This window comes from Acipenser ruthenus, chromosome 4 (assembly GCF_902713425.1).
Source record: "Acipenser ruthenus chromosome 4, fAciRut3.2 maternal haplotype, whole genome shotgun sequence".
Classification (NCBI taxonomy): Eukaryota; Metazoa; Chordata; class Actinopteri; order Acipenseriformes; family Acipenseridae; genus Acipenser; species Acipenser ruthenus.
The window spans coordinates 40,288,581-40,360,669 of NC_081192.1; the positions used below are offsets into that span (position 1 = coordinate 40,288,581).

Below are 72,089 nucleotides of genomic sequence, written 5' to 3' on the forward strand. Positions count from 1 at the left end.
TAAATGTTTAAATATACTGTACTAGCTGAAGTACCCGGCATTGCCTGGTATTCAGTATTTCAAAGTTTCATGTATGACAAATTGGGGAAAGGTAGCCTTATGGTTTCCTATAAGTTACCGATCTTGGGTGTCGCACAGTACGCTCGGACTCCTTTTCTTTTTTTTTAACTGTTTTTCAGTTTTTGCCATTTTTAATTTTTTTAAGATGTTTGTTCTTTTTATTTATTTTTTTTGTTTTGTGGGTTTCTTTAATTTGAGATACTGTACATGGCTACTGTAGTGATCAAGCAATGTGGTTATTATATAAAGTACCCCAGGGTTCAAAATTTTGGATGAAATGTAATTAGGGGCAGCAGTGTGGAGTTGTGGTTAGGGCTCTGGACTCTTGACTGGAGAGTTGTGGGTTCAATCCCAGGTAGGGAACATTGCTGCTGTACCCTTGAGCAAGGTACTTTACCTAGATTGCTCCAGTAAAAACCCAACTGTATAAATGGGTAATTGTATGTTAAAAAAAAAATAATGTGTAAAAATAATGTGATATCTTGTAACAATTGTAAGTCGCCCTGGATAAGGGCGTCTGCTAACAAATGAATAATAATAATGAAAGAGGAGGCCATGCAAAGTTTGGTTGCACTGGCTCCTGCGGGGTCCAAATGCATAAAGGAACAGACAGACAGACAAACTTTCTTCTTTATATATTAAGATAGGCCACAGAATTTTGTAAACCCTAATTTTTTCCATACCATAAATAATACAAAAAGAGCAGTGACAGCAATATGCCACCGTTTTTCACATAACACATGTAAACAAAAAGCTATGTATTCAACTTTAAGTTTCTAATCTGCAATTATTAAAAAAGCCATTTACTGTCTGAGAGGAAAAAAATAAATATTACAATGGCTTTGTGAATTTCCCCAAAGGGCCTTCATTTGAAGGCAACATTTCTAAGAGTAAAACTGTTGTAACAGTTTAAAACTTGCAAGAAATCAGAAGAGAGAGCAGTCATTATTCTTAAAGAATGTGTAGATTTAAAAAAATCATTTAAATTTAATTTGATATTTCCTTTACTATCTTATGGTATTGTAAGTAAGTGGTTATGGGTTTTGTTTCTGTAATTTGTTCTTATCATTTTTCACTACATCTGCATTTACCTGACTTTGAGCTTGTTTTGACCTCTATTAATACAGATGCATAGCTTGGGCTGGCAGAGTTGAAACGTCACATTGAGGAAGGCTGTTCAGTCCTGGCATTTAGGATTCTTTAGACAAGCTCAAGGGCAGATTTAGAGAAGAATGAAAACGCTTGCTTTTGTGCAAGTTTTACAGTTGGTAGTCCATTGTGAGATAACATTTGGAAAAGATCACTCAGCTGAAAAAATAAAAACTCAAGTGCTTGAGAGCATCTGTTTTTTCAGTTCATCTGAATAAAAGACTGATCCTCATCTGTTCCACCGCCATGGAAAGATGTTTCAGGGTCATTGTTATTAGCTTTTGGTTTCTTGTCTGAATTAGATGATTCATGTTCTCGTCTTAGTCTCTGTATCTCTGTGTTTAAGTCCAGTAATGTTTTAGCAAGCTGTCTGTCCTGGGATCGCATCTCCAGCTGTCAATTCACAAACAAACACATTAATTTATATTATAATATAGATGGCACAAAACAAATCAGACCAGACATTTACTGAGGATTGAGTATTTATCCTTTGTGCACTTGTGAAAAGTGCTATATATTTTCAATACTTCTACATTCTGGCCAGCTAATACAACTTTGTTTTCAGTGTCCTTACTGGGTCCAATGGAAGGGAAAATGACTTTAGTGGCTATAAGATGTTTAACAAGTTTATACCCCACAGGAGAGTCATATAAGGAAGTTCAAAAATATTATTAAACTCTATATCAATGTATTTGTATCTATGAAAAATATGAAATGTAATGCAGTATATTGATTTTTAAAATGTTTGCAGTGTAATGTAAACTAGTTTTCATAATAAATACCTCACTGGTGTCTATGTTATTTTTACACTAATTACTAATGACACAGGGACATTACATTAAATCAAATATATTGAATAAATAGATAATTAACTACAATCTCTTAGATTTACATGTATATGTATCACTTGAAATAAATAAATACCACAATACAGTTACAGTAATAAACACATAAGCAGTATGCCAATGTGTATATAGCACAAGACCTTTTTAAACTTATGCAGAGAAAGTGCAGAGGTAGTGCTTACCAATTCTGTCCGTAGCCAGGTTATTGCTCCATCTATTTTAGCTCTCCTGAGCTCCTCATTTGCTTGGATGTCCTTTGTAACTAAACTATAAGAATTGTTACTACTACAAGAAGCAGCTGCATGCTGTCCAGATTCTCTGAAAGCGTTGATCAGTTTATTTTTGATGTTCTCTAACACCAGTGTAGAAACAGAGTCTTCATACTGAGTCTCAGAATTCATTGTTCACACTAACAAAACAGCGAGAAAAGTCAGAGAGAAAGTTCAGATCCTGAAGTGTATTACTGGGTAACTTGCCTGTACGGCAATCCAGGATGTGCCACTGTTGATGTGATGAATCTTTTAAAATCTATGGTCCCTTTGATTCTGCTTCTGCAAGCTTTTCTCAAACTCTTATCGCATGCAAACTTGCTGAACAAAGATTTTTACCTTGGGAGAGACTTGTTTTTACAGCCCTGCTCTTGTCTTCATGGCACTGGCTCCTTTTTGTAATCGTTACTATGGAAAACCCCCTCCAAACCCTATTGAGTGGTGGTGGGAAAATCTGGGACAAAGCCTATTGTTACTCCCAGGAGTGAAAGTATGCCTCTCTTTACAACAAAACTGGTTTGAGCATAAGAAAAGGGTGAGATTGTCTCTGTTGTGCAGATGTGGGCAGGAGGGGGTGGGGGGTTGCGGGGGGGTGGGTAGCGCTTCGACAGTGTCGATTTATGTTCAATTCCTCAGTGGAACTGGCACCACCAATAAAAGGTCACTTGTGTCACTGACAGACAGGTCGCCATGGTTAAGTACACAGCCATTTGTAGCAGAGTTTAAAGATGTAAAACACATGCTTCTTGCAACCATTATAGACACATTTTGAACATTTCGTTCAAATAAATCAGTACAACTTACTAGTAATAAGAAAATTATTTTCAATCACATTTATTAAACAAAATAACAAAAAACACAGGAACAAACATGACATGAGAGCCAAAATAAAAGGTTCAAACAAAAAAGAATAAACAGTTGTAGGCTGGGCATTCCCTATCAAGTTGCAGCACAGCACAGACAGACAGACAGACAGACAGACAGACAGACAGACAGGACAGGACAGGACAGACAGACAGACAGACACACATGACACAGGGCCCTATTTCCAAAACTTCGCTTAAAAAAAATCATTCCTTAAAAAAGTCCTTCAAGCTTTGAACTTGAGGCACAGTTTTAAGGAATGTTTTCTTGGCAACTGTTTTTCAACTGCTTTACGGAGGTTTAGAAGTTTTGTGAACTGCTAACTTGATTTAATTATTCAAAATGGGCATTTAAAAAATAGTCCTCAACAAAACTTTCCTTATAACAGTTTTGTGTAGAGGGATTTTATTTTTGGTTTTAATCCTTGGTAAAAAAAAATTTTAAAAAATTATCTCATAATTAATAAGGTAATTAATAAAGTACTTTATATTGATGAGGTTAAGGTTAGTGTTGGGGCTCGGGTCAGGATAATACAATAAAATAGTTGAAAATGAATTGACAATATCTTACAAAAAAACGAGATTACTGTTACTGTAATAATACCTTTTGTGATGACTTGCTGTACCCATTTTAATATTTTCTTTTTATAGGCTTTTATAGGTACATAAATATAGGAAAATCCTGATTTGGAAGTGTTTTTTTTAAACTACCTAAGTGGTTTTCAGTTGCTGGGGCTGACTACAAGAAGTGTCAAAATGATAGCTGACTACAGCAAAGCTCCATTTGAGCAGTGATCATTCAAGTGAGAACATGCGTATGAGCTGAAGAAGGGCCAGCAACTGAAAAATGACAGCACTAAGTTAGTGATGATGTATTTCCTCATGACAAAACACAGTGAAATTTGCCTTAGAAGATACTCACTGGTGACTTTGGCATGAAACAGTGGTTTTCTGAATCCTGAGAAGTTTAACTTGGATTTTAAAGAGCACATATGTCATACTTAGAACAGTTTTGTAACACAAGGATGATTCAAACACTGCTGGGATCCCTTAGGCATTATGTACTCGGGAAGGCATGCAAGCATGCACAAGAATAATGGAAACCGAAAAAAACAAGCAGACAAAGCCCCCATACTGTGAGATACCAGGGTGCCAGTTTATAGTCTGGGAACAATATCACTGCTTTATATGTCCACACAAAGACACTCGTTTATTTATTTTACTCTTTGTGCACACAGTCTTGGCTTTGACATTAAACTCTGTAAGAGATGGTACACTGTTAAGCGTTTTTATTCTTCTCAAGCCAATTCAGTTTTGAACAATGAACTAGGGCTGCAATATTGTTATTTACTGATAGAGAAAATTAATTGTTTTATTTATTGATAGTTTTACTGTTGCTTTAGCAAATGTTATGCATGACAACCTTTGCAGATACAATATCTCAATTTAACAAAGGTCAATTTGTGAAGGCTTTGAATATTAATTTAGGATTCAGAATTACGATGCTGACCTATGTATGGGTTTACAGAGTGTATTGCAACTCTACACCGTATATGTCCGGCCCATAGAGTAAGCAATGATCCCACTTAGGAAAACAGCCTTACCACTGTGAAATGTATGTTGTAACTGCAGTTTCTTATAAGTTAAACACTTTTGATTGAGTGTTTTGAAGTTGCATCAGAAACCCACTTATTTCACATCAAGTAGAAAAACAGCAATGAATCACTGTTCTGTTAGTTCTCTTACACAGATGGAACCGAAGCCATAGAAACAAATGTTTTTCAACATTTCTGGTAATAGGCCTGGCCTTTCTGTAAAATCTCCCTGTTGCTATGGCCTATTTTCCATTCTAATGTAAAATAAAGCATTTACAAAGTTAGGGCTTTCGTCATAAAATCCTCATTATTTGTAAGTAGCGTCCAAATGTCAGTGGGTGGTTGGGTAAGTTTTATCACATGACAACATGACATTGGAGTGGGGTCAATCTGAATTATAAATTACATTTTTGTGGTCCTATTTACAAAATATTATTTTAATTAATTGAATCAGGTCTAGTTTATTTTATTTTTTTAAAGGCACTGTTTAACCTAATAGAATGTTTATAAACACTTAAAAAAAAAAAACAGTCCTTCTAAAAGGTATTCCTTAAAACAGTCCTAAAAAGGGTTGACCAATTGAGACCTATTTGCAAACTTTAAAAAAAAGATATATACTTACAATATACAAAAACAACTGAAAATACAAGAACATTAACATCAGATGAATGTATTTAGCTTAGTATTCATTAAGTACTGGTACTTTCTATGATTGAGTGTTTGGTGTTATGATACAATGTAACTTTTCACTTTTACTCAATACCTTTTTTTGGAAGAACAGTGTAGGACTGGGAGGCTGCATCCACTTGGGAGCCACTGAAACCTGATCTTCCAGTCAGCCATTCACAACCAAAATCCAACAATTAGAAGAAAGCAACATAACAACAGTTTGATTCAATGGACTATTTTATGACCTATATTGTTTTTAAAGGCAATTGCATTATTTGGTCACTTAAAAATCATTCTTTAGGCATAAAATATATTAAAGGGAAAATATTTAATAGATTATACATCAAATTGTGGAGAAAAAGAAATAGGCCATATGAATTGAAGTGTGCTTGATTGAGGAAAATAATCAACCCATAAGTTTTCTGCAGTTGAAGTAGCTTTTGAGGGAGCAGGCATTGTTCTTTTACTGTGAACCCCCTCAGCTATTTGACGTTCTTAAATAGTAGTACTGTAGGTGGTAGACATTCACGTTCAAATTTACCAATGGGACTTCAGAACAACATATTTTGAGACATTACTCAAACCAGCTTTGGTCACTAGTTTGTCTGAAATAATTTCCTAATACATGAAGAGCAGCCACGCTTTGAAGAGCATCTATTGTATAGATCCCCCTAGGGTTACAGAATAGCATTTCTGCAATCTGAAAGTGACTTTAAGGTTTGGAAGGTTTGAATGTATAATTGTGATTTGAGGTTGGCTATGGACATAGAAGTAATCAACAACATTATTATTATTATTATTATTTATTTCTTAGCAGACGCCCTTATCCAGGGCGACTTACAATCGTAAGCAAAAACATTTCAAGCATTACAATACAAGTAATACAATAAGAGCAAGAAATACAATAACTTTTGTTCAAGTAAAGTACAAGTTTGACAAACCACAATTCAATAATACAGCAGGTAATAGTGATAGTTACATCAGGATATGATTAAATAGTGATAGTTACATCAGGATGTGATTAAATACAAAGTACTGCAGGTTAAAAACTTGGCAGATTACAGTATTCTGAACATGCGGTTTTCCACTTCAAAACTCACCAAGAATTTAAAAAGCATGCTACTTATCCTTCTCCAATAGCTAGCTCTAGGAGTTGAAATGTTCTTACTCTGGCAGTTTAACAAGATTGGTAATGTTGGATTCCATCTTGATTTTCAGCTACAAAAACAATTGTTCCTAGTTTTGTCAAACAAACATGGGAAGGATTCCAATAACTATGATGAAATATGTAAAATAACATTTTACAAAGACTAAGCTGCATGGTCTGCAGTCCAAGCCAAGTGACCTTCTGATTAACATGTTCTGAAAAATGAACACTGCTCAGTCTAAGAATATTGAAATATAACGGTTGCTTAAGTCATCAAAATGGATCCCTCTCTGGTGTTTTTTTTATTTCTTTTACAGGTAATAATATCCTAAAGAGATTCACATGCACTGGTAGATGTTTCGTTTTCATAACCTTGGTACAGAATGGTCACTATTAGCATGAACACAGGAAGTAATAGAGTACTTCCCTCAAACCTGTAGGATTGTGGCAGGATAGATGTTTTTTTTTTTTTCAATACACATTACAAAACAATACTCATACATTGATTTATGAATCATAACCACTTATTTTTTGTTGGGGTTTTACCCTTAAAAATGAGGCAAGAGAGGAAAGTAGTGAAGTAATGTGCTGCTGCTACCTAGTGGAGAAAGTCATGTTTTTGTTTTTTCTTTCTAAAAGGTATGCAAGGCCAAATCTTTTTCATGGAAGTTATCAGTATGTATCAAAAATCAACAAGGCGATGACTACATTTAATTCAATTTTGAAGGACAAGCAAAATTTCTAAAGAGTAGTTCCTTAGAAGCAGTTACACAAAAGAGTAAAAATTCTGTCAACTGTACAACGTTCCTTTCAAAGCCAGTACACCTGGACTTACAAAAGCTCAAGTTTTTATTGAGTTCCTTAGTCTTTAAGTTATTTCAAAACTATAAAGCCCTCTAGCTTTGTGCAGGCTTGAACTGTCAAGCTTTAAACAATCCCATTTCAAATGCAAAGGTTTAACTAAACAAGAATATAATAATAACATTATAATTACCAAAGCCTTCTTAATATATATCACAGGAAACCTTTTGAATCCTAAATAATTGCTGTGTCCATCAAACACACAGCTGCTGTACTATTTAATGCATAAAATAGCAAAGGCATAGGTTCAGATAATACAGTAGGCCTACCCTGAGCAAAGCCAAGTAGGACTATGCATACTATAATAAAGGCTGTATTTTTATCACGGTTATCAGAGGTTTCACGATTTCTGTGAAATGTACCCATTAATATGTAGCTCCCCGTGAAAATTCCCATTTCTGTTAGAATAGTGTAAATATACATCTTTTTTATCACTTAAAAATAAATAGGGCATACGTTTGCAATACCTGTAGAACCTGGCAGCCAGTTTAGTTTGTTTCTGGTAAATTATTCAACACAGTGCATAGAGCTGCACAATTAAAAAAAAAAAGACACCAACTGCATCAAAGATCGGAAACATTTCTGCTAAAGAGCTTGCAATACAAGAAAGGGACATTTCATGTATCTGTTGTTATTTTTTCATTTATTTATGTTTTTATTTTGTTTGATAGAATGTCTTAAAAGGTAGACATAAAAAATGAAATATTCTACAATTTACATTTACTGTTTTTTTACGTAAGCTTTTCAATATTTAGGAACATTTGTTGTATAATAAACTAGAGAAAATGATACATTTTGAATGTTACACTATTCTGTTTAATTGTGAAATATCTTGAAATGTCCATTTTAAGACCATGAAATAAGCAATTATTTACTGTTACAGCCCTAACTGTAAGCTCCTAAAATAGTTATAATCATAGAAATAAGAATACCTTGATTAGACTGTTATGTGAATGAATAGATTGCTTTTTGTAATTCTTTCATTTATCATTATATTTCTGTCAAATGTGCATGTTTGATTTTCTGAAAAATTATACTGTGGCAATTCAAGGATATTCTAATAGGTGGCGATATAGAATGCATTGCTTTTAAGAATGCTGGAGCGTTAGCTATCCAACAAGTATTTAATGAAGCGATAGTGCCCGTCGATGAAGGCTCTACCATGAGTTATGTGTCCCCACTGAAGTCGAGAGTGCTAACGAAAGTCAAGGTCAACTACTACAACAATGAGCCTTCTTTGACAGGGCACTATTGCTATTAGAAAACAATGTTTCTAATTATTTAGAATTATGGCCAAATGTTACCTCAAAGTAACATACCAGTTTTTGCTCCCTTACACACACACAAAAAACAACATCAACCATAATGCAATTCTCTCTCTTTAAGGGAGGAAGCTAAATAAACAAATAGTAGACTTGCATTTGGTCACATGACTAGTATTTCCTTCCTTCAACACCTTTTAAAATCAGGATATAGCCCATGTACGACAGCCGTTAGAGTGCTCTTAAAAAATTGCTCTAAAATAACAATTTTTACAGCTTTTTCTTCAATAAAAAATGGTTCACAATCTTGTGTAAGTTAAGAATTATTTTTCATCATTTTACCTCATTTTCACAAAATATATATTATGATAAATTAATGAAATAGGTATGTCGCCGCAAACAAACATTGAACCAGAATGGAATTTCAGTTACAACTTGTTTTTGTTTACACGTGGTCATATTCTAAAGTAACCAGCCTATTATTACCATCATTATTATGATTATCATCATTATTACTGTAATATCATGGATAAAATATTGTTCTACCATATATTGTAATATTATACTGTAATACTGAATATTATATCAAAGCTTTTCAGCATTAGATTATCATATTATCCATGTTGTGTCATATAGTTCAGTATTACAATGCTGTTTTATATTTTCTATGTTTTATGGCAAAGGAAAAAAGGAAAAGGCAGAGTTGGCTTTCCCCCTTAATGATAGTGAGGATGAGCTAGGGTTTAGCAATGAGGATCAGGAAATGGAAAGAAAATGCTGGGGCTACAGTGTTTGTCCTGTCCGACAGCAATGGGATTGTGTACAATTTTGACATCTACACGGGATCAATTTCTCCAGTTGATGGTGCAAGTGGGAATGTAGTTTTGCGACTTGCAAGCATCATCCCAGACCTCTCCTACAAAAATTTATTTGACAACTGGTTCTGTAGCGTTGACCTGCAAGTGGCTCTGTAAAAAAAAAAAAAAGATCCACAGTGTGGGGACAGCTAGACAAAATCGTCTGGCTGGATGCACCTTCATGAATGACAAGGAAATGAAGAAGAAAGGAAGGGGAACTTTTGAAGAGAAAGAGGCAAAACACAATGGTGTGTACCTCAGGGCAGTCAAATGGTTTGACAACCGTCCAGTGACTCTCCTGAGCACCTATGCAGCGGCCAACCCAACTTCCACAGTGGAGAGATGGGACAAGAAGAGAAAGGAAGCTGTTCAAGTGACACGCCCCAGTATTGTCAAACTGTACAACCAGAGCATGGGTGGGGTGGACCTCCTGGATTCACTCATTGCACTGTACCGAACCAAGGTAAGATCCATGAAGTGGTACCATCACATTGTCTTCCACATGATGGATTTCAAACTTGTGCAGGCTTAGCTCCTGTACCAGAGAGATTGCAGAGATTGTGGCATCGAAAAGAAAGAGCAGCTCAGTTTATTTGAGTTTAAAACTGAGGTAGCAAGCTGTCTCTGCAGGCAGAACAAAATCAACCTGAAGTGGAAGGGAAGACCATCCCATGGTGTTAAGGCAAGTGTGGCTGAAAAAAGGAAGCAAGGGCGTGTGGGTTCGGTGCCACCGACACCTGTCTACCAGGACAACACAGACCCCTGGCCTGTTTGGGCTGAAACCAGAGGTTGATGTAAATACCCATGCTGCAAAGGGATTATCAAGGTGCAATGTGTGAAGTGTGTTTTTTTTCCTGTTTCACTGAGAAGAACTGTTTGTGCACTTTCACAAGCAGTGAGTTGGACAGAACATATTTGAGCAGGATCACTGAACGAATGTAGTTTTTGTTTGTTTTTAATTTATTTTTAACTCATAATGTTGCATTATGATTAATTGTTTTTAAATCTGAGTCAAAATGATTATTTTGTTCCAAGAAGAAAATGTAATGTCATGCATGAAATTAAAATAAAAAGTTTAATTTTCAAAAAACTGTGTTACTTTCATTTGTTCTATCGTGGAGGTAACAAACCCCAAAGTACCCCCCCAAATTTTTTGGGGGGAATTTAAGTTTTGGTAAGGCTAAGATTAACCATTTTAAGTGCTAAAACAAATTAAACATTTTTTTTCAACAATCTTTTCACAATGTGGGCAATATAGGGTTAAAACAACACTTTAAAACCTAGATTTATCTTGAACTTGTAAGAATGTAAGAACATAAGAAGGTTTACAAATGAGAGGAGGCCATTCGGCCCGTCTTGCTCATTTGGTTGTTAATAGCTTATTGTTCCCAGTATCTCATCAAGCAGCTTCTTGAAGGATCCTAGGGTGTCAGCTTCAACAACATTACTGGGGAGTTGGTTCCAGACCCTCACAATTCTGTGTAAAAAAGTGCCTCCTATTTTCTGTTCTGAATGCTCCTTTATCTAATCTCCATTTGTGACACCTGGTCCTTGTTTCTTTTTTCAGGTCGAAAAAGTCCCTTGGGTCGACATTGTCAATACCTTTTAGAATTTTGAATGCTTGAATCAGATCGCCGCGTAGTATCTTTGTTCAGACTGAATAGATTCAATTATTTTAGCAGCGAGGTGACCAGAACTGACTACTGATTCATTGCGTACCCTTCCACTGAGAAAAGTTTTAGGAAAATAGTTTCAAACATTTTCATAAAGGATTACATAACTAATGAGAACAAAAAACAAACTTTATTAAGTAAAATAACTTTTTTACTTGTCAGAGTTGCTTACAGTTTATCTGGACAGATGGAGCAATATTACGGAATGGTCCGTGTCTGAAAGATGCTGAGCTCCAGTCGAGCTGACAGGCTGCAATTGACTGATTCTGCAGTTGGGTACAGGACTGGTTGCTTTCGTCCGTGCAAAGTATTGATTGGCTGGTCTTGATCGATCATAAAAATAATCTGGACCAATTGTGTCTTTCTTTAATATTTTCTGTCCAATAGATGTGAACCGAGCTTTCATTACTGCAAGTCAAAATGTAAAAGCCAGCACTTGTGTGTATTGATTTTAAGTTTGATTCACAGATAATGCTGTAGCTTTCCAGCTATTGTCTATTGTCTGATAGAAGCCTGCTATAAGGCTTATGGTTCTGAATCATTTCCAAATTAGTCTTTCTCTTTTTAATGAAAGCTGTACATTACATGTTCCCTATTGAGTTTTTTTTTTCCTGAAGAAAATAGGAATTATGAATAATTGAGGTGCAGGTTATTAATGGAGGTTGGAGAATTGTTTAATTAAAATTAATGAATTAATGAATTGTTTAATTAAAATTAATTAAAATTAATGAAAGACACCTGTATGTAGTAGTGTGCCTTCATTATTGACCCACTAGTTTTATGCTTGGCTACAGGAGTCTCTGTACAATTTATTAAGTACAGTACTTAATAAATTGCTGTAAAGTGGTTTTACTTTTGCCATAAAGCAGTGTCTGTGTCTTCTTGATGAGAATACACTAGAATATGTTTAGAAATTAGCTTCTTAAAGACGAATGACAAATATACCAAGTTTATGCATTTAGTGCTAAGTCCTGGCTGTACGCAGGGACGAGGGTCAAATTGTATCCCGTCAGGGATGAAACCCCCTGTGAATAGTGGAAGTGATAGCGGAAATGGTTGTACATACGTATGTCACACATATCTGGAGATCTTATCCAATTGTCATGAAACTTGGTATTAACATTATTTAGCAGACGTTATTGAGAATATCAGTTCCTGTGTCTATATGGGGGAGTGTGTCTGTCCATACATCTGTCCGTTGTAGGCCACACTTACATTTTTGCATTCATCTGGAGGATCGCTTATCAAATGTGATTCAAAATGTAATTACTAATGCTTATGCTATAATAGTGTGTAATAATGTTGGTATATGTCATGGTTATTTACTTTTTCTTCATACTGATAGCTCTCATTTTGAATTTACAGCCGTGGTGGGACATGTATTAATACTTATTAAGTTTGAAAAAAAGGAGCTGTTTTTAAACCTGGCGTGAAACTGGAGCTTACAAAAAACATTTCCCTGCCAGCACTCTCATTGATGGCCTGCAGAGGTTTAACATTATAATATAAAACAGTCATCATTTTAAATGTATACATATTTGTTTTATTTCTGATGCAATAAAGTTATTTTCAATGTTGGAAAACTGAAACTGGAAATCAAGGACAATTGTGTCATGCATATTTCAGGAATGGCAAACATACTTAAGGACTGCATTTGATCTGCTGATGTGCAGCTGTAACTGATGGAGGAAGACAATGATGGCTGAGGATTGTGATATCGAACCACAGCATTCAGGAAGTTATGCAGGATGGACAACTCTGTCTCAAGTGGCATTGATTCAGTGATGTGTGTAAAATACATGACACGTAAGGTCTTAAGCCTTAACAGGGCACTGTTAACTGTTAAGTGAGAAACCTTAAGCCTGCTTTGTGATAAAAAAAAGTGTAATGCTATTACTATTTATATTTGTATGATTATTGTTAATTTATTAAAGTATATTGTATATTTAAAAAGTTATTATATACTAGTACTGTATATTGATTAAGTATGTATTCTACTTTTTAAACAACTTTCCATGGAACTTGTCTACAATAGGATGTGGCAGGTTGACAGTTTTTTAAATCATGTCAGATCTATATGTTGCCAGTGGGCATATTTTTAACTCTGCAGTAGGCCCGCTGTTTCTTATAATTGCTAATCAGTATGTATATCTTTGTAAATAAATAATGTAGCAGATACTGTGTTATTGCTAAATTACAATATACTGAGATATGTAAGTATGCCGAACAACACACAGTATAAACCAAGTCAAATTTGTTCAAAGAAAATTGAGTCTAAAGTTAAGATTAACATTAGTACATTTTTTCAGTTAGATGTAACTAAAGCCTTGCTCAGTTTTTTTTACCGCTTCTCAAATTTGACAAATGTATGTCATCAATCTACTTGCTTGTTCTCATTTTCTCACGTTTTCTGTTGTTTTATTTTAATCTACTGCAGCAAATCACTGTTACGAAGGAGTATAAACTGTTGGGCAGGCAAGCATACATGCCAACAGTCCCTATATACTTGACCGTCCGGATTTCCTAGCAATGTCCCGCGTCACGCTACATAGGAAGAAAGTCCCTATTTACCCATAGAAAAAATATATATTCTGCACAGTACGTAGAGTTAGTGAAAACCACACGCGGTGCTCTTTGTCCGGCTGATACATCTGCTTTATACAAAACGTAAGAACGCTTCATTATGTCTATTTTTTACTGTCATGATGGTCGTGTCGTGTTGAGTTGGGGGGACACGTCTATTATATAATAATTAGTGTTTTTTGCGTTCGACTCCTCCCATGTGTATGCGTATGACAACCCACCCCACCGCCCCCCAGGAGACGAGAGTCCCTCTGAACAGTTTCCAAATGTTGGCAAGTATGTGCAAGTTCAAAAGTAGAGCAGCTTTACATATAACTCAATGGATGTATTTTCACAGACCGCGATTGAACTACTTATGCAAGAGTGTTATTCAGCCAGGGTCTGAATGCTTAGGTCTAACTACCACAGCAATAGAATAATGGATATTATTTGGTATTTTGAATGCATCAGTACACAATAAATTGTGCCTTATTTAATGCATGACATACTTCATTTGGCCATTTCAGGAAAACCACGATATTTCCTTTTAATCCCTTGAGTAAAATAAAAAATGCCAACAAGGATGCAGCTGTTTTATCGCAGCATGTTAGCCTAATTCTCTCAACCTTGTATAAAAAAATGTTGTAGAGTAAAAATCCCAACTCAGTTTAAAGAAAGAAAATAGCATAAACAGCATGGAAATATAAACTAAAGTTTCAATAGATATGTTTTCATTCTGCCCTGTTTGAATCTAAATGACTACTACGTTATTCAGGCGTCTAGTCTTGATTTTTGAGGGGGGTGGGTCACGGTAAGCCTCTTACTTCTTGTCAATCAGTTGACCAGACCCGCCTCATGAAGTTGGAGTTTGACTGTAAACATCCTGTGGATTTAAAAGGAGAATTTGGGCGGGAGGAAGAGGAAAAAGGGTCGGCGCCATCTTGTTTGTTTAGTGAATCAGGGAGAAGCTGGGGGTAGTAAAGTAGGTTTTAACATCACAGCCGCCAAAAAGGAATACAGCAATTGGAGATTATCAGGTATGTTACTCTGTAAAACATTTTCTAAAATCTATTGCAGAATATGTCTATTTTCAATTTTGCATCGTGTGAAAGTTTGGGAAAATATTATTTTATATCTTGGGATCTGAAAACTGCCGTAAAACCTACGGGTTTGCAAATTTCGGGGGGAGTTTTACAACCAGCACGGGTTTGTACATTAATGGGTAATGCAAGTATTAAAATGCAAAAGTTATTACCCTGGTAATGCGTACGCTGAAATATTTATTTTAAATGTATTCGTGTTTAGTGATTTCTGAATTGTTAGATTTAAAAAAAAAAAAATTTTTAAAAACACAGCCGCTTGAGATTGAATGTAGTTAGGCCCTAATCAGATCCAATATTTACAGTTTAATTTTTATATTTGGCTTCGGTTAACATTTCCATGGCTAAAGGAAGAAAACGTGCATTATTAATTGAACTTGACTGAACTTTTGATTGACTGAACATTTCAAACCAGTCAACGCTAAAGGTGTGTGAGAAACTATGGCGTGCTCCCCGAGCTCTGTTGACATCTGCTGTGGGCGACTTTAATTCCTTGCCCAGCTGGATTCGATAGGAAATTACGCGGGTATGTAGGCCTCTTCTACGCGATAGCTCCACTGTCAAAAACACTTGTTACATTTTGAGGTGTTAGTCTGTGGATTTTATTTAAAACGACAATGACGCATTTAAAGACTGAATCGTGAATATCTTGTTGCGAGAGATGTCTTCATAGTATGATGAGAAAAAAAAAAACAAATTAATGTTGGTATGTTTCAAATGTAGAGTTAAGCGAGTTTGCTGTAAATTGTATTCATATTTTAAATTGTTTAAACGGGGCGTAAACAAATTTGCGATATGAAATTACATTCAGTAGTAGGAACGTGTTTTGGCAAATCGAGTAAAAATGGGTTAATCGAGAAATGAAAACATCTCTATTCTGAGAATCTGTAATTAAATAAGCATACTGTACCGAGCTTCTAGTCGAAGTAATGTATAAACAACGACAGTCTCTCCAAACGTGTACTGTACTTGGTCTTATTGTACAGACTAGTAGTATACCGTACAAACGTGACCACTTATCCAAATTACACTTTTTTTTTTAGCTTTGATTTGTTGTAAATCTAAAAGTTAAATGCCCTATTAGTTACAGTACTTGGCGTCATATCAAATGTATAGAACAAAATATGGAGCATGTTGGAAGGGTTGATAAAACTAAAAGGCAATTGTCAGCTATAGCTTGTTATAAAACAGATTGTTATAATGATGCATGCTGATTGGCCGATCAGAGGTTCTAAACCGTGATATAATCCCCGGTATAGTAACTGTTGGTTAAATCACTAGATCTGTGGCACTATTGTATCACTGTACCTATGAAATAACGGTAATAAAAAAAAAATAATTTAAGGAAATGTTTCTTTCAGTGCAGTTTGGAACACATTTGCTAGTACATTTAAGTAACATACTAAGAGTACAACTATAATAAGCAATACTTGGGAGGTATTCAAATATAAATATAGCTTCTGCCTGTTTTTTCCACTCTTCTTCTATAAGCTGAATTCAACTTCTGATATACAGGTGTTTGTTGTATCAGAGACACAAATTCATTGCCAACTATTACTGCTGCTTTGTGGAATTCTGATTTTCTTGATGTTCTTTCAGTTTTGTAACTGCTGAACCCCAGATTTATGAAGAATGTGTGTTTTTCTACCAAATGCACACAGTATTTACAATAGGCTCCATCAAATACTGCAGACATAAAATGTTTTTTTCTTTTGTTTATTTCTGATCTATTTTAATTTTTATAGTACTATACTTATAATTATAAAATGGATTGTTAGAATGCTGCATGCTGATTGAATCATCAGTGTTCCCAGCCGTTACAATATCCAGCACAATGTCACTCTCGCCTTTCCTCACTCTCTTCTTACTACGGCACACTCACTCTTTACAGGTACAAAAAAAAACCTCAGTGAAATTAATATCGCACAAGTTGGGCTGTTACATGCTTAAATGACTGGCTTTTTTAAACTCTTTTGCTATTCAAGCCAATGGGAGTGAATTACCTATCAACAATGTTATGTAAAATATGCAGGAAGGCAGCCCCTCACAGAAACATCTAAGCAAGGTTTATTGTTAGTCAGAAAAATGAATTGAAACACCTATAGCTAGGTTTTTATAGTTGACGTCATTATTAAAAATATTTCTTTTTACTTGACAACAGTGCACCAAGAAGTGACAATATCCAGCACAACCCATGCATGCCCTCTCCTTCCTTATTGCTTAAGCATTTCATTTCTGTTATAAACATATTTGTCAATCTTAATGTTTTAAGTTTCACAAAATGATTGAATGTGTGTGTCCAATAAATAACTAATATAGTAATATATATTTAACATAGCGCATATATATATATATATATATATATATATATATATATATATATATATATATATATAAAAAAAAATTGTAAATAGTAAACTGGGATAGCAACACTAAAATAGAAATAAAAAAGATCATCAAATTGTCAGGGAAAGTTTGTAACTTTACTAGGTTGCTGCATTTAAATGTCAGGTTCATGTATTAAGAAAGCAGTATCACTTATTTGCTCATTTACAAAAAATGTAAGTAATACCTTAAGTTTAAAGGATTAGCGTGTGTCTTGACTCTCAGACAGCCATTTCTGAGTTTCTTTGTAACCAACAGAAGATCAGCTTCTTCCACAGCTAACCAATCAGAAGTAATAGGGGTGGGACGTAAACACTTTTTAAAATGTTTGTGTATGTGCTAGAAAGGCAGGCTAGAAAGGCAGGCACCACACACATATACATCAATCATTGCATCCGCAGTGCCTTAATACAGAAACTGTCCAACGCTGGATTGCAAGCGAGATAAATGATGTCCGTCAGCTACAGATCGGAGAGCCCCCTGCAGAGTTATTGGGAACTGTCGTTAGAAAATCGAAAGCGCTGGAGCAACATCTTGACGGAGGAAAACTCCACAGCATCGCCAAACAAAAAAATAAGATTAGATGAAAGCAAACCCCCTTCCTGCACTTCAGTGCCCCCCTTTTGCAACAATTGACAGTCACTTCAAGAATTGTACAGTTAACGGCAACATTCAAATTAATGTCTATAAACACAAAATTGCAACTCGGATAGAGAAAAATCTTACCCGAGTATCAGTAGTTCATAGGAACTATTTTCTGTTGTGGAAGGTTATCCTTCAAATTTCTTAGTAAATCTGTTTATTTTGTATTTATTTATATTTACGTTAGTAAATCCATTTTATAAAAGCATTAAGGTACTTGAGGGCGTGGGTTACAACAACTCAAAGTAAACTATACGTGAGCAGCTATATGAAGTGTTGTAGTAGCTAATCCATCACATTTACCCAGTGGTTCTTAACAGGAGGGGCACAAGGTGCGTACGTGTTTTGTTTTTTTTTAAATAAAGAAAAGCAGAATGACATCACACGAATATCAAGATAATTTGCACCTCTCAGAATGAGTTGGTTATTCCAACATAATCCTAGTTTTAAATGACAAATACTGCTATGTAAGGTGCCATTTAGTAGAATATGTTGATGCTTCTATATTACTGGTCATACTATGGTGTTTTTTAAAGTAACTATTTGTAGTGAATAGAACTGGGAATACAGTAGGCTTTAGGGGGAAAAGTTGACACCAGCATCTATTCTTGGCTTTACATTTACAGTTCTCCCCAAAAGCTTGCTTTTCACACATTATTTGATATCCTTATGCTATGCATTACTTAACTACATCTGTACTGTTACTGTGCTCTTTCCTATATGTGATATACGATAATTTAATTGAACTTGGGAAGCTGAATGGAAACAAACTCAACACTTATGACCTGCTGATGATGCAGCATGTACTCTTTATATAGTTTTGCTTAACCTGTACAATCTCATTCAATTGCAGTGATACTTGCCAAGACAACTTTTGCATTAGCATGCACTCTATCTAATAACTATGACAGTTAACACTGCTGCACGTGGATACTTAGTCGTAATATACTGGGCAAAGCTACCATAAGACTTTAGCTTTATGTTTAGTCTGTTTCTAGATGAACAGTTTTCATTTTGGAGGCGCTTCAGTTGATGTAAACTTTGATGCATCTAAATATGGGCATAATTAAACCTCCCAGAAAATGTTTTTTTTGTTTCTTGTAATTGAATGCATTTTATGATTATAAGTAATAGATATTCCGCTTCTTTTTTGTAGGTTTTTCCTCTTGCTGTGAAAAGGAGCTGGGACAATGTTTTATGCCCACTTTGTCCTAAGCAAGAGAGGGCCGTTAGCCAAAATTTGGTTAGCGGCCCATTGGGATAAGAAACTCACCAAAGCTCATGTGTTTGAGTGTAATCTGGAGAGCAGTGTGGAAAGCATCATCTCCCCCAAGGTAAGACCAGGGGTGTGCAAGGGACAAAATGCTAGAAAAATCTACTTGTCCCCTCCCTGTCGCACACAAAAGTAGAATACAACTTGCAGGATTTGGGTTTTATTTAAGTGAATACAATCAATCAATTGGTGATTTAACAGGGGCGGATCTAGCCTTGTAGCTTGACGGGTTCACTAAATTCTTCAAGGTACACAAAAGGTTCCATGTGACCCCACCTCTCCTCAACAAATTGAACATACAGGTGCACTCCACTTATAACAGACTCCAAGGGGCAATGGAAACCAGTGCTTTATAAACAAAGTACATAGTAAACACAATTCAAAATGCTATATGTAACTGCGAACATAAGTACCTTCAAAATAAACAATACAAGAAAGCTTAACTGCCAAAGAACAGGAGTTTATTAACAACACGCCCCTGTGGGCCGACAATGCAATAAGTAGCACCATTTTACAAATTTGGTCTTTTTAAAAGCATTTGTATTTTTTATCTTCGTAAATGTCTATTGAGATGTAGCCTACCTGTGCTGGCCTGTGGGCACAAAGTGAATAACTAAACCTTCACCCCCTTTTTTTTAAAAAAAATAATATTCAAAGAGCAAAACAAAAAAAACAGCTTTTACATGTGTTACAGAATCTATCAAATGCACAGATTCCAATACATTGTTATATTAATACTGCTATTTAGGGATTGGTGCCACAAACAGGAAATGCAATATTATTTTTTAATGTTAAACAAATGATTTGCGTAAAAGTGTACTGGTAAATTAAAGCCTGTACGTAATTTATTTACATTTATGTGTTCTCTGAATTTAATATTGGAAAAAAAAACCTTCCTCTTAAAATCATGTTATACGTATTCACAGTCGCCATCTATAACGTTCTGTTTATTATGGATGTTTGCTTTTTACTGCATTTAGTAACTCCATCCACAGCAATTTCTGAATTTTTTCATTTCAAATGATGAAGCACTGAACTTGTGTTTTTGTGGTCCGGATATTTTGTTTGGAATCATTATTTACATACCACGGTTTTCTCGTCCGGTTCCTCAAAATAATTCCAAATGTGTCTTTGCCTCTTTCCTTTGTTTAGAGTTGCAATTTTATAAAAAAATATAACAAATTGCAGAAAAAACGCTTTTCTTACCCTGTCTGGACTGAACCATACCACGTTCAGTACAGCATGAACACACACACACACACACACACACAGCGTACCAATGAAGTGCCAGGTCGACCGAGAATAAAACCCACCCCAGTGTCAATTTTTCTGTTGCACCAATTAGAAAAACTACTTTAAGGCAATTGCCAAACCCCTTCCTTTTTATAATATCCGCCTTACTCTGGCACCACCGCAGTCGGATACGTGACAGACTGATGTATAGGATGATAAACTACTGAAATTATTACATAAAAAAATATGCGTTTGGTGAAATTTGTCACTTGACTGGTTATAAGTCTGGCATATTATTCAACGTTTAACCATTTCTTTAGAGTTTAAACGTTTAAAATTCCCATCTCTAGTACCTTATTAGCGCAAAATATCTGCCTGTGGAACAGGAAAACTGGACGTATTAAATGGTACTGTATGTATTAAACTACGTATTAAACACAAAAGATCTGCCTGTGGAGCATGACAACTACATATTAAACAATATGTACGTTATAAATGAGTGTGTTTTAACCAGAGTAATTCCCCATTAAAACCCATGTTTGGCAGGGACATGCCTCCTCAATACGTTGTAGTAGTATTATTATTATTAGTATTTATTATTATTATTATTATTATTTATTTCTTAGACGCCCTTATCCAGGGCGACTTACAATTGTTACAAGAAATCACATTATACATTATTTCACATTATACAGATATCACATTATTTTTTACACACAATTACCCATTTATACAGTTGGGTTTTTACTGTAGCAATCTAGGTAAAGTACCTTGCTCAAGGGTACAGCAGCAGTGTCCCCCAGCTGGGATTGAACCCACAACCCTCCGGTCAAGAGTCCAGAGCCCTAACCACTACTCCACACTGCTGCCCTTGTAAAGAGAACTCTGTTCTAACAGGATCCTTTTAAGTTGAGTGCACCTGTACTTTAATGACATGTTCCTTTCAGTGCAGTTTGGAACACATTTGCTAGTACATTTAAGTAACATACTAAGAGTACAACTACAATAAGCAATACTAGGGAGTTATTCAAACATAAAAATAGCTTCTGTCTGTTTTTTCCACTCTTTCTCTATAAGCTGAATCCAAGTTTGTTGTTTTAGTTTGTTGCATCATAGATGCAAAGTCATTGCCAACTATTACTGTTGCTTTGTGGAATTCAGATTTTTCTTGACGTTCTTTCAGTTTTGTAACTGCTGAACCCCAGATTTTTAAAGGACTTTTAAAGGTCTATAACCTGTCAAGTTTATCTGCATTTTTTTTTTACTGTTTTTCTACCAAAATGCACGCAATATTACAGTAGGCTCATCACATTCTGCAAAGACAAAATAGTTTTTTTCTTTTTTTTTAACAGTACATTTTACAGCTGTTTTTCCTCATCTAACATTTTGTCCCATGATGGTTAACTAGAGCAGCAGTATGATCCTGGTTGCATACCCTGATGGAATTTTTGTTTGGGAGGGCAACATTCTTTCCCTGCACTACTCTCATTGGAAAAATAAATACATAAATGAATTAATACATAAACACATTTCCATAAGGCAGAGGCTCTTGGCAGCCATTTCTGGGTTTCTTTGTAACCAATAGAAGATCTGCTATTTCCCACAGCTAGCCAATCAGAAGTGATAGGGGTGGGACGTAAACAATTTTTAAAATGTTTGTATGTGCTGGCTTCTGCAATTCAGTTTTCAGAAACTTGCGTGGCTCTCTAGAAATATACCCAGAGTGTTTTTCTAGTAACAGAACGAACATAGGAAAAATAAATAAATAAAAACTACTTGTCCAACTGGCAAAGTATAACGGCAAAACTTGTTGTCCCTCACGCAAGTCTTGTTGTCTCGGGCATCAGGTGATATGAATTGCACACTTAGTAATTTTGGAGCCTGTTGTATGATGGTCTGTGAATTAGTTTTGCATTCAGTGCTTGAAAAGGAAAAATCTGTGTTTGGAACTAAAATGCATGTGATGAAGTAAATCTCTATGTGTAAATACCTGCAACTGTTTAAAGGTTGCAAGTTGTATTGTGAAAATAAAATACTGCCGTTGCTGCCTGCATTTTGTTCAATAATGTTTACACTTGGTCAAGGTATAAAAAAATCGTGGGTTAGAATTTATTTTTGAAATGCATTGGATTTTACCTAAATTTAATCCAAGAGGTCTATTGGCGCTTGAGTCTGTAAAAGTTTGGAGAGGATTTTTGAAAGCTAGACGCAGCTATTGTGTTCACCATTTAGTGTAACATGCCGACAAACGATTAGTGCATAATGATCTGTATTCTGACCAATAATTGTTGTTGATCCAAGTTTGATCCGTTCATAGTAACATGTTGACATTTAACTTCAAAAGATGTTTCATAGTATATTTAACGTTTCAGGTGAAAATGGCCTTGAGGACCTCGGGTCATCTACTCTTGGGGGTTGTAAGAATCTACCACAGGAAAGCCAAATACCTTCTTGCAGATTGTAACGAAGCATTCATCAAGATCAAAATGGCTTTTCGTCCAGGTAACTGTTAAACACACGACAGTAGTTAAAGCTTGTATTACTGATTTTTATTTTGCAGGTCATTAAATCTTGTGCAAGTTCCATTTAATATAGCACTTCTCCACGATAAATGTCTGATTACCCAGTTAGTACAGCTACCAGTTGGACCAGTCTGTCCTCCGGTCTAACCCTCAACTTTTTATTTTCAGGTGTAGTGGATTTGCCTGAAGAGAACAGAGAGGCAGCTTACAATGCAATCACACTGCCTGAAGAATTCCATGATTTCGACCAGCCCTTGCCTGATCTAGAGTGAGTGATATAGAATGTTTGGAGAAGAATATAGCGGACTGACACATTTTAAATAACTAACCACTCGACATTGAAAAACACTTCTAGTCCAAATGTTTGTCATTGAATTTTAAGTTTGTTTTGGTATTTCAAGTGGGAGATGCATGAGATTTTATGCATGGTTTACAGAGATTACATTTGTTGCATTTAATTTATTTTAGTGATATTGACGTTGCACAGCAGTTTACACTGAACCAGAGCAGAGTGGAAGAAATCACCATGAGAGAGGAAGTGGGAACTGTGAATCTCTTGCAAGAAAATGACTTTGGTAAGAAATCCAAGCCTTTTGTCTATTTAAAACAAAACAACAAAAACACACTGTTTTCATTTAAATTTGTCTGCTTACGAGTCCTTACCCATAAGTTTGGGCTCATACTGTGTTAAACTTTTAGGACACGTTTACACAAAGGTTAATGGTTGGACTGTTCTGCATTGCATACAAGCCCAAAATAAGATCTACCAGCTTTTAATTTTAATTTATATATTGTCCAGTTCTTAAACAATAACTAATAAAGATTTCACTTTGCAGCTGATTTTGGTATGGATGATCGGGAAATGATGCGAGAAGAAAGTGCATTTGAAGTTGATATAATAGGCACTTCATCCAATCTTCTGCTTGAGCCTGACCCCAACACAAGTCAGCTGAACGATAAGACAAACCACCTGGAATATGATGATCAGTATAAAGACGACACCTTTGGAGACAATCCCATGGATACCAATGATGGCGGGATCTTGGGTAGGTTTCAGGCCTTTGTATCTATTTTGTAAGATTAATTCTCCACTTCTGCTGAATGCATGCAAATTTGAGTGGAATTTGTTGTCAGTTCTAGGTAAGTTTGCTGAACATTGGTTGATTCAATTAATTTGTAAATTGGCAGACTACACTGATTAAAACCAGGGGTGGGGGTAGTATTTAACATTATTTATGTGTTAACTATCATTTGTTTTACAGTTGACAAACTTCTGAATGAAGACGGAGGTATTTTTGACGACCCTCCTGCTATGACAGAAAGTGTGATGATGCCCCAAGAACATGCACATGATGATGACGATTTTGATATGTCACGTAAGTCTTTCTGTATGTAATTGGAGGCAGACAAATGGGTTACTTTGAGCTCTGACTCGATGTCTGTCATGGGGTTCCATGAATTTATGGAACTAGGTAAAAGGCGTGTCTACATGTATTGCACTTACATTTTTTTATTATCGTCCAATTGTGGTAAAATCTAGTTACAAGTTCTTGGAATACAGTAGATGGGTCTACTTTATTCATAACAGCGATGGCTCTAATTTTGTTTTAGTACTGCTGTGGCATGTATATTACTGACATTTCTTTTTCTTTTGGTTTTTTGTTTTAACAAGCTGGGGGACCTGATAGTCCAGACTCTGTAGATCCAGTTGAGCCCCTGCCAACTATGACTGACCAGACAACTCTAGTACCCAACGAAGAGGAAGCTTTTGCTCTGGAACCCATTGATATCACTGGTGAGTGCTTTAAGCATTTATGCTTCAAGAATGGGATCCTGTTTAATATATGGGTGGTACATTACTGATTTATTGGAGGTGTTCAGGCAGATTTGATTTAAAGTTGAATTGTATTTTACAGTTAAAGAGACCAAAGCTAAGAGGAAGAGGAAACTGATTGTGGACAGTGTAAAGGAACTGGACAGCAAATCCATCCGTGCACAGCTCAGCGATTACTCCGACATTGTCACAACACTTGACCTTGCTCCTCCAACCAAGAAGCTTATGATGTGGAAGGAGACTGGTGGTGTTGAGAAGCTGTTCTCGCTGCCTGCACAGCCACTGTGGAATAGCAGGCTACTTAAGGTACTGACCAATATCAATCTTGCTTTGTAATACTAGTGCCTTAATCATAGTCTTTCATTGCTTTTGATATGCTTTTAAGGCCTATTTTTACAGTTACGTGAAGGATGTGGATGTTGGTACATCCCAGTCGTGTTCTGTTGCTGTTACCCTTTGCCTTGTGCTTTCTCTAGATGTTTACACGCTGCCTTACTCCACTGGTACCAGATGAATTGAGAAAGAGGAGAAAGGGTGGGGAAGCAGACAGTCTGGATGAATTCCTTAAGGAGTTTGAGAATACAGAGGTGCCAAGAGAAGAGCAACTTCAGCAACGAGACATCATTGGTGAGAGCACAGCTGCATTTTAAGATCGCAAAATGCTACAATTGCAAGTTGAAGTGGCTAGGTATTAATATTCTGGTTACTGGCGTAAAAGTAGTTGTTCCCTGTTGGTTTAGACAACACATTAATTCTGTACAAGATCATTTTTCAAAAACAAGTGAGTGCAACCTTGTCTGTACTTTTATTTAACCGTTTCAGGACCAAGCATTTTTCAGTGTGATGCTCCCCCAGGACCAGGTGTTTTTTGGCTGTATTTGACTCCTATAAAAATTCACTATAAAAATCAGTTTTTTACAGTAGCCTTTTGGAAATGCTGTCCTTTTTTAAGAACACTCTGGGGAACATTATAAAGTACTTCAGAAACCATGTGAAGTTTTTTTTCCTTTTCAAATGTGAAGTGTTTATGTTTTCTACTTAGAGATACATGTATAAAATGTGTCATTCTATGGCCCGTGGGACCTTAAAATACTTCCTGAAAGTTTTGTTGTTTGGGCACACTGTTTTACCTGAGTGATTGCAATGGCATAATACATGTTTATTCTCAGGGTCTTTATAAGCAATAATGGGCACTACTCCTTTATTTTCTCAAAATAAATATTTCTCAGTAAAATAAGTTGGTCATTTCATCAGTAATAAGGAAAAAAAAAACCTGATATATATAATCACAGCATTTTCAGGAAGTTGGGTACTGTTTAAGTGAGGCATTTTAGAATAACGTGCTTGGAATGAGATTCTGGCTCGCTCTAAAGCAGCAGTGTATTTTTGTCCCAGGTGGCTTTCCATAGAGATCGCTATGCGTGCGTGCATAATCTGGTTTCTTTACTTTTTGCTGTCAAACTTTTAAATGGAGCCTCAAGAGCTGTGTTGATTCAGTTTGTTTTTTTTAATGTATTATCTCGCATCACACAGCTCTCTTTCGATTTTTTTTTTTTTTTTAAACTGTAGCGCAAATTCTGGTGAGATGGTAAATAAGTGCAAAGTATTTGTCATTTCTAGTGAATACGAACATCGGATTTTTGTATCCAAATACATGTCAAAAATATTAGTTCAGATGTTTGTCCCAGCACTAATTTAAAACACATGCGATGGAATAAATGTTCTAATGTAACTGTCAAGTACATAGTATTTACAGTGTTTCACTGAAGCAGGCTGTGATGTCTTTTCTAGCTGCTCTGCCAAAACTTTCTCCACACTAAATGCCTCTCTATGACATCACATGATGAAGAAAAATATATATCAGAAAGTGAACCTCGGGCCCCTCCCCTATCCAGTGATGTGTGTTTCAGGCATGTACTGTGATCCTGTAAGTCATCAAAATGAAGTGCGGTTTTTTAATTGTGTTTACATGATCGCAGTCCTAGAAGCCCACTTCAGTATGATCGTATTAACTCAATCCCGGACCTTAAGCTGGTACATGACCTCTCTACAAAGTAGTTTTGAGATCCAGTGGATGGGAGATTTTGTTTATTATACAAGTCCTAATGGGAATATTACTGATACTTTTGTGTGTCATGTAAGATGGTGCCGGTTATGACTTGTACATTTTGGGAAACTTGGTTTGGACATTCCTTGGCACGTTATTGAGAAGCTGAGGGTATATGGACACGTTTGTCGTCAAACAGGCTTTCGATGTATTCCACTGACATAGTATTACAGAATATGTGCTTTAACATGAAACAGAAATTATATTATATGAGTATTTTTTAAAAATTTCAGACCAGACTATTTTGGAAGAACCAAGCCGTCTGCAGGACTCTGTGATGGAGGGCAGCAGGACCACCCTTGATGAGTCTGTTATGCCACCACCCCCACAACAAAGAGGACAGAAGTGCAAACCCCAAGAGTCTGAGCCAGCCCTGCCTGTAAGCATAACTAAAGAGCAGTGTATGCTTTTTGATAAAAATAAAATACAAAAATGTATAGCTCAATATTCACATGCCTTCCTGCAAATGTGCTGTAGTCACCAGAGATGTCATTTTGTCACAATTGATATTTAACTTTTTTGTTTGAGAAAGATTCTCATGTTGGTCCACGTTACATTTCCAGCACAGTCAATGGAGTCAACAAGATCTGGTTGGTTTCCTCAGTGTAATTGTTTAAAACTCGATGGGCCAAAGAAAAGTTCCTTTCTGATGACATGTGTTTAGCAATATTGGTGTATATCATGGGTAAGGATACGATTTTGGCACATTTGATTTTTTTTTAAAAAAAAAGTACATTTCACGGGCGGGAAAAAAAAAACAAGAATTCGCGGAAAGGTCGCAAAAAGGCCACAAAATATAGGTTTAGCTACATCAAGAATAGCTTTTAAATAGTACACCAAAACCAATAATATAAAGACTATTGCTTTTGACTGCTAGTAAGTTTTAAATGTTATTTTAGAGTACAAAACTTTTAAAGGTCGTTTCCTACGAATGGTGTGTGAGTCTAGTTTCGCCAAGGGCTTCTGGGTGAAATCTCGAAGTTAGCACTTTTTTTCGGCACTTGCCCCGCGTCCAATCGGGCAACTCTAGATTGGCTAGATGGGCGAAACCTTTTTTTTTTTTTGTTCTCCTCCTCCCCCCCAACAGCCCAGGCGAGTCTAGTTTTGTCCAACACTTCAAAATCGATGCTGGCCGAATCTGGTTCGCCCGTGCCGTTAATTTGGGTGAGTCTAGTTTCATCCAAAGCTTCACCATCGATGCTGGGCCAATCTAGTTTTGCCTATGCCAATTATTTGGGTGAGTCGTCTAGTTTTGCATTTCTGTGCTGTCCCCTGCCAGCTTCCAAGTGCGTGCCGGGTTACCTGCCTCACCTCCACTTCTGACAACAATGTAGCGACAAAAATAGAGCTCTTTGGCCACGCACACCAGCGGTGGGTTTGGCGTCGAAAGAAGGATGCGTGTGCAGAAAAGAACCTCATACCTACTGTAAAATATGGTGGTGGATCTTTGTTGTAGGGCTGTTTTGCTTCCACTGGTCCTGGGGCCCTTGTTAAGGTCAACGGCATCATGAACTCTACCCAGTACCAGGACATTTTAGCCAAAAACCTGGTTGCCTCTGCCAGGAGGCTGAAACTTGTCCGCAAGTGGTTCCAGCAAGACAACGACCCCAAGCGCACGTCAAAATCCACAAGGAAATTGTTAATTGACCTCAATCAACATTTTGCAATGGCCATCTCAGTCTCCGGACTTGAAGCGCAGAAGGATCTGGAAAGATTCTGTATGGAGGAATGGTCTAAGATCCCTCCCAATGTGTTCTCCAATCTCATTAAACATTATAGAAAAATACTCAGTGCCGTTATCCTTGCAAGGGGAGGGTGCACAAAGTACTGAAAACAAGGGTGCCAGTAATTTGAGATGTGTAATTTTTTAATCATTAATAGTCAAATTTTCCACATGTTGGAAAATTACAATATAGCTCAGTACTGGTATTTATTTTACAGTCTTTTTTGCTCATCTTTATCAAGGGTGCCAATAATTTTGGATGTGTGTGTGTGTGTGTCTATATATATATATATATATATATATATATATATATATATATATATATATATATATATAATATATATAATAAATACATTTTACAGGCTAACTTGACTAAAACAAACCCCCATGAGACCTGGAGAAATGTTTGTTTTAACAGGGTGTTCATTATAAGAGAGTTTGGCAATTTGCTGCATCAGAATAATGAAGAAATGTCCAATTTGACTACATCATTATATAGTACTTTTTATAAAGATTACTTCACATTGAGCAATATTTAAACAGTATATTTAAAAGAAAGCAGTAAAGACATTAATAAGGAAAGAATGCTTACTTGCACGCTGAATACAGTAATTGCATGTCCTTACTCTTGAGAAAAATATCCAGTATATATTGCTTCATTTTGTGCTTTTCTCAATGCACTTGCAGTTGCCTCCTCACACTGGTTGCAGTTTGTGTGACAATGGCAGGCAGGCAGGCAACGATTCCATATGTCATGCATGATTCGCACTAAAATAGGTTATCTTTGAATTAACCTTATCTTTGAATCGGGCAACCATGGTCTTTGTTTTCAGTGAGAGAATAACACATTCACACTGGAGAAAGTTCAGTGTCAGTCAGTACTGACATTGCTGTATCCAGGTCGATCCTGGTAAGTGATTGTTCCAATAGGGCTAATTTCCATGGGGGGGGGGGCGGGGGATATATATAATGTATGGATATATATGTATAGATATATAGATATATATCTCATACACTTCAATAATAAGAACGAGACGTTTAAATTGGTTGTTTGAGTAGCCTACAGAGCACTGGCCCTTTTTAAGAAATAAAAACAAACAAAAAAAAAAGATTTGAAAAGTCAAATCACACAGACAGGCACAGTGTCCAAGAAGCAGGGCATCACAAAGATCAGAAAAAAGGCTACAAAACAGATAAACACCTAGTTTTATCTAAAGTTTGCAGGAAAGTTCAATGGCAGTTTGAAGTGTTTTATTTATTTATTTTTTTGCAATGTTTAGTTTTAGAGAAAGTGACTGACTACTTGGGTACACAACATTGTATGAAAAAAGTTTCAAGAAATAAGTATTAATATTTTTTGAAGATACAAGCCCACTTTTTTTTAAACAAAGCCCTGTATGTATGTGAAGTTCACAACCGAGAGTTTACAGTAACATATGATCTGTGTTCGTTTACATGCTCTCATTTGCTGATCTACATGTAAATGCTGTGTACATACACAACCAAACAAATTATATACTCGCAATTGTATTTTCACTGCATGACACTGCATTTTTAAAGGAAGTGCCTAACCAAATGTGTGTGTGTGTGTACATCCATTTCCAAGATTTCACAGCCATGATTTTCACGATTTCCATGGCCATGATAAAATCATATCCTTAATCAAGGGCGATCATTTAAATTGCAAATGATACAGAAAGACTGCACCACACGATTTTTAAATGAATGTTCAATAGTACAATATTTTTTTTGTTACTGTATTCCCCCAGTATGCAAATAGGGACACTATTCATTAAAATATTTGCAGTATTGGGGTATGCAGATTCACAGAACGTCTTTGGGTCCTGACCAAATCCTGGTGGTATGTCTTGCTAACAATTCTGCATATTAAAAAAAAATTATAATAAAAAAATACATATTTTAAATAGACCTTGATACAAAGTAAGTCTGTTGCTCTGGCTGCTATGTAAACCATGTGTTTATGCCGTGCTATAGCTTGGTGCTCTCGAACAACAGCCTGAACTGCAGCAACCACCACAGCTAGAGATCCCACCTGTGGTGCTCCCCCCAGAGGAGTCACAGAACATCAATGACCTGATCCCCGAGCTGGACATCCTGATGGAAAAGGGGAAAGAGAAAGGGAAGGATGATGAGGAAGAGGAGGTGAGGTCTTCAGCAAAACACATTTATACAAATTTATGGATTCAAATTCAAGTTTGTTGCTGATTAAGAACTGTTCTCCCAAGAGGCCTAATACAGTTTGTGCTCTACTATAGAAGTAAATCCAAATATCTTGTATTAAAATAATGCCCAATTCTCCTTGTCATTTAAAATGTCTGTTTGGCATTATTCAATTATAGGATTTGGTACTTGTTTAATGCTTACACACAACTATGAATACCTCGTTTGGAGCATTTGCTGCCATCTTGTGACCAAGTGAGGTAACATACACCGTTTCAGTGTACAGCTTGTGCCAGCCAGAAAGTAGTCTGAAATGACAATTAAAATTTAAATCTCTAGTCCTTGATACTTATGTAATTTATGGACTGTATGTAATAAAAATAGTGTTTATTTTAAGGGGATTTATTTAAGACCATTGATGCATGCTACTATGCAGGTCCATAATCTTCAATATTGTATGTCTCTCTATTTTAGGAGGAAGAGGTTCAAGGAGGTGACCAGGACCAAGAGGAAAGAAGATGGAACAAGAGAACTCAGCAGATGCTTCATGGCTTACAGGTATACTTGAACTCTTACAACTGGTTTCACAGATCTTGATTTAGCATTAGTCTTTGATTACTTTACCTAATGTGATGGGGGGGGGGGGGGGGGTTCCCCGAGGTCGCTCGCTTGGTTGAAGCGCAGCGGTGTGGTGCGTAGGGGCAGCATCTCATTGGCTCTGGCGCTCCTGTGTTTTAGCGAAGCAAAACCGCCAGACTGTTTCTCCTCATCACGTTACAGTGAACCCTGCTGGCCAGGTGCCCAGTGAGCGCCAAGGCAGACACCTGCAGGGCTGTCCTTTTGTTCTCCAGAGGTCGGTAGCTCACAAACATCCTCGGGCATTATTAACATATGTATATTACGTTGGGTAGATTATGCTGAAGAATCAAAGTACAGTTAACATATTTGACTGGTGAAATACAATTCAGAGTTGCTGCAGTATGTCCACAGTTTTGTCTTTTCAAATATTTTCACAAAACAAACAAATTAAACTTTAAGTCTACAGTGTGCAATGCAAAAGCACATGAAAGTCTAGTCTACATTTAAAAAAAATATAAACGTGAAATTTTCGGTCCATTAAAATAAATGGCTAAGTAGCACTATAGCATTTAAAGTGTTCAATAAAAAAAAAGTCAGCCAGTTTTTTACAAGCTCTTGCAGTGTCAAAAATCTAAGAAAGAAAGAAAAATCTAAAATATGGATTGTAGTAATTGTAATCAATCAGACTGCGGAGTCTGTATCATCTGATCTGAAACGGCCAAACTCCACGTCGTCATCATCTGAACCCTCGTTGATGATGCAAGCAATTGTCTGAATCGTTAATGCACAGAGCAACTATTCACGTGAGCCGTGACCCTCCGGCATTATTTGTGCACGGTTATGCAGAATCCGGTATATAGCCTTAACATGAACATTTACAAAGGCTACAGTGAAATAGTTTAAATATACTGTTGCCTACACGTGCAAGTACAGTGCTTAATAATTTATTCATGTGTAAAACAGAAGAATTATAATGAATCGCTAATTCTAAAAGCTTCTTTTTTTTTTCTGACGTTCATACTTCACATTGCAGACACAATTTAACTGCAGAATTGGTGAAACAACACCATCTGCAATTTTCACATTTTATAACAATGCAATATTGAACAATATAAATGTATACCTACTGTGAACGACGATGACTTGTGCTGGCTCGTGGACACCCCATGATGACGTGATTGTTCTTCCAAACATAATCCACTGTAGTCCATCAACAAAGATCCAAATAAATTACACAGCTCAGCTTGTTCATACAGCACCAGTGTAAATCACACAAAGTTTCCAGTTCCAAATGTATTGTAAATGTGGCATATTGACTGAGTCGTTGAGACTGAGTTCTCCTGTAGCACATATGATCAAATGTTTAACGTTAAATCACAGTACTATCTTGTAGTTCGGGATTTGTAATTCACAACCAAAGTCATTTTATCACATTGAAGATCAAGGCAGTGCAACCATATTTCTACTCCAATCCCACATGGCCATGCCATGCAGTAAATTTAAGAGTTCAAAGGCTACAGTAACCCTGGTAATAGTCAAGTGCAATAGCAATAGCCTCTTGGTCCTTCTTTACTCCTGTCAAACATTGAACACCTACAAATTCACTGCAAGTACTGTACTATTCCAATTATTAACATTTGTATTTACAACACGACTGCATTTTCACATAATCGCTGGTTAAATAAATTGGCACATTGCACCAGTTCCAGTTGTGCTGCAAATTCACTGCGGTGGGAACATGCGGATCGCACTATAAAATGGAGAACATTTTGCTAAATACAATGGTTTTCTTTCTAGTTAAATGGGTAATAACCCCAATAGAAAATAGAAATTTGGTGTTGCCTGTGCATAATAGTTTCGCTGACCAAATAGGAGGTGGAATATCTAATCAAGAAGGTAGACCAACATCTTGGGGTGCATTTGGCAGTAAAATTTGTCATCTGTTGTGTGGGTTTTTTTTTGTGTTGGTTTGTTTTGCAAATAGTCCTTTTATCTTTTTCACAGAGAGCTTTGGCCAAAACAGGAGCCGACTCGATCAGTCTTTTGGAGCTGTGTCGAAACAACAACAAAAAACAAGCAGCAGCAAAATTCTACAGCTTCTTGGTACTTAAAAAACAGCAGGCCATTGAGCTCACACAAGAAGAACCTTACAGTGATATCGTCGCCACACCAGGACCAAGATTCCATATTATATAAAAGTAGAATTCTTTTATGGCTAGTGCATTTCGTACTGGAAGGTTAAGCATTTGCCCTGAATGAAGGGTTCCTCAAGGTCATTGCAGATTTTAATAAGGTTATTTTATTGTTTGGTTGTATAAAGTTTTGTGGTTTTTTTTATTTTTTATTTTTTTTTATTTGATCTACTGTTAAACATGTCTGGGTATTAGATTGTTAGCTTTTGTTTATGAAGATTTTGTGAGCAAAACTCTTATTTTGCAGCTCAGATGGAGTGTGTAATATTGGGATTTTAACTAAATTTTAAAGGCGATTGTCAGTAAGGCCTGGATCATGGCTGGCTTGAAAAATAACATTTCTGGCAATCTTTTATTATTTTTTTGTTCCTAATATTGCATTCTCCTTGTAAACTTGTCTGCTGTGTTTGATTTTTTTTTAATGTGCATTTGAAAAGTACTTTATTTTAAAGCAAGCAGTGAAATGTTTTTATTAATAGGAAAATCATACATAGTAAAGTGCCAGTAACATTTCCACAATTAGCAAGTTAAATACTTCAGTGAAGGTTCTTTCTTGGCATTTGCACTTACCTTTTTTTTTTTTTTTTTTTTTGGATAATCAAAACTATCATTTTATTGGTTGCAGTTTTAAATTAGACACCATAAATGTATGGAAATTTATTTTCCATGTAATATTTTTAAAGTACTTTTTTTGTAATAATAGACATCATGCAGCTTTTGAATTTTAAACAGCCCCCCCCCCTGTTGTAAAACCAGTGAAAATAACATGTAGTTACTGACAGTTATGGAAAGGGTAATCATTTCTGAGTGTGACAGAACTGATTTGGTAGATGGAGTTGTTTTAATGCTTCTTTAGTTCTCCACTTACTGTTTCTGAAATAGCGGCTGTGTTATGTAAAACTTTTCTAATAAAAATCTTAAATCCACTATTTTTTTTAAGTCAGTTTCACAATATACTTATTTTGATTTCATGGCTCCAAAGTGTATCCTACTATGTATGCATATATCTATACATATGTCTAGAAAGCTGTTTATCCGACTGTTAAAGGACATGGTTGGTATCGGGAGATGTCTGACCATCCCTATGTATTTTCGTAATACATTTTTATATGTAAATATTTGAGGGAGGGAGGAAGATCTCTGACTAGATACTGTACTTTGTCACATAACAGCTCCTTACAGTAAACCAAATGGTTCTTGAATAAAAGTGTTTTATAAGTGGTATGAAACCTACTCTCTCATTCAATTGTTGTCTTAACAAAATTGTCCATTAAATTATCATTTTATCTTACTATGCATCAAGTAGCTCACCATCACCATGTATCATGATTAGGGATGTGATTTTGTCACGGAATCCGTGAATTTTTTGACATGTTACCACTCGGCGGAAAATAGGAAAGGAGCAGTTCATGTCTTTTGAATTGGTTTCAGTGTAAAGTTAAATCAGTTAGCAAACGTCAAATAAAGGCGAGTACTGACAGAGAACTATAAAAGAGGCAAAATTAATTTCTACACAACTAGCAGAGCAATATCCCAAACAATTTCATGAGCGGAGGGAGCAGCTTCAACAAACTTCAAATTAACCGAAGCCTTTTGTGCAGAAAATATACTTCTGCATACACTTGATAATGCAAAGTCTAAAGAGAGGATGGTTTACAGTTGTGGAAAAGCATGAACCCTGATTTGCAGCACTTGCGGTCGCTCCCCTGCGGTGTGAACCGTGTAAATGCAGAACGAACCTTCTAATCTTTTTAATGAACATCCTGTAATACCAAAACCACAGATGTGTTTAAATAGACATGAACAAAAAGGATATTGTAAAATTAAATTTACAACCAGAACATTTATTTAAAAAAAGAAAAAAAAAAAAAAAATTTCAATGTTCATTTTTTTTTTGTTTACATAGGACAATGTATACGTGTTAAAAGGTAAGCATATTTGTGTTGTGTTTTTTTTTTTTTTTAAGGTAATGTTAAGGATCTGTTTACTTTTGACTAGATGCGACTAGACATAATTTTATAATTTACTATTGCACAAACATTAAAATATTCCAGTATATTACATGAATAAATATATTTAAGTTCAAATCTTTGTAGCCGTGACCATTCTGTGAAATTGTTTACATATTACATATTTTTACAGTGACAATCACATCCCTAGGCATGATGCATATTGTATCATGGCCAGTATATCACAATACATACCATATCATGACAATGTATCATTGCACCCCGAATGCCATAGTACTGAATGCATGAGATGTTTTAGTGTAATTAAATGTACCCAAGTGTCATGTTCTGGTAATTAGTTACACATTTGGTGGAATATCCTGGGAACCTACCAGCATTACAATTTATTTCCTTCTGCTTTGTGAGAGAAGTAAAATTTGAAGTGGCAATTTAATGTGTTTGTTTAATATCAACTTGGATCTCTGATTACTTTTATAATTACTGAAATGTGACATTACATTTGTGATATACTCTGTGTTAAGGTACTTTGATCTGAATTCAGACGCAGTTCTTGTTGTCTTCGGCAGCTAGCGAACAGGTACTGCGTTTTGAAGGTGCTAAAAAATGAAAACGTAATTGGATGATGCTGGATCTTTAACCTAAATGCACTGATTTTGCCTGTTTTGCATATGACTGGTGAAAGTATTAAAAAAATATTCAAAGCATTTTATTAATTGCAATTGGAACAACTCAAACATAAGAGTTGAGGCCAGTAAAAAAAAAAAAAGTAATTTGAAACTACTTCTTCGAGACCGTCTTGGAAATGTGCAACATATTTTTTCCCTGCACTGGAAGTGTCAAATGATCTCTCTCTCTCTCTCTCTCTCTCACACACACATAAGAACCATGCAGGATAAACGGTATTACCACACAAAAATCAATGTAACCGATTCTTGACAAAATATCCTACAGTGAAAAATCTAGGTTGAAATCTAACAGTAGATCTAACATTGGAGCATTTGGTGTTATATTGCAAATATGCACCAGCAGGTCATAAAACAATTGATAGTTATGCTGCAGATATGCTTGGTTCATACTGGAATAATATTAATGCAATGAAACTACTGCACCTGGAAGCGTTCCAACAGAATCTCTGGTGATAGTCAGGGCAGCAACATAGTTGGGCAGCTGAGTGTTCACACAAGTTTCCTTAAACAAATTCAAGATCTAAAGCATTTTTCTAGGGGGAATTGCTGTATACATTTTCCTAGACAGCTTTATTGGCTCCATATAAACTATCCTGATGAATAAACGAAAATTGGTCCAGTTTTGGCAATGGCCTTATAAAATTATGAACAAATATCCCATCAAGTTGCTCTTCACTGGTATTTAAAAAAACAAAACAAACAAAAACATTTAGGTCACCACTGCAAGTCTGGGATTGAGACAAGCGGGAGTAGGGGGTCAAAACAAATCCACAGCTGCTGTGAACTGCTTTCTTGGTGATCACTACATTTTTCAGTTGTCTTGCTTGGACAACACTAAAGTATAATAGGACTAATATCGGAATGAGTAGTGAAATTGATACTGCAGCTTTGTGCCTTGAACACATGTACATTGTAATCTTGCCTATGCTTTGAAATTATGTCTACAGTCTAAATGGAAGTTCCTTCAGGGATATATGGGTCTAGGGATTTACTTGGAAGTCAAAGTAATAACCTGGCCAAGCAAAAACAACTGACTGTCAGAAGATAAAAAAAAAAGACAAAGCATGACTATATATTTACAGCAGACTTTTGTTGTGCTGTTTTCAGCAGTTTTTATGAGTACTACAGCCCCTTATGACAAACAGCAAACAGTATGTCACAAAATCAATCCGATATAAGGAGCTGACAGTTTTCCAAGACAAATATAAAAATGTTTGTCAAAATACTGTAGGGTGCAGGGTTAAATATAGTCAGCTCAGACATCACTGATTGAGATGTGACGTTGGGGGTGGAACTCTGCAGTCTGTGCTCCAGAATAACCCATAGTGTCAAGACTTTTAAGACTGTTCTTCCCTAAACAGCATTCATGCAGAAGCACCTGCCAACAGAGCCCTCTATAAAGTCTGTCTTGTGCATTTTGACTAAAACCATTACAAAATATACTGTATGTCACAGATTCAATTAGATTTTCTAATTATTTGATTGTGTTTGTGCTACCAGTATTTCAAATTTTCTTCCCATTACTGTAAAATCAATCTGAATAAAAAGTATGATAATTATCGCTGGCTTTAAATAAAGGGGTGAAGTTTGGCCTCCTGGCAGATGGAGGTGCTAGCAAGGCTGCTTTCTCAAGCCTCACCAGGAAGGAACCAGTGGTAAGCCATGTGTCGGGTCGGGGTGGCCATCTTGGTGAGGACACATACATAGTTGCTTCAGGTTCCAAAATATCAAGGCTCCAATTAAACAATGCCAATTATTAAGTGGTTTGATATTGTGAGATTGATATGGAGGGGCCTGGAGTATATAGGGAACTGTGTAGGTGAGAAAACTTTGGCTGGGGAGATGAGAGATCGTGAGGGGAACTGCTACAACAAACAACATACTATTGTGTAAATCACTCTGCTATTGTCTCTTGTGACGAGGACTGGTAAAAAGAGCAGTCCTTTTTACCAAGGACTCTGAAGTAAGGACTTGCTGTACGACAGGATCCAGACAGAAGTCTGTGTTATCTTCAACGCAATGCTGTTTATGCACGTTAACCCCTTGTGTGCTTTATCTCTCTCCCATTGGAACCATGTATTGTTCACTGTAAACATTGTAAATATCACAACAACCTATATAAAGTACCAAACGTTTGTTTCTCCAAGAACCTGGACTTTGTGTGTTTTATTACCCAATCTGTCACTTACCGTTCACAGTATCCCTTTTTATTGCAGTTCATTGCACATGTTAATTGCTCAACTATTTGAGCTAAAATGGGTATTAATATATAATGGTACTCCACCAAGTTTTATCTTAATTGCTAGTTTCAATATAAAGTATATATTATAGAAAATAAAATAATAAAGCTGAATAATGAATAGCTATAGTAAGTGGAATATCACATTTTAATACCTATATTGCTGTGGGAAGTATAATATATTTGTTACCATTGATGCAGCTAGTTATGTAGCAGCAATATACAAAACATATGCTATGGAAGAACTGTACCTTTCTTAGTTCATTATTATTGACACATTCAGAACCTAATAATACTGGTATAATGTAATACCCAGCTACTTCATCAATGAAACATATTGCTACAATTATCAACCTGTGACATCCTAACCTTTGCACGAGTTGCTTGCAGAAATAAATCAAACAGCTCAGGAAACACAAAAAAAGAAGCTGCTACTCAAGTAGAAAACACATTTCAGGTCCTTTTTTGCAAGTCTGTATTTCACATTTTTATGCAACCATCAAGAAGACAATCTCATTATATATATAGAAAACCAGAAGCCCTGATGTAAGGTGTGTGTAACTCGACACGGAGGAGAGGGAGAAGGCCTCTCGGAACAAATTAGAGGTAGTCCATTTTTATTTATTTATTTTTTAAAGAAAAAACAAACCTTCCAAGTGAATGTACAATAAAAAAAAAATGAGAAACATTTTACATTACTGAGAAACACTGTACAATACTGCCTCCCCTGTTCTGCTCTGCACAAGTGCAGTTAGCAAAAAGACACTATCAAACGAGGAGGCACTATTGGTTATGACATCGTCTCAATTCTGCCCCCTGGTGTATTTTTTCAATGGCAATGTGCACAATAGCAAAAATAAAGATGTGCTTCTTGGGGGTAGGAAGCACTCAACTTCGTCTCATGCCTCACAACGCCCCGAGGCGTCCGTATATTGGACATATACGGATGCCCTGTCGGGCTTTATTGCATATATATATATATATATATATATATATATATATATATATATATATATATATATATATGTTTTTGTTTGTTTTGTTTTTTGTTGCTCTGAAATGATCAGATTTAAAAAGCTGGTTTTGTACCAGTAATAAGTCTTGTCTGTGTGTCTGAATAACTGTTGGACAAGGTCTAGGGAACCATGGAGGGAAACAGCTTCACAAATTCAGTGAAGATTTAGTATAAGTCGGATTCCTATCACTTGACAAATCTGGTGAATGAATTAACTTTTTATAACTTTATTAGTCACACCTTGAATGAACCACATGTTGATATTACCAAATACAAAAACTGATATAATTTTACTACCCCTAAATTAGCACATCAGTGGTGTACAACGTTTTACTCTTTAGCAAGATTTACAGAATGTTGTCAACTTTGTGCTGCTATTGAAGAAAAGCTACTCATGGCACAAATTAAAGGTGGCATGTGGAGGCCCAACAGAATTCAAAAACCACAAAGGGTTAGAATAGGTCTGGTATCTGAGGACTCCCAAGTATCACTGCAACAACTGCTTATAGGGGCACTATTTGTCTATGGGTTGTAATGTTGTTTTAGAGCAGCATTGTACTTACATTACTTCACGATTAAGACCTTTGGCTTATCAACTGTTTATACATAACTTTAAACATTCATAATAGTAAATTATAAGAAACTTTGTCAGACAATTGTTTCGCACAATGCTTTCACCAGTTTTTGTCTTCTTGAATACATTTCTTACAGTTTTATCTATCAGTTCTTTAGATCTGTGTGACAACAAAGATCCTGCACTAAAGGCATTTGGTTTGGTTTACCTACAGTGGTCTCATGAAATCAGAAATGTGGTTAAATTGCAGCTTGTCACAGTCCTGATAATGTATTCCTGTTGGGAGTTTTCAATTTAATAATGTGGAAACAAACCATCCCGTCTCTGTATTAATCTTTTTCAGTTTGAGCAATACTTTCCACCTCCAAACCTCCCCTTCCTGCACGCTTCCTGTGGTGGTTCCTTTTCTTCTTCTCTCCAGCAGGCTTCTGTTGCTGCTGCCCCTGGATCTTCTTTTTCTTCAGACAGCTCAGGGGGTTTGGCCCACCTTTCCTTTTGCGTTTCCTACCCCAGCTCTCTGTTGAATTCACTAGCCCCTGCTCCTCCTTCAGGGTCGGAATGCTTTGTTGCTGCTGAACGGTCACCAGTTGTCCAGTTTGCACAGCCTGGACATGGGCAGCAGAACCAGGGGAAGGTTTGTCTAAAACCATTGTGTTTTGTATGATAAATATCAGAGGGATCCTTGGTATCCTTTTTACTGATGCTGTCAGGTCTTGGTCTAGCTGAAAGGAAGTATAAAAAATGACATTTAAAGTGAGCCATGCAACTCAAAAAAAGGTACGTCTGTCTGTCACCTCGATGACACATTTAATGTCGGAAATGCAGACCAGCAAATCCATAAAAGTCTGTTTCACAAATGAGTGCAATACAATAAAGATGTCATTACCAGTGTGGCTACAAAGTAGTGGTGAGGGTTATTGCCATCAATCATTGACTGCAGACATTGTGATGCACCAACTGGACTCTTAAAATGTGCATTGTTCTGAACCTGAAACACCTGTAAAATTTGTTTTGCTACATATAACCCCTTCTCAAGTGATTTCAGTTCCTTTAAAACACAGCTGCAAAACGAAAATATTGTCGCGTGCATGAGGGAAGGCAGCAGCAGGGCTGGTAGGTGACGTAATCACATTCTAAGACATAAGTCTGATATACGCTCCTTGCAACGGAGCCAACTCTTTTGTACAGCGGTATCGGCGCTATGCTTTAGTGCAAGAGGTCCCGGGTTCGCGCCCGCCCTCCACCTGTGTGTGGATTGCCTCGACCTGTGTGATGCGCCTGCCTGCAGGAACCGAGATCGCTACATTGGTGTCAGAAGTGGACGCAGGTACCCCGGCACGCACTCGTCAGACTGTAGCCTGGTTAGCAAATCCGGGGTGGACTTGAGGCTAGCAGGGGAGAGTGTAGCATGCACGGGGGAAGGCAGCAGCATGGCTGGTAGGTGACGTAATCACACTGTATAAGCCTGATATACGCTTCTTGCAAGGGAGCCGGCTCTTTTGTACAGTGGTATTGACACTATGCTTCAGTGCGAGAGGTCCCGGGTTCGGGTTCACGCCCGCCCTCCGCCTGTGTGTGAATTGCCTCGCCCTGTGTGATGCGCCTGCCTGCGGGAACTGAGGTTCGCCACAATATTGTTTAAACATACCTTCTACTACTATTTGGCCTTCATTGAGGGTGAGACATTGTACAGTTTGGTAAGATCAGAACTGACACATCCAGGAAGCAGCATAAACAAAGACAAATTATCTTTTTACCATCAGATTTTACAGTACCTACACAACATATAAACGGCCCTCAATTTAATAAGGGTTTGAGTTCAGGGGTTGTAACCTTACTGTAATTTGTTTAATGTCATCTTCACTAAACTGGTAAGACATAAATATGATAATTTGGTCAGATTTTTTTGTGGGTTGTAGTAGTATATAGAGGGAGTCTGAGAGAAAAAATTACACCAAAGTTTGGTGCTTCTTTCATTTGTTTGGTGTGCAAGGTAATCAAACATGCAATCTTCAGGTGTGAAAAAGTTATTGCACCCCCCCCCCCCCCCCCCTAGTTAACTCAACCCAATTAAAGGAATAATTAGGGTCAGCTGTTTGAGTACTTTGGTTAACAACCAGGCCTGGTTTGGCCAGCCCTGCCCAATATAAATCTGACTAACTTTGGCCCTTACCATCAGAGTGAAGTTGCCAGCACACAGGTTCTAGAGCAGGGGTGGGCAATTCCGGTCCTGGAGGGCCGGTGTCCCTCCTGGCTTTTGTTCCAACTGTGTTCTAAATTACTTAATTAGACCAATAATTGGTAATAATTGGTCCAATTAAGTAATTTAGGGCAAAGCTGGAACAAAAGCCAGGAGGGACACCGGCCTTCCAGGACCAGAATTGCCCACCCCTGTTCTAGAGGCACATCATGCCACGAACAAATGAAATTCCTGAAGACCTCTGGAAAAAAGTTGTTGATGCCACAGTCAGAGCCATATTGTCCAAATGGAAAAAGTTTGGGACAGTAGTGAATCTTCCTAGGAGTGGCCGTCCTGCCAAAATCTCTCCAAGAGCAAGGCGTAAAATCGTCCAGGAAGTCACAAAGAACCCTAGAACAACATCCAGAGATCTGCAGGCCTCTCTCGCCTCGGCTAAGGTCAGTGTTCATGACTCCACCATCAGAAAGACACTGGGCAAAAATGAGATTCATGGCAGAGTAGCAAGGCGGAAACCATTGCTCATTAAGAAAAAAATGAATGCTCGTCTCAAGTTTGGCAAAAAGCACCTGGATGATCCTCAAGAGTTTTGGAACAATGTTCTGGACAAATGAGTCAAAAGTGGAACTTTTTGGCAGACATGGGCAAGTTATGTCTGGCGAAAACCAAACACTGCATTCCATAGTAAGAACCTCATACCAACGGTCAAGCATGGTGGTGGTAGTGTCAAGGTTTGGGGATGCTTTGCTGCATCAGGACCTGGACACCTTGCCATCATTGAAGGAACCATGAATTCTGCTCTGTATCAGAGAATTCTACAGGAGAATGTCAGGCCATCCGTCCATGAGCTGAAGCTGAAGCGCAGTTGGGTCATGCAGCAAGACAATGATCCGAAACACACAAGCAAGTCTACATCAGAATGGTTGAAGAACAAGAAATTTAAAGTTTTGGAATGGCCTAGTCAAAGTCCAGACCTAAACCCCATTGAGATGTTGTGGCAGGACCTGAAACGAGCAGTTCATGCTCGAAAACACACAAATGTCACTGAGTTGAAGCAGTTCTGCATGGATGAGTGGGCCAAAATTCCTCCACGGCGCTGTGAGAGACTAATCAATAACTACAGGAACCGTTTGGTTGCAGTTATTGCTGCTAAAGGTGGCGTAACCAGTTATTGAGTCTAAGGGGGCGATTACTTTTTCACACGGGGGCATTGGATGTTGCATAACTTTCTTTAATAAATAAATATGTATCAAATGTGTGTTATTTGTTCACTCAGGGTCCCTTTTATCTAATATTAGGTTTTGGTTGAAGATCTGATAACATTCAGGGGGAAAATACTTTTTCACGGCACTGTACATTTCCTTAATTACCAGTTCTTATACTAAAAAAAAGTATAACCCTATATGACTACTATGTAAAACAAGTAGGGTTATTATCGGCAATATTAATATACAAAATAATAATTCAGATAGGTCAGAAAGTGTAATGCGGTATTATATAAAAACAGTACGCTGCACTAGCATACAATGTAGGGTGAATACCTTCTAAAACGAACTAATCATATTAGGTGAAAGACAATGAAAGTGTAGTTCAGAAATGTCACTGGACCGTCATAACTGCCTGTGTGAACGGCTATACTGCCACTGAAGCGCTATACCTATAGTGGGTGTGGTTTCAGTCAACATGACACGTCACTGTAGCGTACTGCTTAATTTGTGCCTGAGCTTGAGTCATAGTGCCGGTACCTATAGTTAAAAATCTCATAAAATGCTTTATTTTTAAAATCTCAACACAGTTGCATTAAGTCTGCATGTTCTTGAGTGCGCGTAAAGAGAGACAGTCCGCTGCCACGTTTGTACCTACTTTAAATTACTTTACGATTTCAGCTTGCGTGCCTTTAAATAAGATGACACTGGCTGCAACTCTGTTCTGTTTTTTTTTTAATACACAAATGAACTTACTTGATTTGAAAAACGTCATGAACGACACAAGCAACTTCTTACACTACTTGGTTTGATTAAATGAGTAGTATACAACAAAATATGAAAGCTCAACATTAATTTCAACAAAGAACAACGGCAACTTTGTAATGAAAAAAAATATATTGTACTGTAGCCTACTTCAATATGAACATTAGCCTGCTATATTATATTAAACCAAAACAATAAAAATAATAACAATCTGGTTCTCTTTCCTTTTTCAATGAATATAATTTAATTAATAAAGAATAAAACATAGTAAGTTAACAACTACCTACCCTAAGTTTAATTAATCGTTTTTGTAATCTAACAGCAAGTTCTGTTGCTTACACATCGCTGATAATAAACCGTGGCTCAAACCAATGTTCGTGTTGGGGTGCGTTTTTTCGTCAATATCGTCCTTCTGGTCTTTTTTTTTATTTTTAATGTAGAATACGTGATTGTAAACATCTAACACAAGTACGTACGACTGTCTTTCAAATAAACGTGTTATGTTTTTGAATATGCTCTTCTTAGGGTCGGTATTATTGTCATTGCTTGCGTCCCGGCACCTCTTTCTTTACAAATTAAGCACTGCGTGCATGTGTTAGGTCCTGTCAGTGAACAATCTGTTGATTGTTATGACGGTATTACACCTGCATAGACTGCGCAATTTCATGCTGTGTGAAAGGGTATTTTCCACACTCGTTAAAACGTTTCAGAGACGGCAGAGTAACTGCATTTCTGTGTGAAAATTGTATAATTGTAATGAGACTGAGATTGTAATTGTAATTTCCCATCAGCAGGAAACACACACACACCTCCAGCATGTGACACACGTGCTTCTGCTGTGCTCATACAAATCGCTTCCCTCGGATACCTACTCCAAGATATCTGGCTGAGCGATGTGAATATTTTAACACTAAACTTTAAAGTAAGTACCTAAATATTATATTTTGAATTCTGGGGTTCGGATATTTTTTTTCTACAACCCATTACTAAACTAAAAGGACACACTTGATAATTCTGCAGAGGTTCAAAATATATTGATCAAATAATATTTAACACATTTGTAATAGTGATAGAATATGTGTACATTTTATTTTAATGTGTTTCCTGTGTCCTATCTGTATTCAATATAATATACTAGTGCTGCTTATTTCGGTGGGACATTATATAGATAATATAGTACAATTAGTTTAAATGAAGGAACAAAATAAGTTATGAAGATAGGTGCAACATTTGTTTCAGTCTGGTCTATATCTACAGGTACACTTTCCGGTGATCCATTTCCCCTTTTCTAACTTCTGAACCAGGAAAGATGGCAGATCGCAAAGATTCGGCATCGGCAATTGCTGCACCCGAAGATGCAGTATCAACCCCATCCTCATCCTCATCCCCATCCCCAACACCAACCCCGATTCTTACTCCGACTCCAACCCCAGCCCCAACTCCAACTCCAACCTCAGCCCCAGCCCCAGCCAACACCCTCGACTCCCCCGTCAAGCAGATCCAGATCGAAGGGCTGGTGAGTAGCGACAAAGACGCACATGTGGACAGGCTATTGATTTCATTGTTTGTGATTAGATATTTCCAGTCTTCTCTGTTTGTTTTGAACATTTAATTATACGGTCTTTGTTATTGTGGTAGACCACCTGCCATTTATAAAGTAAGTATTGGCGAACCTCCCCGGTTTTCGTTACGCATTTATGGAAGAAAATAGCAATAAGTAAACGTTTACAACAGTATTATGGATAGTTATACTGCTGTTTAAGGTATACTATTACATTCGTTATTGTACTGTAGATTATGTAAAACTTTTGAGGACAGGGTCATATTGTTGAGAAAGTTATTTTAAAAATAAAATCGGCTTCTCTTTTCCTTTAGGCCAAATAAAAAAAAAATGTCTGGTTCTGGTTACACTGAAAAAAAAAATAGGGTAGGTGGGTGAAACTTTTTATTTGATTTCCCACCATCTCCCCTTTCTCCACCTCACAGCTGGCACAGTCTCATTTTGAGGGCACATCTTCATAAATAAACTTTCTGCCTGCTTTGTTTTATGGTGTAGGATACAAACAAGTCACAGTCTGTTCAAGTTTGGTCTGCGATTTTCAATAATATCAGAGTTAGGGGTATTATTGATACAGACACACGCGCATACATATGCATAATGATAACCACATTTTATGTATTTGTATTTACTGTAAAGGTAGTGTACTTAAATCACATTGCCAGCACACACTCACATAAGCCTCTTGGCACTGGGCACTGCAGTGTTAGCAGCAGTGCCGGTGTTACAGGCTAATTCTCACCCCACTACTCTTCTGGGAGGGTGAACATTAGCCCGGGCCAATTCTCACCCCAGTACTGTGTACAGAGCATAATCGTTTTCATTGTACGATAACTAATCTAAGCTAATCAGCAGTAAGACATATATTTGTGAAATGTACTGTAAAATATACTGGAAAAAAGACTGTGATGTAGACAAAATAAGAAACTTTTAGTGAACAGTAATAGTGAGAACAATAATAGAATAAAAATGTTTTGTACATTACCAATAATCCTTGTTTAGAGCAAGCCTGGACAACTTGTGTGTGTGTGTGTGTGTGTGTGTGTGTGTATATAGATAGATAGATAGATAGATAGATAGATAGATATATATATATATATATATATATATATATATATATATATATATATATATATATATATATATAGATAGATAGATATCAGGTGTCTCTGCCACGACAAGGTTTTTGATATATTATAAACATCAATGTTTTAAATAATAAAGATAAGAACTTTTTATTCGAAATGAAATATGGAGTGGATCACTTTCATTATAAGATGAACATATAAAAATAAGTTTCTGATGAGTGTGCACCTCAATTTAAAGAATGTGTATACAATTAGCTGTACATGAATGACATAGGAAATATATATACATACATACATACAGACACACACTGCTGTGCAAAAGTCTTAGACATTTTTTTTGGGGGGTGGTTATACTTCTATAGAATCAACCTGTGCCTTCTTTAGAATGTCATGTATACATTTTAAATAAAAAATAAATAAATAAAAAACAAAAAACCTTTGATAACCACTGGGTAAATGTGATGGATTAGCTACTACAACACTTCATATTAGCTGCTCATGTGTAGTTTACTTTGAGTTGTTGGGATCACAAGTTTTTGAAGATTCTGATCAATGTGAATTAAAGATTGCTAAATGACAAGCTTGGTTTCTTCTCACCCAAACTAAGCTGTATTAATAAGAGTCAAAGTTGTTATAATAGTGGAAAACACTAGTGGAGGCTTTGAGTAAATTGTTGATGCTCCTAACATCGATATGGATTTGGTACCATATAAAACTTGAAGGTTCAATTGAGACTGACCTCTTAAGTAAACCTACTGACATGCACCAGTATTTACACATGTCCTCTGCACATCCGATACACACTAAAAGAGCAATCCCAAAGGGTCTAGGAATAAGAATACCGAAGAATATGCTCAAAAGAAAGTGACTATGTAAAACAAAGAAATGTATTAAAAACAAATCTTAAAAAAAGAGGATACAAAGAAAGAATTAGAGACAGAGTTAAGAAAAGTGAATAAACTAAAAAGACATGATCTACTAGATTATAAAAAGAGATAACAAGGTCAAAAGAGTCCCATTAGTAATGACTTATTCTAAACTTTTGCCCAATATTTCTAAGATAGTTTGGAAACACTTGCGGATTCTACATAATTCAGAAAAATTGAAAAAAGTATTTAGGGCCCCAGTTGTAGCATTCAAAAGAGAAGCTAATTTAGGTGATATTTTAGTTCACAGTAAACATAAAATAATAATTGACAGAATAAGTTCTACATATACTTGCACTTGTACATGTAAAGTGTGTACATACATGGACATAAATAAAAATATTATTAAACAAGAACACCACATATCCACTAAAAACTAATACCTACTGTAAAAATAGCAATGTTTATGGAATAGCCTGTGAAAAATGATTGAGAACCACCTTTCATTAATTAAAAAAAAAAAAAAAAGAAAAATGCATGAACCAATAGAATAGCACTTCACCAGTCAGTGACAAGACATAAATGATGTAAAGTTTTTAGTATTAGAACAGCTAAAATTAGACAATGCGACATATAGAAGAATAAAAGAAAGTAAATGGATAAATAGACTGAACACGATTATGCCAGCGGGACTCAACAGAAAAGAATGAACTAATTAACTCCAATAAATATATAACATATAAATAAATAAACAAAATTCATTCAAAAGTTGTGCATGCTGATGCGTTGGGGAGGCCAAATCAAGGCTGATCCTCAGAGCCAGCATTGCATGATAATATAAATACAAGTTTATATAAAGTAATGTGAATTAGAATTAATACAGATTTAAAGATAGAAGTAAAAATGTCACACTATGTAGAACACCACTATAACTCTGTTCATGCAGCCCCTCAAATAGGATTTAATAGCTTTTACAAGTAATACCAGCTTCCAAACTATCACAATTAAAATATGTGCAGTTCTTGAATTCATATAAAAAAATCCTGCCATCTGGTGGCTACTTCAAGGTTCCAAAACTGTTACAGTACAACAATGAATTTCCATAAGTAGCAGATATGGTAGTCCCACAGTGTCTCAATAAAGTCATCTGTAACATATGAAGTAGACCTTATTTCAGATAAAGTAATTTAATCAAAAAAACACCATGTTAACAACTATTTTGAAAAGCTTACAATAGGTATCCAAACCAGTGTTTGTTTTTTTTAAATGATGCTCATTGTCTGAAAGTTATTTCCACTGACGACACATCTAAAGTTCTACTGGAAAAAAAAGATTAAGAAACATGTAGTCCTTCAAGTTTAGACAGCAAAACCGAGAACATGATATTTTTTCTCCTACCTTTGATCGGAGTGTCTTTTATCCATAGTGTTAGATTTCAAGTAGATGCAGTCCACTTTTAGAACAATTGTGTTTTGAAGGATTTAAAAAACATATCTGTCACATTACATGCTGTAGTCATGATGGTCTACTTGTATGATGTGTAATAAGATCAAATGATGATTTAATAATGAGTATTTTGTTAACTCTGATTTGAGTTAGGGAGAGTATGTATTCATACAAACTATAACAATTAGGCTTGTAACAGTAATAATCGAATTATTTATCGATTGGGACCCCACGATAACAAGTCGATAATATTTTAATGAAATTGAATATTCCATGAAATTAAAAACGTGTCTTGTACATATTAACTTACTGTCAAGAACGTAATCTGTGTTGTTGCTTCTAAAAGTTACTGAGAATATGCGTCTGTGAACAAATACAGGATGATGATGCAGAGATCAAGAGTACCCTGCTTTGTTAATGTATTTTATACATATTTTGTTTTAAGTCAGTCCCAGCCGCAGTAGTCTGTCTTGAGCATAACTAATAATATTTAACATTATTACGTTGTCACGTGCCGCTGTTTCAGAATTTTTATAGTTGTATTCACTGAAGATAATACAGATCTAAGTGGCTATGCAAAGTCATGTAAAGTTTTGATTAAAATATGACAGTAAAAAGTGTAATGCATCTCTGTAGGCGTGGCACACTGGAAGGGACTGCTGCTTTCGCAAGCAGAAGCTGGGCCACGTAATTCATAAATTGTAACCACCAGCAAATTAAAAATAAATTCTATCTAATTTATTTCCATGTGAATAGGCCATAATGTTAATGTAGTTTTCAAACCTTGTTTTTTTTCTCCTTTGGACAGTGGGGTTTATTTATTTATTTTTTTCTTAATTTACCGTTATGTTTACACTGGAAATTTGTCAGATTTTACACAAAACAAGGCATAGGCTAGTGATGGCAGGAATATGAAAATTGGAGAGTGCTATAAGCATTTTAACTCCTAATTGTTTAGAATTTGCACGATAATCGATGTCCACATCAGGGTTCGATTTACAACACTTATAAAAATAAAACACTTGTATTTAGTGCTGGGACAAACACATGATTTTCACGTTTAAATATTCGTTCAGATATTTGTTCTTTTTCAAAAAGTAATAAAAGCCATTATATTGCTCTGAACGCAGTAAGAGACAGCATAAGGGCATGGGCCGTGGCCGTGGCCTCTGTTTGTGTGCTTATATTTTACAGCAAGACCTTACAATATGTAACACGTTAAAATAGAAAAATATCCCAGGAGTAAAGAATAAGTTGTGTAGGGCTTACTTTACCCCAGTGAATTAACTACAAAACAAAAGGATGCCAAATAGCAGTTCAAGTTAAACGTTGTTTTGTTTATTCCCAAAATAAATAGTACATAATGTTGACAACGTATTTTATTATTTTTTCATTCCTTGCCATTGCCGTTTCTTCACAGTAAACAGTGGCCAGCGACACGTTTTCATAAAGTAATACCATGAGGTTTACTTGTGCCTTTTTGTAGCTGAACAAGCAAATGAAAACTGAAATTTAACTTTAAACTTTGAAATTATCCCTTTCGGGTTCTCTGTTGGTTGAGAGAACGGAGCAACAACGTCGCTTTTGATTATTTTTTTTTAATCCTCTTGTATACATGTTCAAACTCAGCACAGCTACTTAAATGTACATTTATCCAATTACGCGAATGCAGTTTGTATTTAAAGTATTGTATTTATATGAGTTTGTGCAGTCAAAAGGGATGCGAAATGATGCGTCCCGTACAGCAAATAGTGAAGCTGCACAGCTCGCTGTCTGCGCCTGACGAATCACATTCATCTGCAACAGAAGTACTGCATGAACCAGGCTTATAGTTTTCCACGATTCTGAAATAAACAGCATGTTGTTAAGAAAGCCTCTGTAAGTTGGTAAACTTCTGTTGTCTGATGCATTTGCTCTTCTGTCTTTACAGAAAACAGGTCACTCGAATTTTTTTTTTTTTTTTTTGCATTTTAGCTGTCATCGATTTACATGCCTGCCCACTCAGCTATCTCATTCGCTGACCTATAGCTACACATAAATGCTATATGAAACAACCAAACAATTTACAGATACTCGCAGATTTATATTTTCAGTGGGCAGCAGTGTGGAGTAGTGGTTAGGGCTCTGGACTCTGGACCGGAGGGTTGTGGGTTCAATCCCAGGTGGGGGACACTGCTGCTGTACCCTTGAGCAAGGTACTATACCTAGATTGCTCCAGTAAAAACCCAACTGTATAAATGGGTAATTGTGTGTAAAAATAATAATGTGATATCTTGTAACAATTGTAAGTCCCCCTGGATAAGGGTGTCTGCTAAGAAAAATAATAATAATAATAATAATAATAATGATAATGCATGTTTTAAAGGAAATAAAGAAACCGCTTAATCAAAACTGTTTTATATCCATTTTCAAGATTTCACTGACTTTTTTCCAAATTTACAATTTCCGTGACCTCGGTGACAAAATCGTAGCCTTACCTATGAACACTTTATTATTAAGCACTAAGGGGAACATTGTTACCATCTGTATGCACATTTCACAGTAAGAGACATGCAACAAATTCAACATGTGCAACTTTTTCATACTACTTTTGGATACAACAATGAAAATGAAACACTTAACAATTAAATCATGAATCTTTAAATGCTTGAATACAACAAAAGAAATTAGTTATACAATAAACATTGCTGTTTTGTCAAGTCAACTGTAAAATGCCTTAACTCTTAATATCCAGGAATATAACTAGCAAACCTCTGTTTATTAACAAAGCACTGCACTTGCCACACATTCTTACAGCTTGTTTTCTGTGTACATAACTTAAGTTAATAACAGTACCTGTTTATTCTGAGAGATCGCGTAACAGGGATCTGGAAGATGGAAACCTGAACTGAAGGCAAATTTAAATATAATGCGATTTGATTTGCTGCTGGCTGCTCCGAAAAAGCAAGCTATAAATGTAATGTTGAATTTCATTAGCTAGCTGTGATGTTATGCTTTGTCGTTGACCATGGGAAGAGTGCTTTTTTCAAATGATTGTATGTTTGAAAACAATGGAAAGAGACAAAGAGAACAGGTTGAAGGGAATGAAAAAAAAAATGTATTAACCAATAAACAAAATCTTGAATATCGTTTTCATTCCAGAACGTAATAAATCATTTTGTTTAGTTTGTGGCATTGCTTCTAAATCAATAACTTTAATTTGGTGAGTATGAACTCTTTACCCACATTTAATCTACCACTTGCATGAGTTCCACAAGTGGGCAGACCAACTATTTCACTGATGTAGATGAATAGAGAAGGAAACTGTCTAGCTTAAGGTGGGTGTATTGTACAATGCTATGCAATCTCAATTTGCACAGTTGTCTGTTTTTAATTAAAACTGTAATGTCACCACCTACATACACCTACATACAGATTCCAAATAAAATAAGTCTTACAAAGTAAAAAAGCAAAGGATATAGTAAATAATATTACATATTTCAAGGCTGAAACTTTGTCATAGTGTAAGTGGGTGTTGTGGAGGCTTCCCCATTAAGTACCTCAATCTAGTGCTTCATGTATTTCACATAACACATAATCTATTATATAAACACTGTTTATCTGTATTTGACTTGTGTACCTTGGATTATTGTTTAAACCTCATTAACCTCCTCAATCCTTTTCTCTTCAGTGAAGCTCCTAGGTAGTTCCTGTGATACATGTGCACACTGAAGTCAAGTGAGAACTCAGTTAAGTTTAGAGTCATTCCACACCAAATTGACTACATTTTGGGGTCTTCCCCACCCCACCATCTCAAATTTGATTGTCATATGGCAGTAACTGGAAGTGTGTTTTTTAAGCTCTCGGCCTGTAATGGGGGGTGCTCATGATGAAAAGGGGCCATGTTTGAGAGCAGCAAAGTTATCAAAATATTTTATTTGTACTCGCTGCACACACAGAACTGCTCATATAGTTTATTAATGTGTCAATGTATTATCTATTTGTGACCATAGATGTTAATGCTATGGAGCCAAATGTAGACAAAAGTTAAATGATTCCAATATCTGTAGTTCCAGTTTATGTAATAGTAAAGACGATATGTGTGATATATATATATATATATATATACAGTACTGTGCAAAAGTTTTAGGCAGGTGTGAAAAAATGCTGTTTTGAAGGCAAAGGGTGGTCACACCAAATATTGATTTGATGTAGATTTTTCTTCTGTTCACTCACTTTGCATTTTGTTAATTGATAAATATAAACTATTAACATGTCTATTTTTGAAAGCATTCTTACTTTATAGCATTTTTTCACACCTGCCTAAAAGTTTTGCACAGTACTGTGTGTGTGTGTGTGTGTGTGTGTGTGTATATATATATATATATATATATATATATGATGTAAGTTGTTACTGAATAATGAGCCCCCAAAGTGGACGTCAGGAATGACATCCCTTCAGCACCCCAGAACTCAAAAGGGAAAGCAGATACACACTTGTGCTTTTAATATGTCATAAAGCTATGTGTTTTCTACACTAGTAATGGTATTTTGCTAAGTTATAGATTTAGCAAGGTTTACACTACATGCATCCAACCAGCAAATAACTGATGGAACAGCCAATTGGTTTCTATGTAAAATACAGTGCACTCTGTTTATAAGAATCACTAATATAAGAATCAACCTCATAGTGACAAAAACCACTGAGACAAAATCATTCCTATACTAACCATGGTAAATCAAGCAATCTGCTTATAAGAATCATTTAGGGGCAAACTGACTACATGCAATACGGTACTGTATCAAGTGCAATGACGTGTACAGCCAGTAAAGCTGTTTTTGAATTATAATTTGATTACATCTCGAGTTATTAGGCACGTACATAGCGTGGATCGTGCAAAGATGCAAGGAACACTACAGTAGGCATCAGATGTTAAACACTAGTGAGTTAACAAAGTGTGCCACCTAGCCCTGTGAAAAACTGAAATAGTTCAGCTTTGCAGCACTGCCTGTACCCATGGTCATTGTATTGAAATAGCCAGAAAATATGCACAGTGACTGCTTGAATAGTTAGTGTTCCCAGATTTGCATTGTGCAGGCTGTGTGCATATCTAATCCATGCCTCATGCATTTATTCAAGCACTACACTCTTGACAGTGTGACACATGGAATGCAAATTAAGCTAAGTGATGTAGTCACAAAGTGTTCCTCTGAGATATCCATCCTGTGTATGACTGACTACTAATATCATTAAAATGCATTCCATTTACCTTCAGAACTGTATGGCATTTGCTCCCGTTCAGTATTGCAGCTTTTTTAGAAAAAACCTTTTACCATACACATAACTAATTAGTTAGGTGGTTGATTAAATTTAAGTAGTTGGTTTAAGTTGTTACTTCCCGTGGTCTGTTGCACTAAGGTATTGTATATTTTAAGATCCATCTGCTATTTCAACTGCTAATATACCGTAAACCATTTGAAATGCCAACTTATCCAACAAATAGAATTGTTTTTTTTCTTTTTTTTAATCTTGGGTTCAAAAATTCTTTGGGAAAAGGCAGGTGTCATTATATATAGGCTAAGCCTTTCGATTCTGAAGAAGACAAGGCTACGAAAGAGATCAAAGCTAAATAAAAAAGGTTTCATTTGCTACATAGTTCAAAAACATTTTCCCATAGATTTATTAAATAAGTCTAACAGCTGAATGCTTCTATAAAATGCAGAATCATGCTGTTTCTAACTGAACATTTCTGACAGTGTTGGAGTGACATTGTGAAAGCACAGTAGGTTACCTATGGCAACTTTCACATAGTTTTAGTCTTCTAATCCATTTTTCTGTAGAGTGGAAAGCTGAACAACTGTTTTTAGATTCAAGATTTCTGAAACCAGTGTCCATCCATTAAGAAAGGTGATCATTATCTGTCTGTACACAAGGCTTATCTACCTCAGTTCTAGAGTCTCTTATGCTTGTTTGTGGCTAAGAAAGACTGATTACCCTTTACCTGAAATTAACAATCCTGTTCTAAGACAAATTACACATTAGCAAGTAGTTTAGTATTGCAAAATCCTCATCTTCAAAAGGTTGTTCTCAAAACTGTTGTATTTAAAATAAGCAGGTAGGTGAGCACACTGTAGCAGTGAAATGGCATTACTGAAACTTAAAACATAGCCGTTTCAGACATTACATACGCCACAGAACAATGTCCCACATGCTGTATAATGCTAAATAAAATCATTTTGGTGTATTCCCCCCAATGTGGCTGCATTAAAGGACAATGTATTTTTGCACAAAGCACAAGCATGTATACCAGAAACTAATCTGTGCCATTTATACATGACCTTTTATTTATGTATTCAAAAGAATTGTTCTGCATGATGATGCTGTAGAGATGAAGATGTTTTGTTGCATCCTCTGGGACAAACTGGCAGAAAACAGATGGGTTTAAATCAGACCGCTAAAACAAAACAGCCAAAAAAGTTGCATGGTACTTTAAAACCTTGGATCTATCTGTCCTGGGATTTTAAAGGAAACAGAATAAAACGAACATCCCTCATAGGATCTTATAGTGGTTCGTGAGTCATTGGACGAATAGGTCTGATAGTTTAACAAAAATAGTTTACCGTCCTTGTATTTTCCCTTTGTTTTCATAAAGCTGTTTCGGATGCATGGAAATACTGGTATCAAGATTTTTTTACTATTGTACATATGTTTCTGCAGTTGCTATTATACAGTATTAATATTTTTATATACAGTATTAGTATGTTGCAGTGAGACTAGATATGTCCAACAGAAAGGGCAATTTGAACTGCTAGCAGTAACTGATGTGGATTTTTGACAAACATCACGTTAGCCTTTCTCTTTTACAGTCTTGCCTAATCCTGTTTGTCTGTCTGTCTGTCTCTGCCTGTCACACATTACGTGGTGACGGGTAGCGATTGAAAAAATAAAATGGAAAAATGGTAATAGTACCGTAGTTGTAGGTCTACCTCCAAATACTGTACATTTAACATTCTTAGGATGTTGCAAGTGGTAGTTTGTGAAGTTACATACCAAATTACTCAATCTTAAATTAATGCATAAATAAAGCCAATTGTTTATCATTATGGCATCCTCTACATGTGAACTAATGTTTTACCTTCTAAAAAAGCTTTCTGGAGTTTTATCACAGCCATTTATTATTGCATCACGCATTGTCATGTTAACTACATTTTAATGCATCAGAGTGAAAATCCCCTTTCACACTTCACTGGGTATTGCATCAGCACAGTCTTGTCTTTTACACTCAATGATACATCCTTTATCAGTCTTTCATGGTCAAGTTTTCATTGAGACAGATATACATGTATGTACAGTTGCAGACAGAAGTGTTGACACCCTGTATATGAAACAAGGTTATTCACTTATTTAGCAAGTATAATAAATATTGTTTGTTAAACTTTACTTATTAGTTAGTGAAATATCTCAGTGGTGGTTTGTATGGTTGTGGCTGACAGCAGTTTAAGGGGATTTCCAAAAATTCCCCCCTTTTAAACACACTTTAGACTGTCAGATATCACTTAAAACGGGGAGGTACTGATTTAAAAAACTTGTAATTACAAGATGAGATTCCCTGCTTTTAGATTCATTGTCAATCTATGTGTTGTTTTCAGAACCAATCAATGATAATGGGGAAAGCATCTTCTGATAATATGAAATATTTAACTTCTAATTGCTGGCCTTTGCTGTATAGGAAACAAGCTGTGTGATTTTAATTTAATCACCATTATTATGTAATGTGGTATGTATGTTTATATGCAAAATATTAGAAAGTAATAAACTCTGAGGTATACAATATTTAATTAGGTCATAGTTATGCCAATTTTATAACAAATTAAGTTGGAGGATAGTGCAGAATTTTAAGTGCAACTATGGTGAATTTATCAGAGAGAAGCTATTACTTGCAGAGAAAATGAATCTCTACTAACCTAAGCCTAGCACAGATTTTGATAAGCCCTTTTTACAAACAGCTCTTCAGACAGGTACAACCAATTTTAGACATAATCAATCATAATAATAGTAATACAAATATAATGATTAAAGACTAATTGAAAGCATTTTCTTAATGTATGCAAAGCTGCATAGATAAATATCTCGGGTCATATTGGCCTAAGGCATGTTTGTTTTACGAAATCATTTCTAAAACACTTGTTTACAAGTAAAGAGGTTCCAGAAAGATTGTTAGCAGACAGGGGTAACACAGAAAACTGGACAATGTGTATTCACTTTAATTACTTAATAAGAGAACTAGAAGTGCTTAACCCTTTGCAGTCCATTTATTGTGCGGCTGTCAGGCTGGTCAGGTCCAATTAATTTTTATGAAGAAAATAAAATTTCAGACCACGTGCAGATTAAATTGAAATAAAGTGACTTTATTTGCTTAAAACAAGGAATAAAGCAGTGCAAATCCAAAGGGTACCCTATACAAAGACACCAGTAGCAAAATTTTGAACAAAAAACATGTTTTTATTATTTTTTTTATATATATATATATCAGGCGAACATTGAAAAAAAAAAAAGTAACAATTTCACAATTTTTGTTTCTGCTTGATTATAGTACCTTTAGAATAATCAGACAGGTGCAACACTTTTTACAAATCAATTACACACTATTGCCAAACAAAAAAACAAAAACAAAATAACTAAAAACAATTTTTCATCAATTTTATAACTATTTATATCAGGCGAGGTCTGCAAACAAAAAACAATTTACACTGACAGAAATTATCTGTATGTGTCCATGGTATGGTACCTTTCAAAGCAGTCACCTGGGTGCAACCCTGGCTGCCTTGAGCAGGTTCTGCAGAACCATACAGTCTCTCTCCTCCCCCCTTTTGTCTTTCTGTCACTGCACACTGCACTGTCTTTGGTGCTCTTTCCTTCATTTTTTGTGATGAAATGTGGCTTTTCATTCAGTCTTTCCTCTCTGTCTGTGGATGATGGACGACCACGTTTTCTGGAGCCAGGGTTGCGCACATTTCCCACCAGTTGTACCAGTAAGTCCTTTCTGAAGGTTTTATGGCGAACAGGTAGCTGTCCTGATTCCACCTTCATCAAATTGAACAGGATAGCACTGTTCACAATTGCTACTTCCAGCAGCCAAAAGAACATCTTCCTTCACCACTTCAGAGATTTCCTTGTAAAAGCATAACTGGCACAGTAGTGATCCACCCGGTCCACTGCACCCATCTTGCTGGTGTAATCGCAGATCACTGAAGGCTTCTCCAGCTCTTGAATTTCTCCTCGCTTGATGGTGCGTTGTACCTTCTCACAGTCACTGCCATGGAAGGTGCTCAACATGAGCACTAGCCGTTTGTCCTTCCATCCTAGCACCATGACATTGTTGTCCTTGCTGAATGAAACCGACTCATTTTTTTTCAGTTTGAGGCCTTGCTTCACTGGTGCTGGCAATCCTCTTCTATTGGCCATTACTGTTCCAGTAAGATGAATTTTGATTTTGAGCAGTTCCATGGCCAGGTCGTAACCTGTGTAAAACCTGTCTGTAAACAAATGAAAGCCATGTCCATTTATTGTCTGCAGCAATGTTTCACACAGGTGAAGAACAATCCTTGATGAAAACGGCATGTCTGGTCTCAGCAGGGAGTCTGTTGTTGGGCTGCCAAAGTAAGGAACAATAGCAGAGACATAACCAGCTAAAACAAACACACGCATCCCCCACTTGGTAGGCTTCTGAGGATTGTAGCATTTGAAGATAATCCTTCCTTTGAAGCCAACGGTGCTCTCATCTATGCAAATGTCTCTGCCTGGAATGAATAGCTCACGGCATTTTGCATCTATGTAGCTGACCACATTCCTCACCTTTTGTCCTCTGCTAACAAAAGCAGTCTGAGGCACCTGGGTGGGGGGAGGGGAAAGGTGCAGCATCCAAAAGATCTGCAAGAAACGCGATCTCTTGAATACATCTGTCGGTCCATTCCTCAGAGAAATATTCTTTTATGTCTGTTTTTACAGTCAGTCCCATGTTCAGCACAACACCAAAAAATGCCTTCATCTCAGGTAATGTAACAGGTTCCCAGGTGTTCCAAATAGAATTGTGACGCCACGGTCCTGTTAGCTTTACGTTCGCATGTCTATTCGTCTCATTCACAATTTCAGTAAACAAAATGTCAGTAAAAAAAAGTTGAAAAAACTCCAGTGCAGTTCTCAAAGTATTACTACCTTGAAATCCCTTATTTCTCACAGTAAAAGGGATTTTTGTGAAAGCATCTGCCCCTACAGATGCGCGTCTCCATTCGCCCTCCTGTTGTGCGTCTGGTTCTTGGTCACTTTCTTCCGATTCCTGAGATTCATCAGAGTCCTCAGTAAGAGAACAGTACTTCCTCGTCACTAGATTCTTCAAAATCATCCTCCAAACTGCTTTCATCTGTACTTTCTTCTTGCTCCATCATCTGTGCAAGCTCTTCAGGCTGCATTGCTTTTCTCTGTCTCCTCTGCGCCATTATCACTTTGTGTGTCTTTTCTCCGTCTGTTCAATTCGGCTTTGTTCAGCCTGTATATAGTCTATTCGGCTGTCTCCGCCTTCTTTCCGATCAAAGACGATTAGGGAACGCCTTGTCTCGGTTTTTTCCGGCTTAAACGCAACACAGGCTGTGTTAGATCATGGTTTTCGGCAATGTCGGACTGAGTCCGACAATAGACTGGAATGGAATTTTCGCGATGTCGGACCAGGTCCGACATAGGACCGCAAAGGGTTAATAATTTAAATTAGCAAACCACAGGGTTCAGTCCTGAAAATAATAATAATACACTAAACAAGACACACACAAACACAACACGGTCACAAGTCCAGAGTGAGTGCTGTTAGTGAAAGTGCTGATTTACAGGTTAATTCGTGTACAGTGGTGAAGTGGAGTCCGGGTTTAATTGCTGGAAGTTCAGCTACAGCTCCAGGAGGTTAGCATTCTATAATGACAAGCACAGACAGCAACAAACAAAACAATTAACACTTACGGTAATTAATTACGTCAGTTTCCCAAACGGGTCCTTTCAGTAACCACATTAAAGGAACAGATTACATCGTCACACCCCCTGTTATACCCTTAGTCACGTCTCCTCCAATCCATGACTGACACATTGCGTACCGCATTAAGGCGATGACCTCAGGCATTGTGACTCCGCTCCCTTCCTGGATGGCTGGCTTCCGACTGACCCTGGAATGAACTGCCAGACCATCCAGTACGAGGCACACTATTTCACTGACTAATAAGTAGTTTAACAAACAACATGTGGAGAGTTATAATCAACCAAACACAGAAACAGTATTGTTGTAAAGCTGAAGAAATTAATTTGTGTAACAAACATTCATTGTAAAGCTGAAAAGTGTGTTTTACTGAGGATTGTGATAAATTTGAATGTTAATTGATGAATTGTTGAAAGTTCAGTGTCCACCAAACAAATTTCTGAAATTACTGGGTAAGGCTTGCTGAGGAGTACTTTATTATAATTTTTTTATGATTCTGACAGGGTGATGACATCAGTCTTATTATACACACTTACATGATTTCCATTACATGATAGTAGGTGTTAAAACTTCATGCTGATATTGGACTCAGCTCTCACCAAGATAAGCACCAACTAAGACTTACTGTAAACAAATGTGATCCATCTGCGTTACCTTCCGTCTGATGATGTAGATATCCTTCTGCCTGGTGTTGACGGCTGCAGTGTAATGCTGGCTCCAGGGATCAGTCTATTTTGCCTCCCTGGCGCATCAGCACACACAACGGCTGCAATGCTGGCTCCAGGGATCAACCACATTCCGCCCTCCATAGCACATCAGCATGACAACCGTCTGGACTGAGCTGAGTAGGGTACTTCTCTGGGGTCTTCAAGTGGGCACCTTCAATTTGAGTAGCCCACGACACCTTAAGAGGGCTCGATAGTGATTCTGGTGTCCCAGCATCGCCCCCCTCCGTTCCCCACTCAGCTAAGCCCATCTTACTTACCTTCCTTTACGTCAATGTTTTTTTTTATTTCTACTGTGCTTGAGGTCCCCAACCAGAATCTTTTCATCTCAACCAGAGTCAGTTGCTGCTCCTCTGCTGCTTCAGATAAGTTCTTCACTATGCGTCGCAACTCTTGACCACTGAATCCGATGTCTCTGAAAAACCGGGTTGTGGAGTGTGCCACAAATCCTCGACAACCCACCTCCACTGGGTAAACCTCGACTCTCCATCCTCGCTGTTCCGCTTCAGCAGCTGGTTGAGTGTACCAAAGTTTCTTCCTTTCGCACGCCTCATCCACAGCATCCTCCCATGGCACTGTTAACTCTACCAGGTGAGCAAGGCATGCTGATCCAGACCACAAGACAATATCAGGTCGAAAGTTAGTGGTGGCAATCTCAGGTGGGAATATAAGCCGTTGTCCAACGTGGCAGCATTTTCCAGTCTCTTGCAGCTTCCAGTTGTCGTAGTGGCTTTAATACCTTTTCTTGGAGGTTGCTCCCCTGGACGGAGGAATGTTGTTCTTTGCGTGTCATATATTGCTGGCATTGGTGGCAACGTGTTGGTTATGCTGCGCTTGTCTTCCAAGGCTAAGCCCTTAACATTGCAGCTGGTCAGTAATAAGACTGTAAGCTTCACCAAGCTCTATGCGAGATCACAACTCTACATATATAATAACCCAGTTATGTAAAATCTTTGTAATAAGTTTGCCAATCTTGGAGGATCAAGACAATTTACTTTGCAGTTTCTTTAGCACAAGATGTGTAATCTCAATTGCCGCAGTGCCCAAGCCACTTGCCTCAATGCCACTCAAATTTAAAAAAAAAAAAAAAAACATACCGCAAAAGTTGCCTATATGCCCGCCCGTCATTGCCGCCGGTGTCCCTCAGCACAAGCACATCCTGATCTACAACCCATTCACAAACTTGCTCAGTTGGCCCGTTCTGTCATATTTCAATTGAATTCTGTCAAATCTCGTCCTGCGAGAAAATTACTCATTATCATAATATATTATTGTTGCCATTTCTTTTTACTGTATGCCTCCCAGCACTAAGCCCCGAGAAAGACGTACTGTATCATTGGTAAATGATGGGCAAATAGAGGGAGGGACGCTGTTTGACTGAGCTCAATATGATCGCGTGTTTGGATCATTTAGGCATTTCACAAAAAAAATATCAAAACAGCAGAGGGTTTTCATGCCATTTCTTTAGCAGCTGCAATTAAAAAAAAATTTCGGTGCTTTGCTGTCCGCTGTTTCACATACACGTGAATATCCTTCAAATAATGTAGACCTATGTTTTAAATTTAATTTAATTTACAGCTTAGTTTAAAAATAAAAAAAGTAACGTATACCACATTACTAGGGATGTCACAGTATACCGGTTTTACGGTAAACCGCAGCACTGCCACGGTTTTGAAACCGCAACCATTTTTCTATACCATGATTACCGAGTTCACACGGTTTAAGGTGATATGGGCGCATTTTTTTTATTCACCGTTTGTCCATCAGTGAGCCACTGTGTTCATTAGAAGTAACTGCCATGCATGAGATTACAGAGTAGGCTATTAAATAAATGACATCATATTTAATATAAACCGCCCTACTAAACAATGATCGCTATCAAACGTCAGTAAGTGAAACACAAATACTCGAAAAAATCAGCAAGAACAAGGCACTGTAACTTCATCACTGCCTTCCTATTAGTTTAACAAACCAAAGAAGTAACAGCAGCTATTATCTATCGTATCTGTCAAGAGAAACGCAGTAAGCACACACAAATGCAGAGAATCAAAAAGTCTATATTTACTACTATATAACCAAGTCTAAGATGCTACAGGCATTTGTATTATTTTTTTTATTTTAAACGGTATTGTAAAGATGTTGACGTCTCCTCGAGTTAATAGTGTTGTAGGGATTTTGGTTTTATGTAATCAAAAATTTAATACAATTTTATTCCCATTTAAAAAAAAAAGTCCAGTCGCTTAACTTTGCAACGTTGTTATGCCCACCTTAACTTTTCTTCTTTCCTTTGTTCGTTGCTGTTAACACGCAGTCCAAAAAAAATTAGCAGGCGCCATCTTCTCATCGTTCAGTTTTACACTCTGCTGAAAGATCAGTGGGCGGGCACTGCATGTCTTAAAACACACTCGATTGGCTATTGCTAGGTAACACTTTGCTTCTCTTAACTAATAGGATGCCATCCAAACTGATAAAAATGAAGAGGGTATTCAGTTGCAATGGTCACATCCTTACCCCCTATCGTTCCAGAATGAGCCCAGAAAATGTTAATATTTTGGTGTTTCTCCACAGTAATTTGAAATAAAATAGCAGCATTATTTTGCTGAGCCTGTGTGAGCTGGAGTGAACACTACTTCCAGTTATTGTAGTGCCTGATAGAACTGTAGTACCAGTGTGTTGTATTTGTTTTAAAACTTTAGTTATTTTTCTTGTTAAAAAAATGACGAGTATTTCTTTAAATAACCATTTAAAAACGGATTACAAAAAAATGACGTTATACCACGGTACGACAATAACCGTGGTATATTTTTTGACGGTTACCATACCGTCAAAATTTGATACCGTGACATCCCTACACATTACACATAATCACATATTCTATGATCATATGTGGTATAAGGAGATCTGGTTCTGTGCTTAAAATTGCAATTCTTTAAAATGCAACGGTGCAATACACATTCTGACACCTTCCATGTCTTCAGTGTATATACATTGCTAATTTTAAATAGACATTTCAATGACCGGAGAATTTTTAAAATGGTTTGCAGCAAGGTCTATATGCACCAAACTCTTTTGTGTTCAGATGCTTTTGTACAGTTCTTTTATGATGCCTGATGCTTCGAAGTCTTTCTTTAAGCTTTCTTTGGCTAATAATCTTGGATTTTTTTTTAGCTGCTCAGGCGATTCTCCTACCGACTAAGTGAAATAAAACTTTGTTTTGGAACACAATATGTCGCAAGCCTCTTGTGAAACTAATGGTAGTAATTTTAATGAGAACAGGCAGCAGGATTGTGCATGTTATGCAGAGAAAATGTGTGGGTTTGGTATTTGAATTGAAAATGGACCAGCACATTGATTAAATTGACAATTTGCAGCAATGGTTGTTATGGCAACTATGAACACATTTGTTAATCTATGAAACAAGCTGCAGGGCAATTACTAATGAGACACTTTTTCATTGTGTGCTCACAAAAGCATATATTTTTTATACTGAAAATAGAAAACATGCCAGTTATCTTGTCTTGAAATAGTGCATCAGGAAAAGGAATTAATCATATTTGAGCTATTTTCATAAAAAAAAAAAAAAAACTGCCGTCTTGTGCTTGATTTGAAGGTTACTTTACTAATGTATATATTTTGAAAAGTTTCAGTTTTTAATTTCTTTTATATTTCAAAAAGGCCTCTGAAGTTTAATAGACTTCTTGGTAATGTACCTTATTCCTTTGGATTCAAGATGCCCTTGAATTTTAGATGCAGCCCAAATTTCCCACCCTCCATTTTCTAGGAAAAAATAAAACATCAAATATACATTTACAAAGATGCAACCTCAATTACGCATATGGAGGCAGTTGGCGGCCGTCTGCTATCACACAGAGTATTAGTTATGTGCTGCTTATCATTTCCAATCGTGATTTACTTGCACCTGTTTTTCTCCCAATTTGTGAGTGTGGTATTGCTTGGCATGTCGAAAAATTCAGGGGTCTGATCAGCATTTCTGATCTGTCCAAGCTGGTACAGTTTGTTAGAACGGAGCCTAATACCGAAACACTGAAATTGTAAAAGCTTCTCTACGAATTCCTCAGGAGGCTAATGACGCTTCTTTGAAAATAGCTACTAGTATGTCATGGATGATTCAAGATCGGGCAGTAACGTTTTTGTTCGTCTTTTCTCGGCAGTAAGTCACGTTGCTGTTTGTGTACTCAGGTAGTCAAGTCTTTTGTTGGCAATTTTTTAATACACGCATCAATATACTTGAATTTAAGAAGAAAAAAATGGTTTAAAAAGTGCGTCTTAAATTCAAAGGAATACGGTACTTACCGTATTTTGTCTGTTGTTAAAAGCCAATGACTGTTTAAAAGCAGATTTGTTTTATGGTTTACATGCTTCCACAAAGACCACTTTTTAAAGAGTGGTTCAAGCCATTATTTTAACTAAGCAGTTTTCATTAAAATACCCCTGTTGTATTTTACAATTTCTTGGAAGCATGCGAAGGATTAATAGGTTGAAGCCCTTAGAGGAATTACCATACCATTAGCAATCAACGAACTACAGCCAAATGCTATCCTGTTCATTCAGTACTACTGACAGTAGCTACTGAATGAACGTCCTTCCAGTCTATAGGCTAGTCACCCAAAATATATTTAAGGAGTTTCGTAGTTAGCAACTTTCTTTGGATTTTAATTTCTGATTGATTGATTACAAATATGCCCCCATAGAGCATTTAGTAACGTTTTGTGAGAGAATTAACATTTCTATGAAAACTTTTTATAATGTTTGTGCAGAAGCAATATGCAACTAATGCTAGCGAGTCCTCCTGGCCAACGAACAACGGAAACATTATTATTATTTTATTTTTTTTAACTTTTAGGGTCCGCCCAATGTTAAAAATCCCGCCGGCGGGATATACATTGAACTGCTTTTACTCAGGCACGGTAAGAGAGAGCCCTGACGAGGTCTGGAGCTTTCCAACGATACCTATTTGGTATTGGAGCCTGTCAATCGACCCCTGTAATTATTGCTGGGCTGCTTCAGTGTAGTAAGCGAACACGTTCAGACTAAATCCGTTTTTTTCCGATTTATAAAACAAAATAAATTAAAAAAAAAAACTGTCGAGTTAGCTGTTAGGGTTAGGTAGTTGTGGCAGCCACAGTCAATAGCGTACCTTTTTTTTTTTTTTGGTCAAGAGGTATGGACCAGGATGCGATTATATGCTTGGGGATCAGTCCATTTATTATGTATTTATCTTAAAACATCTTATGAAAGAAAAAAAGGTGGTAGATTGTATGCAAAATTAAATGGGGCACTATGATCTGCTCTCGCCTGGGGCACCAGAAGCTCTAAGGCCGGCCCTGAGCATACATGTTTCTGAACAAACCAGTTAGTAGAACACATTGCATGAATCATTTAAATGTAGCGGTACCGTGGTGGAATTAGCTTTCATTTTCAAAACAGCTCAGTTGTGGTCATAAACTTATAATTTATAAGGATTCTACAATATTGTGACATGCTGTGACATGCTGTGTTTTTTTTTTGTTTTTTTTTGTCTTTATAGGTGTGTATGATTTGTTAGTTCCTGAAATCTCAGTCAACAGCTGAAGACAGATAAGAGGATAATTTCATACCACTTAATTTGCACCAATGAAACATAACCTAGTTAACCGTACTGATGGCATATCATATGCTTAGATAACAGATATGGTTGCATTCTTGTAGAACTAAATATATTTTGACAAGGGATTGCATTAGTTCCATTACTTGGTTGAGCACAAGGTGGTTTCAATAAATACTTTCTGATTTAAATATAGACCTACTATGTGATAGTTTGGAATATTCAGTCTATTTAAAACAGTAGGTAGGTGTTAGTTTTTTTAAAAAATTATTTTGATATATAATTTAGTCGAATAAACCACTACCGAATAAGACCATTTTGCTACCTACTTTCAAGGCAAGTAACAAATTCTCAATACTGCCTTTTAAAAAGTTAACTTCTAGCCCTGCATTTAGTGTATGCTACTTTACGTGATAACATATGCAGATTCTGTATCTTGGTCTTGTTTCACAGTAGGAATGTTCTTTTAATGTGAAGACGCTTGCTGTCATTCAACTACAGCATGAACATGCTGATATTGAGATGTACTGAGCAGGACTGCTGTGAAGTCGGCAGCAAAGAAAGAACAGTGCCAAACTATAAAGTTAAATAGCTTAAAGAATTAAATAATAATTCAGTTGGACCCCATGGAAAGCACTGAATATATATATAATTTTATATCATGCACATATTTCTGTATTGTAATAAATCATGGTGGATAAGGATCTCAATTAAATTTGGTTTCCTGGGATGGCTTGTAGATTTCCATATTATTATAATAAGACTAAGATCCTCAGGCCACAGTATTATGTGACAATACATTTATGGACTACTGTGTTTTGTAATCTTCTTTGCTGTGTTTGCAAATGTTTCTCTATGTACAGGCATGTTAAAGTTTTCTTATACTGACCTTCTAGAATATTGTGTTCTTGCTACCTCCTCGTGTACTATCTATGTATTGTTTCAACTGTACAGTATGTGGTGGGAATAGGCTAGACGGGGGTTATAACCAAGATGACCTCATATTAGTATCATCACAGGGTCGCCTTTTTCTTGTGTTCTAAACTTTAATTTGGGATGTACTTTACAAGTACACCGTTGTAAGATTAAAAACAAATGTCAACTTTCTTCCTGGTACAGTACAACATGGATATTTTGCTGTAGCAGGCAGGAGTTCTATAACATGCAGCTTTCTGTTCTAAAGTTTGTGAAAGTGGTTTTATTGTCTTTCCTGAACACTACTGTATCCCTCTTTGGAATTTACCTGACTTGCATGGAACTGCCTGCAAATACATTTTTGAAATTAAGGTGTGAGGATTTTTACATCTTGATTTCTTATGACTCAATTACTGAAAAAGGGGCATCTCCCCAGTTGTTTGAAATAGTGTACCAGCAGACCCTCTAGTATTTGTCTGTGTGGGCTGATTTGGCAGAGCCTTTAGATTTACATCTTTACAGGTAGATTTGTATCATGTCAAAAGGTTACTTTATTGGTTAGTACAAGGCGACAAGAACGATTGGATTAACAAATAAGGGTATTGATTTTTAACTTTTTTTGTACCTTATGGCAGTTACTGACCGTTCTCACAGATAAAAAGTGACGTTGAAGAGAAGCATAGCTTGTCTTTTACCTTTTTAAATTATTTGATCTAATATTTACCCCCACCACCTGTACCTAGGTTCTGAATACAGGGGATAGCATTATTCCCTGCCCCCCAGTAATGGAATAAAAATGTCCCTAAAAGTGAAATATTATCATTGATTAAATGTATTTAGAGGTCTAACTGCAATTTGTCAAGACCTCTTTCAAGGACTCCATATAGGTTCTTGCAGATCAGGACTTTTTATTTATGGCATTGATTTAACTTCAGGTTATTACCTGACGGCCACAGTTACAAAAACTAGGACCTTGTGCCTTGTATGCAGTAAAACATGTTTTTATTAAACTTGGCTCAGGGGAAGGATTGCTTGAATTGATTAATTCCTTTACTGGATTGAAATGGTGATTACAATGTATATCTGAATTAGCCGGTCAGTAAGATTGTTGACCATAGTAAGTGGGCATCTGCAAGGTTCGCTGCCTGACTGATGACTTAACTGGGCATGAAGGATATATAAATGTTAAACTGGGCCCCCTTTATCTGGAAAGATTACATTGCTGCATCAGATATGAGTGACTAGTGCAGTATAGCACTTTTGTTTCTACTACAGCAGCTGATCATGAGTCAGTTATTTTATTCTCGACTGTTCAGATCTGTAGAGTTGGACAGGGGCCAGAAATAATGCAGTATTCATACTGGATTGTTTTGCTAAATGAATGAACCGTTTATACCTAGTGTTTTTTTGTTTTGTTTTTCCCCACCCTCTCCCTCCAGACTAAACATAAGCTGTTATATACCTGCCTGATCTAATCAGGTCTCTGAAGCCAAGAAAAACAATATTTTCCTGTGGTGGCTCAGTAGGGGGCACTCATGCTGAGCCAAAGCTTAAACCATTCTCCCAGCATAGTGATAGTGAGCTCTGTGCTGTGCAATGTGATATTCCAACGATACGCCAATTCTAATGAATTCACAGCCCTCTATTCATTCTACCTACCTACCTAATGTTTTTTGTTGTTTTTCTTCAGCAACCTGAGGTTTAAATACCATCTGTAGTGTCCTTTCCATTGGATGCACATTAAGCAGATTCTTTCAAGCATCGCATACCAAACTCGTACTGTCAGTCCCAGTCCCAGTTCGCTGCTGCCAATAGAAACATATGGGATCTATTTCTCAAATCGCTTTCAATTCAATCCCAGGTTCAGATGGCAACAAGGCATAATCATGTTCATCCACTGTAAATGAGCCTGCTCTTGCCTACCAGTTTGCAGTACCTACTCATAGTGCCATTTTTATATCCCGCTTGTAGGTTGAAATGGTTTATTTGAAAATATTAAAAGATAGAATACCACCTGTTTAAAGGGGAATTCATAGTCTTCAGAACTGTACGTGGATATTGTTGGAATGGGATTTTTAAAAATAAAGTGCTAAAATGCAGACCTATGGTTTTATACTATAGTCATAAACTGGTAGTTCCTTTTTACTTTTTTTTCTTTCTTTCAAATAAGTAGTACTGCTTCCCTCCTACATTCTGAATTTCAGATTTTAAGGGATGACTGCAATCTTGTTTGACATATTACTCTGGTAAATGTTTGCTGCATTATATAAAACGGCTAAGGATATTCATTCTAGGAGTGCTCTGAATGCTTTAATTCTACACTAACTCAGCATGTAAGCAACCAATTGTCTTTTAATTTGAAAGCCTTGGTGCCAATACCAAAAACACGATTGGGGCATGTAAGGAAAGTTTTCCAAGCTGTTTTGTTCCCTCTTACATTGTTTCTGTAATATGCTTTTGAAAATGAGGCTGTAGTTGATTATTATCATTATTGCTGTTGCTATACATCTTTGTGTAACATGCTGCTGAAAAACTACTAGGGCTATAACGAAGGGTACATTTTGACCTTTCGACGGTTCAGAAAACACATTACCGAAGGAAGGCTTGAACCTTCAATGGTACTAATTTGCATAATTTACTGGTGATGTCACCATAGCTACTAGCTTTTTTTTTTTCAAATCCTATTTTACAGGTAATCCATATAGATGGATTAAAACATTCACATGTATTTTAAAAAATACATTATATAGAACACTAATCATGTTTTTATAATTTAAATAAAAATACACGTTTGTGTACACGCAATTGGTGCTGCTTGCGATACATACAGTAAGCTTGCATTGCAGCAGCACCAACTGCAACGGACAAGCAAAACAAAGCTTTATTTAATAGTCACCTTTCCAAGCAAGTTATCAGTCACACTCAAATTTTACTACTTTAATGCTACTACTAATAAAACAAATATTATTATTATTAATAATAATAATAATAATAATAATAATAATAATAATAATAATAATAATAATAATAATATGAACTTGCGCTTGTCAAGTGACCCCAGAGAGGCATTTCCGTTGGGTCAATTAGTTTCCCATTCTCTGGTCAACATTCCATCATTTGGGCTCCCGAGTGACGCATTCGGTAAAGGCGCTCTGCATGGAGTGCAGGATGCGCTCTATAGCCTGGACGTCGCCGGTTCGAGTCCAGGCTATTCAACTGCCGACCGTGGATGGGAGCTCCCAGGGGGCGGAAGTGGGTGTCAATGATGAAAGCAATATGAGCCGCATTCTGAGTAGTTCTTGTTAAAATAAATAAATAAATAAAAGTAGTGCTGGATATTTTAAGTGCCGCAAGGTTTTATTCTCTCGTACGTGATTCTCAGCCACTATCTTTAAGCATTATAGAAACTCCGTACACTGCAGTAAGTAAACCAGTTTTGAAAAAAAACAAAACGATATTAAGTCTGTCTCGGTGTTGTTTTGCAATAATGCGGTGACTTTTGCTATAACTCTTAAAACTCAGCCCCATTCATTTTGGGGTGCCAGGGTACTGAAAGTTACGCACATATTACTCAGGCACCATAAAAGCCACCTACCTGGATTGTTTAAAAGTACAGACTCTGGGCTTTCCAAAGATGTATTCAGTGTGAGTATGCGGTACTCCTACGACTGCCTGAAGTTAAGCCTCTCATCATGTGACAGAGTTCATCGCTTAGGTTTAGTTTTGAGTCTATTGCTCCGTCATTGTAGCAGCTAGATTTCATATTGAGGTTCAATGGTGTTTTTTTTGTTTTTTTTTTTGTTTTGTTTTTTTATCTTTGAGCCATATAGCAGTCACCAAACATGATTATTTTGGAAATACGATTTTTTTTTTTTTGGATTTCTTTTTTTTTTTTTTTTTTACATATATTCTCATATGTATTTTTTTGCCATTCCCCCCTAACATTTTGGAATCCCCCCCCCCCCCCCCCCCCATTGGCTGCAGCATAGGGGGTAAAATCCCCCCAGCACACAAAAATGAAATTCAAGACCTGATTTCGATTGCTGGATTGTAACACGTGCAAGATTTAAAACAAGCTTACAATTGGAAAGGGAGCATTGTTCTTGCTTGCGTGATTTAAAGCTATATTACACTTCTGGTGAAATGTAAAAAAAAAAATGCATAAACACACAAACCCCCCAGAAGAATATGCCTGTGACCATAAGGATTTTGTTAGCAAAGGAAAGAAGGTACAATTGAATTGTGCAAGTACTGTTGAGTCACTGTACATATTGACAGAAATATATATATATATATATATATATATATATATATATATATATATATATATAGTGTGTGTGTATATGTTTGTATATATATATATACAGTACTGTACAAAGGTTTTAGGCAGGTGTGAAAAAATGCTGTAAAGTAAGAATGCTTTCAAAAATAGACATGTTAATAGATTATATTTAGCAATTAACTAAATGCAAAGTGAGTGAACAGAAGAAAAATCTAAATCAAATCCATATTTGGTGTGACCACCAAATTCTTCTAGGTACACTTGCACAAAGTCAGGGATTTTGTAGGCATATAGTCAGGTGTATGATTAAACAATTATACCAAACAGGTGCTAATGATCATCAATTCAATATGTAGGTTGAAACACAATCATT

The 72,089-nt window shown here is 36.5% G+C and overlaps 2 protein-coding genes and 1 non-coding gene across 3 annotated transcripts in view; 2 read left to right on the forward strand and 1 right to left on the reverse strand.

Moving 5' to 3' along the window:
- LOC117399338 (uncharacterized) overlaps positions 1-2,760 on the reverse strand; it is a 3,349-nt gene extending 589 nt beyond the window's left edge. Inside the window, exons 1-2 of the transcript XR_009328464.1 lie at positions 2,237-2,760; positions 1-1,602 (exon numbers count right to left, since the gene is read on the reverse strand). The exon at positions 1-1,602 is cut by the window's left edge and continues 589 nt beyond it. This is a non-coding gene — a transcript (uncharacterized LOC117399338). The remainder of the gene's footprint in view (positions 1,603-2,236) is intronic.
- An 11,947-nt stretch (positions 2,761-14,707) lies between these two features.
- On the forward strand, positions 14,708-34,509 carry LOC117400675 (double-strand-break repair protein rad21 homolog). Its single transcript, XM_034000943.3, has 14 exons — positions 14,708-14,849; positions 19,096-19,273; positions 22,818-22,947; positions 23,136-23,235; positions 23,436-23,542; positions 23,804-24,013; positions 24,230-24,343; positions 24,640-24,762; positions 24,884-25,107; positions 25,278-25,428; positions 27,142-27,287; positions 30,627-30,794; positions 31,287-31,370; positions 33,396-34,509. Exons 2-14 carry the CDS (start codon positions 19,130-19,132, stop codon positions 33,585-33,587), a joined length of 1,893 nt encoding a protein of 630 aa, XP_033856834.1. The 5' UTR covers positions 14,708-14,849; positions 19,096-19,129; the 3' UTR covers positions 33,588-34,509.
- A 10,512-nt stretch (positions 34,510-45,021) lies between these two features.
- Positions 45,022-72,089, forward strand: part of LOC117399230 (eukaryotic translation initiation factor 3 subunit H) — a 138,985-nt gene continuing 111,917 nt past the window's right edge. Inside the window, exons 1-2 of the mRNA XM_033998280.3 lie at positions 45,022-45,156; positions 45,492-45,750. Coding sequence (XP_033854171.3) covers positions 45,544-45,750 — 207 coding nt within the window. The 5' untranslated portion in view covers positions 45,022-45,156; positions 45,492-45,543. The remainder of the gene's footprint in view (positions 45,157-45,491; positions 45,751-72,089) is intronic.

Coding starts and splice junctions, on each gene's coding strand:
- LOC117400675 (XM_034000943.3), top strand. CDS start 19,130: ATGTTTTATGCCCACTTTGTCCTAAGCAAGAGAGGGCCGTTAGCCAAA. Junction 24,344..24,639: donor TGACGATTTTGATATGTCAC/GTAAGTCTTTCT, acceptor TGTTTTAACAAG/CTGGGGGACCTGATAGTCCA. Junction 25,429..27,141: donor TCAGCAACGAGACATCATTG/GTGAGAGCACAG, acceptor TAAAAATTTCAG/ACCAGACTATTTTGGAAGAA.